Below are 61,503 nucleotides of genomic sequence, written 5' to 3'. Positions count from 1 at the left end.
ACCCTGTCTTCAACCCACTGCCTGATGCCTTCAGCAACTGTATGAAAGTAGAGAGGTCCATGAAGGTCTCTGGGGAGAGGGTGGTCTAGGTGAGACTTCAAACCAAATTCTACCACCGCTTCCCCATGTCTGACCTCAGGAGAGCCATCTGGTGCCTCTGATTCATGTAGTTAAAATGGAGATAACAATGCAGGGTTTCTTGCCCTGACCTGGAGGGCGCTTTGGATCTCAACCCTCGGTATCTTGGCGATGTTTCACGGAGCTGGTCCAGGGATGTCCTTACAGCAGGACCAAGAAAGGTCAGCCTGCCCACCCACTGCAGATGTCTGTGCACTCAGAGCTTACCCCTCCCAAGCCCCTGCGGCGCTGTGCTGCTATAACCGGTGTGAACACTCATCCTCTCCATAATGCGATGCAGAAACCTGTCATGGCAAAGCCGGGGCTGCTCCCACGTCGCTCACTCCTTCAGAAATGCTGTTCTTTGACTCACTGTGGTGATGAGGAGCTTTTGTCAGGAGCTCTGTTAAGAGCTGGGCATGCAAACAGCGCAGAAAGACATCTCTCTCCCACTTCCCCATCACACAAGCTTTCACAATGGAAGGATGTAGACACAGAGGTGAAGGCAAGGGTGTGGGCATTGCTCGATGCATCGATTGCTTGGCCACTGCCTGATTTGTTGCCAGCAGGCTGACAGGTCTCATGATGGGCTGAGGCTGCTTAGTAGGTCTGATGGGGTCCAGGATCCTTTGTGCAACTTCAAGTCTCCTGATGGTGTAAACAGAGGAGCTCCGGGGCCAGGACTTGGTCCCTGGAATGAGCCCAATGCCAGGAGGAGATGCAGAGCCCCGTGTCCTCAGAAAGCCTCGAAGGGCAGCAGGAGGGCTACACATTGCTGCTGACCTGCATCTCCCTTCAGCAGGCAGGCTGCCCTCCTCCCCAGCACTGCCACAGCAGAGAAGGAGTGCTGAGCCCAGCACAACCCATGGTACAGCAGACAGGAGAGCAAGGAGGCAGCTTGGGGATGTGCCCTGCCCTGCAAAAGCTGGGAGACTGGCTTGTCAGCTCATCACCCAGCTCCCAGCTGGATGTCAGCAGTGGTGAGAAGGGAGGGTGGTGCATTACCCCCTCCCCACAGCAAAAAAAAAAACCTCACCAGGCTGCTCCGTGTCTCTTTTCCCCATGCTTAGGGGGGTGCAAAGATTTCCCTGGCCATGTGGACCTTGCTGCTGGGGTGAATGTATCTGGAAACAGATGCCGTCCCCAAGGTTTGCTGCCCGCTGTGGGGCTGAAGGATTCGGAGGAAGCAGAGCTTGATGAATTTCTAGGTCTGACCATATTTCATTTCCCAAAATACCCACAGTCGCCAAGGCTTGGTGGCAGAAACCCAGTGCTTCCCCTAGATGCTGTCCTGCTTCCAAGGAAACCGGCATCTCCCAGGCATTACTGAAATGGTCCTGCCTGCAGAGCCCCTTCCTTTTATTTGGAGCGAGAGGGAGCTGGGTTGGAGGCTGTCACAGCAGCGTCCCTGCAGATAATCTCACCTCCCACTCCAGACCCTCCCCGCTAAATGCTGCACTGCACGCATTGGCAGGAGTGTGAAGAAGCAAGCGGGTGAAACCAAGCTCCTGAGACGAAACGCTACAGGGAGAGGCTCCATCCAGACAGGTAAACGGCACAGGGCAGCGTCCATCCTCCAGCTGTGAGTCCACGTGGTATGCCATGTTTGTGGCACCCTTCCCCTCCCCAAAACAGGGTGGTCACAACCAAATGGCCCATTGGCCCTGCGCTGTCTCCTCGCCATAGTCTGGGAGGTGTTCCTTGGAATGGGTGAGTGTTGATAGTGGGTAAGTATGCGAGCCCATGCCCTGTCCTTGACGTATTTACTGGTGTGGAAGTAAGTTCACACCTCTTTTTTTGTTATCAGAGCACTTTGTGGGTCTGGCCAGGACCTCACCGCACTGTACAACTGGCACGAGAAACCCAAAGGAAGCAATGCCTGACTCCAGCACGTGCAAGGATTCCTTGCTCAGGATGGTGTTTTGCATCCTCCCCTTCCCGGCCACCCTTCCCCGAGGAAATTAGATGGGATCCGAGTGGGTGGGCAGGGCTCGTCCCACCATCAGGACCAGGTGGCAGTCAGGGCACCAGAGATGTCATGGCTGGAATTTGGCTGTGGAAGTGACACTAGAGGCATTGCTTGGTGCTGTGGACATGTCAGAGGAGAGGAGAGGAGAAGAGAGGAGAGGACATACCCTGTATGTCTGCTATGAAAGCCATGCCCAGGGAACAGGGGCGAGCTTTTGGCTGCAGAAGAGGTCTCCTGGTGCTAAGCCCTCCCCAGATTTGTTTCTGTTGGCACTTCCTTCATTCCGTCGCCCTTTCAGCTTGAACAAAAGTGGGTTTTCCTCCACGCAGGGAGGCAGGAGAGAGCGGCTGTGAGCAAAACGAGGGCCTGATGCCAAGCACTGTGTTTACAGCCCAGAAATGGGAAGGCACAGCCCCAGGCTTTGCTTTCACAGGAAGGAAAGCTTCGTAGGCCTCTTTTTCCAATTGGAGATCCTGTTTTCTTCCCCCCCCCCAACTCCTGCAGCAGTGGTTGGGTTGCAAAGCAAAGCTGGTGCGAGCAGCAACTGCAGCTGCTGTGGGCTGAGGAGCAAAAGCTACCGCTCTCCCACGCCTGTGACTTTGGACACGCTTATCCTCACTCAGACTTAATTTTGAGGTTCTGGAAGTCTTTGCTGAAAGATTGTAAAGTCCCTTCAAGATGTGGTTGTCTTTTTCCTGACATTTTAACAAGTTGGGAGCGGGTCAAAGCCTGGTACGCCATGTGTGCGATCAAGATGGGGCAAGTTGCTCCTACCGTGCCCTTTCTTTGGCAAGCAGGAAGGTGTCCGCAAACCCAGGGTGGCTTTTCCACCCTGGTATTCCTCCCTGGATCATTGGTTCCCATGCCCCTCCCAGGCTGTCATCCGTGAGGTTTACAAGCCCTTGTTTGCGCTGAGTGGTTGGCAAGCTGGGCTCAGAGGGGCTGCTCTGATGGTGAATGGGATCGATCGCGGCACGTGAGTTGCTCTCACCATACCCCATGAGTGGTGAGGATGGGGTGAGAGAAGCCAAAGCCCAACTGCAGTGTGCAGGGATGCCCTTGAGGTGGACTGACGCCTTTCCCTCCTTCTGCCCTACCACCAGCGCAAACACACCCCAGCAAAACCATGCCCTGCTTTTCCGAAATAATAATAACTAAAAAAACCAAACACACAGCCTTGAATTTTTGGCTAACCCTCCTGGGAAAATACCCTTTTGCTCGCCCAGTGAGGAATACAATTGCATTCCCAGATATCATCCTGTTTGTTTCTCTGCCCTGCTGAACACACCCGTCAAGCCGGGATGGTTTCAGCCAGGATATTTCCTTGATCTGCAGCTCCTCCGCCTGCCGTGGGCTCTCCTCCTCCAGGGACAGCCCTTCTCTCCTTGTCCTCCTCGGCCACAGTTGTGGAGGTTTCAGCATGGCTATTACCTAAGGTGTGACAAGTTTCTAGACGTAATGAGGGATGGCCCAAGCTCTTGTTCTCACCATGCAACTGAGGTTTTGATGCCATACCTGGCTGGATCAGTAGGAGTGGGTCAGGAGAGAAACTGGAGCATCCCGATCTTCCCACGCACGTGCTGAGTTTTTCCACTCTCAGTTGGGGCCCTTTTGTAAAAAATCAGACCCAGAGCCTCTAAAACAAATTAAGGGTAGAGAGGTTGTCTATGGAGCTGATCACAGCTTTTCCACAGACACAGAAACGTACTTTTCTCATTTTACTCTCAGCTTTCACCTAACCTTGGAAATTTCAGCTATTGGGTTTCAGCACAGAGGATCACTTCCAGGCCTGAAATACCCATCATGCAAAAGATGAGTCAAGAACCTAAAGCAAATTAAAAAAAAAAAAAAAAAAAAAGAGCTATTTTGGAAACCATGACTGTTTCCTTGCCTTCCGGGGCGAAGTGTGTGTGACTACCCTATATAATGGGTAGACATGGAAAATTTTATTTCTTACAGAAGTAAAATGGATGACTAGACTAAGGCTTTCTTGGTGTCCCTGTGGATGGCTGTGGAGGCTCTCACAAGGCCAGCTGCTGCCACAGCTGTGTTGTAGATGAGTTTCTCCCACATATCACTGGCCTGGCAGGTTCAAATGACTGCTCTCTACACCACCACCTAACTCCAGGATCATAAAGTTTAATGTAAAAAACCCCACAAAACAAACACAAAAACCCCACAATGATCAGAAAGACAGTTGTGAAGACAAACATGACAGCTGTTGCCTACTTTTCTTCTTGGAGAGGCTGGCCAAAATCTTCCATGGCAAAGCTTTTCATCGGCCTTTTGTAAGCATTTGTATTGGCATGATTCAGATGCCTATCACAGCCCAAGATTTCCAAAGAAAGATCAGAGCCTCGCCTGTCAGGACCAGTGTGAACATGCAGCAGAGGGGATGGTCCCATTTTAGTGCCTGCACGTTGACTGCTCGTGTTACAAAAGAGGATCAGGAGGGTTGGACCTTGGACAAGGGGAAATTCCCACTTCCAGTGAAAAAGCAATGACAGATGTGGGAATTATCAGCTGAGCTGTGTTACAAGTACAAACTTAAATAAACCTGTGAGGATCATTTCTCCCCAAACACAGTTGTGGCCAGTGGCGTCCTCCTTGGTGAGGACTGGCATTAACTCTTTTGGGGGAATCCCAAGCGGGTAATGGGTTTTTCTCTCTCAACCATCCTTCTTCACTGCCCTTTTTCCTTCAGACCCTGCAGGTCTCCAATACCCCCATTTCTGGCTGCAGAGATGCCACCACAGAATAATAAACCTTGGCCCTGGATCCAAGAAGGATGATTCACATCCATAACCCTCTTTCCTCTACAAACAGGGTGGTTACAGCCAAACTGCTTGCAAGGAGCAGCCCTATGTCAGGGCACTGTTTGAGACAACGCTGGTTGGGGTGTGCCCAAGCCATGTTGATGGTCTAGTGGCATGGATGGTGTTGGGGCTGGGCTTGTGCCCTGTTTGGTGAGCTAGTCTGGATCTGACCCTTCAGGCAGGGCATTAGCAGGGATGTGAATCACGGTGGTTGACTCCATGCATGATGGTGAAGTTTGATATCTCCCCATGAGCCTCCAACCTGATGGGACTGAATTATCTCTTAGGACCTTGGAGGTTAAGCGAATGTGACAAAATGGCTTTGGTTCCCTGGTGGCTGGTAGCTGCGGCCCCAAAGGACTCAGGTTCCTCACCCACTGTGACCGATAGCAAGGCTCCTGGTGACTGTCACAGCTGTCATGCTGAGATGGAAGTCTACCTGGATCACCTTGTATTTCAGCCAGACACAATGAATCTGGGCTACCCCTGTCCTTCCTAGCTAGAGGTTTGGTAGCTTCTGTCATCTGCCATGAGGGTTGACCTGAGGAGCTCTGCCCTGTTGTTTGGAGCCTACCAGGTCAGCTACAGACCCAGATGTGCTTTGGGAAAGGGAAGAATAGAGCACGCTGCCCGCAACAGTCGGGCCTTAAGTGGAAAAGGCAAAATATCACAAGTAGGTCTTCCTTTCTTCCTGGGGTTTCTAGATCCCATGATCTCGCCCCTTCCGATCCTTCGCCTAACCTTGTTGCCATTGCACGGCCAGATGAAGCAACCCAGCCTTCCCTGACCTGCCAGGGAAGGAGGAGAGGACACGACCAGCTCAGCCTGATGCTATCCGGGGCTGGACTGGACCGCTTGCCCTGCATGCACCATCTGCGCTACTCAGGGACACTGGGAGCACTACCCATGGCTGCCACCTTCTAACCTTGTCCCATGGCCTCTCCTTTCCCTGTTGAGGCTGCAGTTTACAACTCTGAGCTGAAATGGAGACTTTCCTCCCTGCACCACGGAGGAGAGCTGCAATTGGAGCCACCCTCCAGAAAGAAAAAGGGAGAAAGTGGAGAGAGTTGATATTAAAATGTCCCCGGACCTGGCAGTTTGCTCCACCTCGCTGCTCCATCGCGGGTTGAAAACACGCATTGTCTGGCTCCAGTTACACAAAATGGACAGGCCTTGCACAACGCGCTCCCAAGGTCTGGCACAAACACACGCTATGGCTGCCAAGTTCAAAGTGGGTTAAGGTTTCTTCCTTAAAACTCCCAGGCTCTGTTAACCGTTTAATACCCTTCGTGGCACCCATGGGGTTAACACCCACCTAGCCCAGTTTCTGCAGCAAGATTCACCCTGCTGCCCTCCCCTCTCTTTTTTTGATGTCCCTTGGAAAGTAGTTTTAACACCTCCATGCTGTGTTCTCCTGACACCACCTGCACTTCCCACTACCCCAGTTGTCTTTGCCCTGGCTTTTCTTCCAGTTCTCTTCACCCTTTGCCGGAAAAAACAGGGTTGCTCTCTGTTTCAAAGGACACCCGTCCCCCACCCCACCGCCGCGGTGCTGGTTGGAGCCCAGAGCCCTTGCAGTGGCCCTGGGCGTGATTGCAATATCAACAGCACACAAGAATAGCGTGGTTTTGGGACCTGGCCAGACCCCCGTCTGGGTCCCAAAGCTTTTGCAGTCTTCTCCTTCAGGGACACAGGGATAGGGGTCAGGTGATGCCCTTGTTGCTTTCCCCATCCAGGCCCTGCAGGAGACCCCGGAGTTTGACTCCAGTGGCTGGTTAAACTGGGATTTGGGGAGCTGTAGAAAATGCTTCTCAGACCCTGAAAGGCTGTGGTTAATACCTGAAGAGTGTCTGCACATAACAACACGTACATTTTGCACAGCGCTAAGTAATGCCACCATAGGAGAAACGGTGAAGCGTCGATACTTCCCATTCCATCTTATTTCTTACCCTCACTTTGCCTGTCTTTAATTATTTCCCCCCAAGCTTTGTGTGTTTGCTTTGATTTATTTTGCTTTGCACCAATATTTCTCAGCTCCCTCCTTCTCTCTTTCCAGTTCTGGGTGAAATATTAATCCTGTTTATTACTATTAACCTTCCCTCTCTTTAATCTATTTAAATGCTTTCTCACATTTCCACTTCCTACAGCCCATTTCTCACTTGCAGATTTTCTATTCAGCTGCACTTTGCTTTAACAGTGTCATTTATTTACTGTTCATTTATTTGTTTTAATTTTAAAGCCTTTCTTCTTTCTTGTTGTGGGCTGTGTTCATGCATTGCTCCCTTCTTCCTGCTGAGGAGCTGCATTTTTCTGCTCGGTTGGCTCCAAGACGAGCTGAATTCAGTGCAGTAATTCAGTTTCATTTCTGGATTTCTGATGTGGATGGGAGGGAAGGAAGTTTTGTTTTCCATTTCTCCAAGTGGCTGAGAGAATCCTGGCTACTATACGTAAAACAAACATGTAGACTAATACCTACTAGACTAATACCTACTATTTCCCCCCATGCTCTAGCAGATTATGTTTCCTGCCTGATGTCGTTCATGCATGTATTTATACGAAGTCTTGTTTGTAGAGTGTGGCTTTTTCACAGATTACTTCCAAAGTATAATTGCTACATTAGGTGTCACGTGGGTCTTTCACATCCTTGCTAAAAGCGGAGACAATTAAAGATTCATGGTCAAGGTCAGGGCAAATCCAGAGAACAGAGTGGAAGTCTTTGAAAACTGAGTGCTCATCCCCTCCACCCTGCTTTGGGCACAAGCAGAGACAGAAATTGTTGGGGGCTGAAGCTGCTGTAGAAAAGGAAGAACTGGGCAAAGGAAGAATGACTGGAAACAAAAGACTCATCACAGGGGTTGGGCATGGGGCCATCTGCCCAGGAGCTTGCAGACAGGTGATCAGAGGAAGAGCCTATGAACCAACTTCTTGGGGAGTAATTTGGGGAAAACAAAGAGCAACTGGATGTCCTGTATTCTGTTTCCACATCATCTGTGACCTTACAAACCTTGACTCTGAGCTCCCCTTGATCATGTCTCTCTCTAAAGATGAAGGGTCCTGGTCTGCTGAGATGTCTTCTTGACCAGGACTTGTTTTATTTCTCAGTCATTTTCGCTCCCATTCGTAGTTTAACTCCTGCAGCTGTTTCCATGCACTCTGTGCCTCTGCTGCATCCTGAGTCATTTGGCAAGACTTGATGAAGTGGTTGTGGGAGCAGAAGGGGGGAGCCCAGATGGACTGGCAAGGTCATGAGGGACTGGAAAAACCTGACAGAGTCCAGAGTTGGTCTATAGGTAGCAACAAACATCATCGCTTGGAAACCCTGGATGCTTCTGGAGGCCAGAGAAGCAGAGCAAAACAAAAGCATCGGACCCCATCCCTGCCTGGACCATGGGAGCCTCTGAGTTAGAGTCCTCAGGCATAAATAGTGTCATCGCAGGAATGATACCAGCTGGTTTTCTGCTTAAAGCACTTTCCTTAGTACAAGTGAGATAATGCTGAATGACTGCGGACAATCCAGCGAAAATCTTTTTTGCCTCCTCTCCCACTTCCCACAGATGTGAAGCTCTCATATCCATGGCAGAGAGAAAGGATGGAGGATGCCAGGTGACACCTACTATCTTGCAAGCGATGAGCCACCCCAGACTGGCACGGCTGCCTCTGCTTTGCTCCAGGTTTCGCAGTTCAGCCCAACGGAGTAAAAAGGGCCTCCCATGTTTGAATCAGATAAATTGTTCCCCAAATTAGCAATGCAGACATGGTCAGCAGGAGTAGGCCTTGGAAAAAAAGATTGGATCTGAATGATATGTAAAAAAAAATTGCTACCTGGAGCCTTGTAATAGGTTCCTACGCACAAACACACCCATCACTGATCACATCTTATGTGCTGTCACTCCCCAAACTTCAAATTACTGTAATCAAAGGAAGTCAAAGTAAACGTGGTCCCAGTATAAAACCTTACCGTAGTGCACCATCCCACATTGTTCAGGCTCTGAGGGCACAACAACCATGAAGGCTTTTCTGATTGCCCTGCTGGCGGTAGTCCTGTGTGCCGAGCAAGGTAAGGAGCTTTGGAGGCTGAAAGCGCCAGATGGAGAGGATGAAAATACCAGCAGGGAAATTAGAGATAGCTCAGGGACAAGACAGTTTGGCAGATTTTATTGCAATTGGTGAGGTCTTGGTAGTGCAGTTTTTCTTTGGCATCAGCTGCGTCGAGCAATATTTAGTGTGGTTGAGTCTTAGCTTCTGGGTGAGTTCTGCCGAGGTACCCATAACCCAAAGAAAATGAGCTCACCGCTCTGGTTTCTCACACCCTCAAGTATCAAGCTCCGACCACTCACATCTGAAGATAGGCATGTGAACTGAAAAATGCTAATAAGAATCAAGCTGGGCTCAAAATTTTGTCTTTGATTTTATTTTTGTTCCTGAATGAAAATTGAAGAGTTGTTGATAAAGGTAATATAGCTGGTATTGCCACCGCATCCTCTGCCAGCGTTTCACTTTATTTCCCACAATAACATTACAATTAAGAAACTAGGTTGCTGGCAGATATTTGAAAGCTTAAGAGCTCTTTGCTTATAGGTTTGAAGAGCTTTTTTAAGGGTCTGGGAGTGAGGGTGTTTGTAATGGGATCCACAATGCTCTGTGCTCATCCTCTTTCAAAAGGAAGTGCAGCTCTAACTAGATAATTGTGTAGAAATACCTCATTGAGAAACATTGGCTCTGTGCATGTATTTGCCATCCCGAGGAGTACTGCAAGGCTTTTTGCACCGTTAAGGCGATTTCTGGCTGCATTCACAAAACTAGAGCTAATGGAGGGTGGAGGCCAGACGCAGGCAAGGCTTTAGAACAGCTATAATGGTTTAAGCTGTTATTGTTTCCTGACTGAGAGGGATTTTCCTTGCAACAGTCAGTGAATACGAGTGCATTTCAGTTGCTTTCACACACACGCTGGGGTCTCGGCTCCATCTGCAGCAGGAAGTGGTTTGAACAACTTTGTGAGATTTGGCAGAAAAGCAGATCAGAGAGTGCTACAGGGTCTGTAAAATGCAATAATGCTTGCTGGGCAGCGCGTCTGGGTTTGCTCTGGCATGGTCTGCAAAGGGGCATTAGCCCACAGCTCGAGTTGGGGGACCTCCAGAGGAGAGGTGAGAGGCTTGATTTACCCAAGTGATGGAGAACCGGTGAGTGCTGGATAGTCACTTAAAGAGAAGTTAAAACCAGGATGCAGGACGGATGATTTTATCTGTTGTTATGGAGAACCCCTGCGCTCGCAACACCTGGCACTAGAAAAGAGCATCTGGGTAGGTTTCAGAGCAAGACCGTCAACCATGCTGAGGCAACCAGAGCTGGCTCCAGAGCCTTACCCAAGGCATCTGAGCTCCCCACATCACAGAGGGGAGGCCTTTTGTTCTCCTATCTGGGGTAGTTAGGGCCTAAAATGGCTTTTAATTCTCTTTTTAAACTGCTTCTGGAATTGTCTAACCAAGCCTCATGGGCTAGGTTCAACTTCAGAGATGAATTTGAAACAACAGCAGCTGGGCTTTGGAGAGTCCCTGGGAGGAGTTTCCTTGTTAAAACCAGGTTCAAATTCAATTGAAGGGGGCTATTCTGTGCAGAAATACGAGCCTCCCTGGGCTGAGAAAGCCAGGAGAAACTGAACCAGGGAAATTTCAGCCTAACGGAGGACCCTCCCTGGCTTGCAACTTGGTCACCTTCACCCAAGAGCTCTTCACCACTGGTGACAATGGAACAGGCTGTCCCGAGAGCAGCTTAACTGCCTCTGTCACCCCTGCTCAGACATGAGGAGCATTTAATGGGACTCTGAACAGGAGGGAAACAGTTTCCACCAGTTGTGAATCAACCTCCAGGGAACGAGATGACACGTGCTGGTGTTTCTAGCAAGGCCAGCTGGCCAGCCTGGAATTTTACACAATTTACTTCAGTTTTGTCAGAAATACATATCCTACCTCATTCAGGCTTTGTAATAGACCTGGCTCAGCCCTGCTAATAATATCACTGAGAACATATTGTTCCAGGCGCTGGTAGAAATAATCTCTCTATTGTCCAGAGCAACCTCTCCCAGGGAACTCCCTTTAATGGGTCTCTGTGCTCAGTAATTTAGCTCACAGGGGTGTCATAGGCTTTAATTAATTCAGGTCTGTACAGCGTTTTGCAGATGCAATCTGAAAATACTAAAACTAAGCTCTTACCTGAGAACAGTGCCAGTTCATCCTCTGCTTGCCAGAGCTATACCAGACCCAGCAGGGCAGGGCGCGAGCTCTGTTTTTGCAGGTTGGCTGTCAACCGGGCCAATGCGGACCTTGGGGAGAAAGAAAGGTCACCTGAGAGTGCTGCTCAGGTTGAAAAAAAATGTGTTTTCAGGTTTAATCACCAAAAATCTCAAGTAAAGAAAGAAAACTTGTTTTGTTCTGTTTGTTTGCTTTTGCAGCTTCATTAATCAAAACCAACTTCTTATTTCACTTGTCGTGAAAACTTGTTTGTAACATACTTTTCACCTTGTATTTTCCAAGAGCGGACATGGCTTTTGACACTTTCTTCCCAGGAGGGCATTGCTGGAAACTACTAATATGTGTCATGTGCGCTCTTTCCAGCTTCCTCGCTGTTTTGCTACACATGCGACAATGAACACTCCAACTGGAACTGTCTTAAAACCTATAAGTGTGAAGACCATGAGAAATACTGTATAACCACATACAGCTCTGCTGGGTTTGGTGAGTACCAGCAACATGTCAAGGCTTTTTTTTTTCCTCCAGAGACACTGATGAGCAAGAGTTTTTTTAGGGCAGTAGTTGATCTTGTCGGAAAGAACTGATCACTGAGGTTTAAGGATCACAACACATAACGTGTGTGAATCCCTCAGCGGTGCTCTGTGATCCACCACCTGGGGTATGTTCCTCACCACTTTGTGGGAGGGCTGGCTGGAGCACACAGATTTTCATGAGCAGACCCTGTTGCTTGATCTGAGAGCTCACACACACACACTTCGTGACGGAAGGTGGAAAGGGGTTGGATATAAGTAATGTGGTTTTAGAAACCGAAAATGCATTGGCAGTGATTTTTTGCCGTCCTACATGAAACATGGTGTGGGTTTCTACCAAGGACTTTCTAGTGTCATGCATTTGATACAGGTCATGTGGACCCTCACCCAGCACTCATCAAATCCACTGATTGCTGTTATTGCTGCATTGCAAATTAAGCATAGTGCAATATACCTCCTCCTACCGTCCTCTGGTCAGCTCTTGCAGAAGAATCTTCAATCACAACTCTCCTTTCTTGTCTATTCTCCATCCAGGCAAGGACATAGGACACCGTATCACCAAGAAATGTTCCGCAGACTGTCCTGAGACAAATGTGGACTTCGGTATGGCGGCTTATTCCACCAAATGCTGTAGTACCTCCCTGTGCAATTTCAGTGGTGCCAACAGCATAAAAATCAGCTACGCTGTGATGTTCCTGGGAATTGTGGCCAGTTTGATCTGTGTCATCAGGGCAGGATTGTGATGAGGGGTGGGAGAAAATGTGACAACCCAAGAACCTACAAGGTATTCCCCAGCTGAGAAACCAACACCCTCTGTCAAGTGTCTCCAACAGTGTCTATGCTACCCCAATTTTTTCCAAGATACTGTTTCAGACCCCATCCACAAAATGGCATGGCAGCGTAGCTCCTATCTTTTCCCCTGTATCATTTGTTGTTTTGTACTAATTTTCCCTGGGAAAGCTCTTTTGATAGCATGTGTGTGACAATTGTCAGACAAAATAAAGATTTATGTTATTCTAGAGTGTGTTTGCTATATCCACACTAAGATCAGCCTGAGAAAACAGCTCTGCCAGAAAGGGCTGTAGTCTGAATCTCTACTTCACATTGAATTCCTCTTTTTAGCACCTGAGAATCTTCTCCTGGCTGCCTTTCCCAATTGACTCAGTTGCATCCCGCAGCTCAAGACAGACACTCCACAGAGCCAGATGTTCTGCCTGATCACTCAGTGCTAACGAATGAAGGTGTCAATCTGGAAAGGTCAAAGATGTTTGTGTTGTTCTCATTGTGAGCAACAGCGAGAATTGTTTTGCAACTGCTAACGCACAGGACTGGGGGTTTGCCAGGTACTCTTCGTGCTCCTGGCTGTGCTGCAACGTTCTCGTGTGATCTCTGCAGGGTGGATGGTTCCAGCTTTTAAAATAGGTAAAGGGCCCACACCAAGATGCTGGAGATGTCCAAGATGAGGATGGTACTGCTGGAATCTGTCCTGATGGAAAGGGGACCTCCATGGCTGCTTGGAGAAGGTGCTGCTGTCTGAGCGATTGCTCATGACAAAACGGGCAGAAAGAGCCCAGCAAAGGCAACGGGTGTCTGATCTGGTGGGGAGGTCTCTGCTCCTTCCCTTTCCTCTGTCGCTGCTGCATTTCCACATTTGAGGATGGAGGAGATGGGGTGGAGATCTCCTTCAGCTCTCGGAGGAGCAGAACTATAGCTAAGATGGGCGAAATACATGCACTTTTGGAGCTGGAGGGTGCGTAAGTCCCAGCTGAGCAATTTATAAGTGCAGTGCTGCATTTCAGGAGGGCTTGTATAAAAGTGGTACCTAGCAAAAAGCCCTGACATTTGCAGCCCAGATGAATTTGAGGGGAGTGCTGCTCCACCAGGGCTCAAGAAAGGCTGCAAATTGCACGTGTTTCTGTACAACGGGGAGAAACTGGAGCGCTCGCCGAAGGCTGTGAAGATGGGATTAGGTTTAGTCATCCTATAAAAATGTAATTTCTGAGCAAGGAGGGTGTTCTGGCATTTATTTAAATATGAGATGGGCTAACTGAAGAATGGTAGTGTTGTAGCATTTCTGTGCTGAGGGACTAACTGAAACTTGGGGTTTTGCACTTCTTTTTAACCACTTATCCCATCGCTTTTCCTATATGTTAATCACAATAATTTCTGAAATGATTCTCAAAGCTTTTGGCCAACTTGAAAATCCACAATTAGTGAAAACATCTGAGTTTCACAGTTCCTTTTAAATTTCAGCTTTTGTTTCATGACAACTATGCATTTTCACCAAGATAAAGGAATCGTTTGCCCTTCTCACATGACAATTTCAACCAGGTTTAGAACAAGATGAGCAAAAGACTCTCCTTCCTTCTCCACTCAGCAACTGTGTCAAGGGAAATAAGTCTTTCCACCCCATCCTCCACCCCCAGTTAAATCCCCTGTTACTCTTTCCAAAATCTTCTTGAAGTTTATAGCTTCCAAATACTTGTAAACTGTGATATTACCTTCTCCGTTGCCTTGGTCCCTCTGGTGTCCTAATCATCTGTGTCTTTTCTATCCCCATGGGTTCTTTTCAATCTATCTCACCTGGCACTGGTGAAGGATGAAGATAACATTAATATCAGGGGGACATATGGGACCAGTTGGAAGGGTGCAGGACCTTCTAATGGAAAATCTCAACTGTCAGAAATCCTGCAATAACTCCTGTAAGAAATACAGCCTTGCCATCTCAAAATCTCAGCAGCTTGCAGGAGACAAGAGATATTTTAGTTTTTGCTTGGATGAGACTACAAGGGAGGGGGGAAAAAAAAAAGTGCCTGGCTGAGCTGCTATTTCTGTACCTGTTAATGGATGCTGTTGGCTGAAATAAATCTGAATGTGGGCTGCCTCTGCGGCGCAACGTACAGTCTGTAGAATGACATCGCCTTGTGACTAGAGCCCCCCTTGCTGCTATTACCTCAAATAGTCAGCCATAAAAGTTGATTTACCAATAAAGACTCATTAAATCTCTTCTGAACTGGGGAAAATAAAATATTTCACAAGGAATAGAGGGTTGCACTGCCTGGCATGGAGGGTGCCAGCTTCTGTTTTCCTCCTGCCTGGTGTCTTACAAAGGCATTGGTCTTACGAAGCCAAACAACGTCCCTCCTTTGAGCTTTCTTGGTTAATTGCCACCTCTGTTCCCACTGAGTTTCATGCTCTACCTATTGAGAAAGCAGAAATTTCCTCACCTTAGTCATGCAGGTCTCCATATGAACAATATTTATATGTCCAATTTAGAGGTGTTGGAAAGACTTACATCACCTCAAGAACTCGGCATGCCTTTTTGGTGAGATAATGACTGTAGGTGGGTCATATTGGAAGCCCAAATATTTAATGGGAGATGGAAATCTGAGCGACTTTGAGACGAAGAAAAAAGGGAAATAAACCAGATGGAGAGCAGCAAGGGGCAGAGTCGCTGGCAGAAGCTTGGGGCATGCAGGGTGCTCCTGCAGCTCTGAGTGTCATGTGAAAGGGATCCAGCTGGACCATTTCTGGGACTGTGCCTCCATCCCCACGACTAGATGGCAAAAAGACAACGGTGGGAGGAAAAAGCAACAGCACTCAGAAGAAGGTGGGAAAGATTCTCATTTTATACAGGGAGATAGGATGAAACATGATAAAAAAGGAGGAATAAAGAGCACCGTATGGAAATCCAGTGGAGTACTCCGATTTGGCATTTCACATAATTTTTGGCTACAATTTTTTTTTTTTTTCTGAAGACTTAATGAGTTGAGATCCTTGATCAGGCAATCCCTCATTCTCCATGCTTTAACTGGTTTGTTTTTTTCTCCCTGACATTTATTTTTTTGTGATTTGTGAAAAAAAGTCACAGCTTGTTCAATGTGATGGGAGTGGGTGTTATTTCTATTTTTTAATTTAAGTGGTCATTTTCATTGCCCAGTGGAATTTATTTTCTAATAAGATAACATTTTCCCTCATATAAAATATCCAATTTTTTTAACAGAAACATTTATGATTTTGAACTGCTGTCTTAAAAAGGCCCACAGAAAATTATGTCTGGTCCCCTATGAAATGCAGTGGAAGGATACTGCTTTTCTGATCTAGCTGTATTGACAATCCTGGGAGACATTTCATAGAAGTTTCAATCCCAATTTCAATTTTAAATTCAATCAATTTCCATATGCACTAAAACAGTGCGCGAGGAGAGGATCTTTAAGGATGCAGCCTGCTCTGAGACCCAAGCTGGCCTGGAAAGGAAAACGTTCCTCTTCTCATGTGGACACTGTTTTGTTTTTGTGTTTTGCTTTTCCTCCACTTATCCAGAATTAGAAACTGTTGCATACTTAACACTAGATGAGCAAGCTGCATTGTGAAACAACTAGGAAAAGAAGAAGTGGGGGGAGAATATATGCCTATTGAGATTTCCAGCAAAGCATACTTCCACATGCAAGCACTGACACGTTACTCTCAGTCACCCATCATCTGACACAGCAACCCTATAGTTATTATCCTAGCATCAAAGCAAACACTGCAGAGGTATAAAACCTGCCCTGGGTGAGTCCTGCTTGTTTTGGAGGCTGTGAGACCTATAAAGGATGAAGACGTCTCTTCTTGTCGTGCTCATCATAGCCCTGTGCACGGAGAGTGGTGAGTCTCCAAGAATTGCTTTGCACTACCGAGACCCCCAGAGTTGGGGCATGTCTTTCATATTGCAGGATGACGAGAGGATTTTGCAGCATGAATGGTAAAGCTGAAGGGTCATTAGGCTCTAGACAGTATCCCAGTCCTCAGGATAAGAAGCCAGAGGATGTATCCCCACCAGAAGTTGGAAGGATGCTGAGGAGCTGAAGTGGGGGATGAGATACCCACCTCACCTGACTCTCGCAGTCCCAGCCCAACCCTTGGAGTGGCCCAGTGCAGGCAGCTGAGAGCCCTTGGTCCAGCTCTGTGAGAGAGGGGTTTAGTTGAGGAATATCCAGAGCTGGACAGGGAGAGGACAATACGTGCAATAAAGCTGCAGATTTGACATGTAACTAACTACAGCCTGATTTTTTTAATTTTTTTTTTTTCACTTACTTGTTTACTGGTTCAGTTACAAATGATCATTGCCTAAATTGGGAGAGATGGTCGTGCCACAAGAAGATGCAATTCTGGCTCCCATCTCTTTCTTGCAGCTTGTTGCTTTGAGGTGCAACTTTTGCCAATGTTGATCCCAGGTCTGGGATGGAGATGCAGAGTCCCGTTCTCATTCTGATAACTGGATTTTTTGGGAAGGATGCACTGGGAAACTGCACTTTAACTTTGCCTGCTTGGGCTCTGCCAAGGACCGCTGCCTGTGCTTCTGGGAGATGCCCTGTTTGCACAGAGGTGGGCTGTGGGTCAGGCAAGGAACAGAGGGTGCAGCCCTGAATATCCCTCTCTGACTATTCCAAGGGAATAGTTGATTCCTTCAGCTCGGGGGGCTTTTGCTTTATTGCAAACTGAATTTTTCTCAGGCTCTGCCATAGGGTTTTACTTGCAAATTACTGGCCGTTCTGGTACCGGTCTAGCAGAGCACTTAGGCTCACACTTAATTTGAGGCTGTAAATGTTCTTACTGCAGGACTTCATAGGCTTCAGACTTGGCATGTGCTAAATCATTGTGCTCAACAGGGTTGAGAAAGTTGAGGGTAATAAAAGGATTCTTTCCTGCAGCTTATCAACTGTAATCGCATTTTTTAAAAAGATCACGTAATGAGACAGCAAACTTACCAAAGGAGTCAGTGAAAATTAACACATATGCAGCACCACTTCGCTGTGCAATCTAGCCAGAAGGCTGGTTGCTGTTCCAATTAATCCTGAACCTGACTGATATTAACAGTGTAAATCCTGCATCTGCCGGCATTTGCACTTGCTAATGCTTTACACGTGTAAGTTGTTTATCTGGGTGGTTCGAATTATTCACCTGAAAATCTTCCTTGAGGAATGTTCTTTTTCCGTTAGAGCAGAAGTCTTGCGGGGTGCAGACAGCAGACCTCCAAAGGCAGCCTGGTTTAACCCCAGCTTTGAATCCCAAGTAGGGCACAGTTCAAAAGAAATACCGTTCCCTTTCCCACTCAGCCCTCGTTGCAACAGATATCTCAACAGATGCAATAAAATAGACGTTTTTTTCAGCAGCATGAGAAAAATTGTCTTACCTGATTTCAGGGTCTTAACTGAGTTACCAGGTTAGGAGCCCATACGGCTCCAGAGTCCTCTACAGTACATGGTGAGTGAGAAAGAAACCTCTTGAGCACAGAGGTTGGCAAAATCATCCCTGCAGGGTGCTTGCCCCCTCTCCTGGCTAGGAGGGTTCCAGGGCAACTGGGTTCTGAAATTGGCAGGTTTGGGAGGTTGGGATGAAACAGGACTTGGGCATGCAATAAGCTCCACTGTTTCCTCCATAGATTCAGGAAGTTTTTCTTGGAATGGGCTTGATTAAAGAAGCTGCATTAATTAAGGAATAAAATGAGCTACATGTCTGGAAATCCCAGTTTGGGGACTCTGCTCTAGTCTACACTTATTCTGGGAGGAAAGGGTGGTTCCCAGTGGGGTGGAGCAGAAATGTGCCTGTATGGGGTTTGCACAATAAAGAATGAAGCCACACCACTTTGCATGCAGATGGTCTAAAGGAGGGTCCTAGAACTAGAAAAAAAAAAAAAAAAATATCCTGCAGTGTCAGGACAATACTGACTGCAAGAGCCACGCAGGACAGCTGAGAGGTTCTGGAGTTGGAAATGACCAAGGTAGGAAGCAAATTGCAATAGTCTCGGTATCAAGTCAGAGCGAGCCGGGTGGCAGGTCTAAGGCTTTTGAAATAAGGGTATTGAACATGGGAACAGAGGGAGATGGGATCTGAGTCACTGCGAGCCCTGTTGCCTGCCGTCTGTGTCCTCTGCTAGCTGCTCTTCAGTGAGAGACAACAGAGGGAAAGCAGGAACTGTGAGGACTATGGACCACAAGAAGAAAGTGAAGGTCAGTGCTGGGTGGCCATGGAAAGGGAAAAGGGGCTGCTAGCTGGTGTGGGGAGAGAATATTCTTCCACAGAGACAAAGAAGGATGAATAGTGCCCTAAAAGGCATTTTTGTGGCTTCCTATGAAATACAGTGACGGTGGTCACCTGGGGTCATGGTCTGAGCTGGGACCAGGTCTGAGCTAGTACGACGTTAAGGAGCACAGACCCTGTTTGGGCCAGATGAGCTTGTCTAAGGTTAGACAAGGGCAGCAATGAGGTTGGGGCATTGCTGGCAAAGGCAGTAACAATGGCAAAGAAGCTCAGGCAAGGGAGAAGAGCAAGGGAGACGAAGAGCAAGGAAGGCAAAGCTAAAGGACGGTGCTGGTACAAGAATAAGAGGGGTATTAACTGTCCATAGATAGGGATATCCTGGAAATGAGAAGAATGAGTCTAATCCCTGGTGGGTGACATTACTGCAGGAGTGTTTGCTCCAGATAAACAGATGAGTAGGAAATTCCCCTTATCATGCAGAGAAACCTTCCCCAAGGATCTCTTTGCTATGAATGACTGCTTTAGCTTACTTGAGTGCAAGCTGTTTTCATTCATTCATACTAGCACAGCGCTTTGCAGATGCACAGTGTTACAGATGTACACATTTTGTAGTGTTAGGCAGTCATCACCCACAGATGGCTGTAAAAAGGAATCTGCTGCAGCCAAGAGGGTGGCTTGCTGAGTCCTGTCTTCTACAGGTCCAAGATTGCCTCCTGACACAGGAGAGCTCTGAAAATGAACCAGCCAAATGCTAGGATCCATCTTTCTAGCAAACACTGAGAAGCAGATCTAGGTCACTTGTCCCTCATTTGAGATACATTGGGGGGGCATACAGTAAAATATTCATGCCTAGTATGGCCAGAGGGGGTTACTCTTAGGTCTGTGTCTCCCTTTTTGTATTCAAAAAAGGTTTTTAAAGTAATTCACTGTTGGTCTGTGTGCTCTGAGAAAGGATGTGTAGGCCAGGACTCTTCAGATGACTTGAAAAGGATGCGAAAGAGTGTGGACAGGAATCCACTGTTCTCTTTCTATACAAGAAATAGTGGCCACCAACCAAGGCTTGGAGGAGCCAGGTTGGAAAGAAACCACAAGAGCTTCACGCTGCAAGTGGTAGTAGACTGGGGTGCTCTTCCCAAAAGCACACTGGGGATGCCAGATGTTGAAATGGGAGACTCAAGTAAGTATCCAGAAGGAAGATCCTTTGAGGGTTACTAAATAAGCAAACCACATCCGTGTCAGGAATGTGAGCTTAAAGTAATTTGCATCCAGGAGAGTCGCTGGGGCCAAGTTTCACACACCCAGGAGGTTGTCTGCCTGAGGCCACTGGGCTTGACAGATCCTCCATCTGGACCAGCACCACCAGTTTTGTGCTCCTACGGGTATTTCTAGAGGGGATTGATGGGTGTTGTGTGCTTCTTTTGCAGCTTTCTCCTTGACGTGTTTCACATGCAAAGATGCAACTTCCAATTTACATTGTCTCAGTACAACCACATGCTCTGACCATGAGAAGTACTGTCTCACAACCTATTCTACCACAGGACTCGGTAAGTGTGAAGCTTTTCTAAGGCTCTGATGACAAATGTCATGGTTTAATCCCAGCCGGCAACTAAGCACCACACAGCCATTCGCTCACTCCCCCCGCGATGGGATGGGGGAGAGAATCAGAAGAGTAAAAGTGAGAAAACTCGTGGGTTGAGATAAAGACGGTTTAACAAGTAAAGCAAAAGCCGCACGTTCAAGCAAAATAAGGAATTCATTCACTACTTCCCATCGTCAGGCAGGTGTTCAGCCATCTCCAGGAAAGCAGGGCTCCATAATGCACAATGGTTACTTGGGAAGACAAACGCCATCACTCCGAATGTCCCCTGCTTCCTTCTTCTTCCCCCAGCTTTATATGCTGAGCATGACGTCCTATGGTCTGGAATATCCCTTTGGTCAGTTGAGGTCAGCTGTCCCAGCTGTGTCCCCTCCCAACTTCTTGTGCCCCCCCAGCCTCCTCGCTAGTGGGGTGGGATGAGAAGCAGAAAAGCCCTTGGCTCTGTGTAAGCACTGCTCAGCAGTAACTAAAACATCCCTGTGTTATCAACACTGTTTTCAGCACAAATCCAAAATGTAGCCCCATACTAGCTACTATGATGAAAATTAACCCTATCCCAGCCCAAACCAGCACATTCTCCACCCCTTATTCCATACCATTTACATCACGCTCAGGTCCCATGCTATCCAATACATCCTCATTACCCACCACTCCCCTTCCCATCCTTTGATGTAATACACAGATATCATTACTGTAGTCTATGGACCACCCTTGTAAAATGTCCACAAAATGTCCAGAAATGTCCACTGAGTTCATTTAGTCCATGATTTTGGCCTCCATCTCTTATGGTGGTCACTCGGGACAGGAGAGGTGGTGTGTTGTGTGGAGTTATTGGGCACCAAAGCCAGCTCAGGTTGGGTCACTGCTGCACTTGCACTGCTTCTTGTAAGGCTTGTCCTCTATTGGTTCAGGTGGTTCCTGCTATAGTAATTCCTAAAACATGCAACACAAATCATGGGTTACAACAATTTAAAGGTATTTCCACTACAATCTCCACCCCTGGTCCCTTTGGACCAGACCATGGGGTTTAATATTGCAATAAACTCCCCTTTCCCCTGCTCCGGCTTGGGCTTATCTATAGACTGCAGTCCCTTAGGGGAGTACCTGCTCCACCTTTCTATGAGCCACAGTCTCTCCAGGGGTATATGTGCTGCAGCATAGACTTATCCACAGCCACAGTTGCTTTCAGGTGTACCTGTTCCAGCGTGGACTTATCCACAGCCACAGATACTTCAAGGTGTACCTTCTCCAGCATGGATTTATCCTTGGGCCACAATCCCTTCAGAGGTATACCTGCTGTGGCACAGGCATAACCACGGCCACAGACACTTTGAGATGTACCTGGTCTGGCATGGGCTTATCCACAGCCACAGACGCTTCAGGGTGTCCTGCTCCTGCGTGGGCTCATCCACAGGTCACAGTCCCTTCGACTCAAGTTCACGCTGGAGTTCCAGCCTGTCCATTACAGCAGCACAGAAACAGCAGCGATGCCCTGGCCATCTGCCAGCCCAGGCGCATTGCCATTGCTGTTATCAAAATGTTCCCAGGCACAGCAGAGTAAGATGATAAGCAGTATAGCAAGCGGTGAAAGCAAAAAGCAGCCACTAACAAGCTCTAGACTCTAATATACAGTAAGGCAAGTAAGCCCCACGGCAAGCACAGGAGCCTGCCAATTAAAAGCTAAACAGCAATAACAGCTATAAATTTGATCTAGCACATTCCAAGCAAACCCGTCATTATCTCAAACCCTTTGAGCCCCATGTTGGGCATCAAAAAGGACTGTCATGGTTTAACCCCAGCCGGCAGCTCAGCCCCACACAGCCACTTGCTCACTCCACCCGGTGGGATGGGGGAGAGAATCAGAAGGGTAAAAGTGAGAAAATTTGTCAGTTCAGATAAAGATGTTTTCAGCACAAATTCAAAACATAGTCCCATAGTAGCTACTGTGAAGAATATTAATTCTATGCCAGCCAAAACTAGCACAGAGAGATACTGGAAGAGAGAGGATTTCTCTGCACAAACCTCGTGTCTCATCTCCAAGCTCAAATATATTCTCATGAGGTGGTGGGATTGGAAAGGGCCAGGTCCTGTGGAAGGAGCAATCCCAAGGCATGGTGAGGATGATGTCTTGCAATCTTGCACTGTAAAAATGCATTAGATCTCTGAATTCTTGCCCTAGGTTGCACTCAGCTGGCCCTGAAAACAGCAGAGTCGTAAGGCCTGGAGATCGTCTCCATAGGTCGCACATACCCAAATAACGATGCAGTGCAACGAAGCCCAAGGGAAAACCAACAGCATTGAGTACAGAACAATGTATTCCCCACTGGACAGTGCACAGCCAGTCTATCACTGAAGTCTGTAAAAAATATACAAGACAAAAAACTTGACTTTTCTCCCCATTTTCTCTCTTTCCCACTTCAGGCAATGACCGTAACCAGCGTATTACCAAGAAATGTTCTGCATTTTGCCCAACAATTGACCTGAATATTGGCATAGCCGGGGTCGCTACCAGCTGCTGCGAGACTTCCCTGTGCAACATCAGCGGTGCCAGCAGTGTGAAAACCAGCTACACTATGATAGCTCTGGGTGTCTTGGCCAGTCTCGCCTGCATCCTCCGGCTGGGTTTTTAAAGGGGCTGGGAGGGGGGAAAGGAGCTGCCTGGCCTTGCATTGCAAGGGATCAAACCCTCATCTGTACAGTGTGAATCCTGCCCTGTTTCTCCTACCTGGAAGGTCACATCCCATCAGCAAATATTTTTGCTCTTTCTGTGCTCTGATGGCAATGCGCAAGAGCACAGCCCTACCTCAGAATGGTGTTTGGAAGAGAAAGGCGTGATGCGGAGCCCTGCACATGCAGAAGGGCACCATATAGTCACCATCTCTCCTACTATTGGCCTTTATAACCCCATGCATTTTTCCCCCTTCATTTTGTCCCTGCCATTCTCTTGTGCCATTTTTCCCTTCATACCATTTTCTGCCCTGTATCATTTTGCTCTGAGGAAGCCTTTAATATTATAGTTGTTAAACAGAAGCTGGGCACAATAAAGTGTTATTTTATTCTATTGTGTGACTGTGTGGTATGGTACATCGGGCGTAGCAGCTGGATGCATCCACGTTAGCAGCAATAAAAGCGGAGGCGTTAGTCTGCAAGTCAAATTGAAATAATGCTGAAATATATTGCAATTGCTTTGCATTCACTTCAGGAAGCCTCTCCCCAGATTTTTCTTTTTTTTCTGCATTGGCAGAAGTGTCATTTTGTGACTCCATTTCAAAGTAAACTGTATTCTATTTAACTTGCTTTCAGTTTCTCTTCTGGGTCAACCAGCTGAAAGGAAATGGCTGTTGAGCTCTCCAGCAGGCAAACAGAGGGGACAAGGTGGGACCCAGCAAGAAGGGATCTTGAGCATTAAGTTTTCTTTAAACTGATTTAAGATCTTCCAGTGGAAATTGCTTTATAAGCATTACGGATTATTTTGAAAGGGGAGAAAAGTATCTTGCATGGTGCTTAAAGGAAAAATCATCGGAAAAGACAGACCGTTTCTACCATGTGTCTGCTGAGTCTGGAAATTTCAGCTTCATCTATAACAAAATATTAACTTTGAAAATAAATCTTTTATGTTTGCTGGTCAAGTTTCCTATCGGGGTTAAAGTTGAAGGAACTCATTCCTCTGCACTGACCTTCCTTATGGATAATCTTAGCTAGGAATGAGAGATTTACTCACTCAAACCCTTCTGAAGTGAGTCACAGGAGGCTGAAATGCTTTCTCCTGAGCTGAAGAAGCTCTCTACGAGGATTACCCCAACAAGATCTCCCAGGATAATTAGTTGGGTGCAGCTCACCCAGCTGGTTTTCTCTCTGTGGACTCATTGCACAGGGAGAGCAGCTACACACTTTGCTCGGTCTGCTGGGTATTTTACTGATAGCAGAGGAACAACAACACTCAGAAACAGCTGGATATTTATAAGAGGTTTGCAAAGGAAATGTGGTCTTACGGCTCCAGCTCACCCCAACCTGCTCCCATCCCTTCTTGTCCACCCTCCCTCCTATTCACATCCGACCCCCAGCTGTGCACTCCCTTGCTGTTTTCTCTCTCAGCCTTACCTATTGGATTCTTCATCCAGTCTTAGTCTGGGCTTTACCTCCAACCTCTATTTTCTTGCTAGAGCCTCAGCTCATTTTTTTCTCCTTGGTGCAAATGCAACATTGGCCAAGGATAACTCCAGCTTTAGCAATGAGACTCTCCGTTGTCCTCACGGTTTCTATTGCACTGCCATCCCCCAGCTGAGCTGGCTCCAGTCTTCTGTCCAATCTACTCTCTTCACCTTTCTTCCCCTCCTGCCAGATTTAGAGATATTCAAGCCCCACACACATTTGAACACCTCAAATGAGCCGAAAACTGTTCTGTGGCCTTGGATGGCCGTACTCTGCCCCACACCCAGATCATAAGGTGGTAACAACCGAACTATTTGAAGTAGTCTTCAGCCTTTGCTATCCACAGGTTTAGGATTTCTTAGGGACAACGCTGGTTGGCACAGGCAAAGGCCAAGCTGGGGCTAGTACTGCCCCAGGTCTTGTCCTGCTGTGCTTATGAATACAGACCTGCTCTTGGCATCCAGGTTTAAAATAAGGTCATGTCTTGTGCTACCTGAACTTGGTAGGTGCCTCCGTTTTGGGCTGGGAGGGAACCTGGCACGTGAAGAAAGGTATAACAATGTGTGGGCAAAGGGGGCAAAGGCACGTGGTTGAGTCTGCTTCTGCCGTGGAGGCTTTCATGGTCTGGTTATGGCTGTTGCATGGAGAAGCTATGATCAGCACTAGGAAGCCAGGATTCCCATCCCTAAGGGAGCAGCTCCATCCACGGGCCCCAGCCTGCCTCCTTCTTGTCTGGTTTCTCCCATAGGTTTTGCATTCCCTGCTGCCCAGCAACAAAACCCATGCATGTGGGCCAAAAATTGACCCAAATCTCAGGTTACATAAAAGGGTCCTTATCTGGAGGTGGGAGCAGCAATTGCCCTGAGGTACAGGAGGTCCTAAACCCATGAAAGCTCCCTTAGTGAACCCTCCCTTGGCAATGGGTGTTGTGTAAGAGGAGACTCCTCTCCGCCAGCCTCCCTGAGAAATCCTGATGTGACATCACCCACGCAGATGCTGCTGCCTAATTCCACATCCCTCCGCCCAGCGTTTCTTATTTGCTGGCTCCCATGGTTGCATACTCCTTGCATGAGAGTGGCGAGCTGCCCTGCAGAGACATCTGGGATGCCTGGAGGGCTCTCAGGAAGAAGATGGGCATCTCATCCAAATAGTTGGGATTGCTCCTGGGAGGTAGCTGTCTCTCTCTGCCCGGATTATGGCAGAGCTCAGTCTTCGGTTCTCCAAGTCACTGTGCCAGGACCTGAATCAGCCAAGAGGGCCTTGCCCTGCCTAAATTAGGCACCTGGAGGAGGTGGTTTAACTTTGGCCCTTCTTTTCCCTCACTCAGGGCTCTATCCCCACTGATTCTGAAGGTCCTATGCTGCCTTCTGCTCTCCTTAAATAATTTTTCCCTCACAACATGAAATTTCTTCCCTTTCGCTCTGCTTATTTGCCCAGATCCGATTAACACCCAATGAATCAATGGCAAAGTAAGAGACAAGATGGATGCACAAGATCAAAGCAAGGTCTCCGCTGGGTCTAAAAAGCTTCTGGAAGCCATGGAAAGAGACAAAGGCATCCCTTTTTCAAAATTAACTGCTGCTCTCTTGTCATATAGCCAACTCATGGCTCCATTTTGAGGTCCATTTTAGTTTTCCTGAATGGTTAGTGATGAGATATTACTCTACAGAGGTGATTCAGCTTCCTTGAGTTTTTTGCAGTCTTCCTCAATCTTACTTCTCACTTGGTGTCCCTGGCTTGCCAGCTCCAGGCCCTCCTCCAGGCTGAAGGCTGTGATGCTGGGCAGCAGGAGACATCCTCCCCACGCTGGCTGCTTAAATGTTGCCTCTAACCGCGTTGAGTTTCGTAATCTGTCCTCTTGAGCAAGAAGGAATCATCACGACCCAGTCACTGTGCTGCAAAATTGCTGCTCTCCAGACCCTGAGAAGAGGGCATGCTCCAGCATTGCAGTATGCCTAGGTACTAACGAAGATGTTAATGTCCTGGGGACAGCTCCCAGATAACCGTTTGACATAGAAGAGCTTGCTTCCTACTCAAATTTCTCTTCTTAGTACATGTTTTCTGGCAGTGCTGGGGATGTTTTAGCCTCACCACTCTCTTTCAAAGCTGACTTGCACTGAGCCAACATGCGCATGAACATGAAGATTCATGTAGAAAAAAATGGATGTTGGTAATGTCAACATGAGGGGGCATATGGCAGTAATTAGAGCACCGTTTCATTCATGGAGGAAGGGAAAAGGCATATATATATAACAGAAGTCTGTGGGATAATTAATAGGACCGAAAAAAGGAAAAAAATGGTTGCTTCCTTTTACCCTCACTGCAAAATACCAGCAAGAGGACACACCCACTAATTATGAAGAACAACCTGTTTATAACGCACTTACGCAGTAAACTGAATTCCCCTCTGCAAAGCAGAAGGCTGGATTTGATCATGTCCCTACCAGCATGTCCCCTGCTGACCTCCCAAACCTCCCAAACCAGGAGTGGGGATGTCTATTTTGACATCGGGCTTGAACAACTCTGGAATTCACCACCTGATGATGTCATTCTAGGAGCAATTTAGGAGGGCCAGAAAAAGTATCAGAAACTCACATGGATAAGGAAATCATCCAGTGTTGGAATGATTCATATCAGAAACAGACAAAAATACCCTACTGATGGCTACTTTTAGGTAACTGCCTCTTAAGTTATTCTGTAATTGCCAGCAAATTGGCAATTTTTTTTTTTTGCACATTCTGCTATCTGCTGTCCAGGACTAATCTCAGTTTGGAAGAAGCTCCATTGAGGTGGCAGCTTGAGCTCTTACAAGATGCATCTTGTATTAGGGTCTATTTCCCAGAATATCAGAAACAGACTTTAAGAAATTCAGAGGAGAGCAACACAGAGGAATAGGACAAAGGGAATGATTTAAGAGAAGAGATTGAAAAAGAGACAGTTTGAGAGATGGCTTTTTTCAAAGTAGAGCAGAAATTCCAGGATGCCAATTTGTGGTATTGCAAACGATTTCCAGAAACTGTTGGGCGTGGAGAAAAGCAGACCCCCTAAAGGATCCCTGAGACAGGAGCAAAACTTCATTAAATAAAAAGTGTATAAGGAATTTGAGAATTACAACCAAGAGAGGAGCAAGCAGAGGGATTAATTACAGGTAATGGAGAATTGATAAAAGAAATGAAGACTGACATGAAAATTTGAGGAAAGTCTTCTGTTTAACTAACAATTAGCTAATTTCATTTTGTGTAAAATACACTGATTTTATTGGAGGTAAACCAGTGTAAGCCAGCTGAGAGTCTGAACTTCTGGTACTGTGGAATAATTAAAGAAAATGAATGGTATGAACCTTTGTACATCATGTGCTGACTATGCAAAGGGATTAGAAAAATGCACTGTTAGGACTATCTCCCCATGCCGCCAGGCTCCGCTATTTCATCAGTGCAGCTGCTACTTCTGCTGGGAGGAAGAAAAGGAAGAAACTCAGAGGAGAAGAGAGCAGATCCTCATTTCCCATCGCTCATACGACCAGAAGAGCAAGAAATGTGTTGCTAACAGGACTTTTCCCCAAGGTGCCAGCCTATTCCATGGGCTCCGGCATGGAGAACTCCCACATGCACATTACACACCCTTGGGTTGATTTCATGTCCACCCATGAGCTATTCGGAACCTGTAAAACTGCTGCCATTCAAAAGGTATATAACCTGTCCTCCAAACATCTTCCCAGTCCAGCGGAGAGGATCTGGTGGAGATGAAGACTAGTCTTGTCACCTTGTTGGCTGCTGTCCTGTGTGTGGAGCAAGGTAAGTCTCTAATGCTACTACTAGTTAAGGCTTATAGAGAAGACGGTGGAAACTTTTCGTGTGGCAAAACTTTAGAGGGCTGTCACCAACTTAGCAGTATTGCATTGCTGCAACCATGCTGCCACCAACTTCCTTTTGCACCTTGATTAACAATTTGCTGCAGAAATAAGATCCTGATAAACTAATTCTTTCCAGCGGCGGTACTGAGTGAGTGTGTTCTAATTGTATGGTGCTGGATGCCAGGTTATATCCATGCAGTGATCTATGGGATCGTCCCAAATGATGCAAGCTGGAAGTGCCAGAAAGCGGAACAAAACATTTTTTTTTAATCCATATCGTTTTTTGAGTATTTTCCAGACTTTTCTGTACTACTGCCTCCTCCATTGTAGCGAGCCACATGGTGTGCCACGTGTCTCGCTCCCTAGGAAATGCACCAAGGAGAATTATATAGATTAAATCAGAAGCAGAGGTGAAAGAGCTTTTCTGTGCATATATCATGTTAAAGGCATCCTTCTCCCAGAGGGAAGTCTGAGGTACGCTGAGTGTGTTTCCCTCTTCTGGGACTGATACACGTGTGTTGCTACATCGCTACTTGCACGTAGGAATAATGACCATATTGCCAATATTTCCCCCACGCCTGATGGTTTCCCAGAAACCATGATACATATCTAGCAGGAGTTGAGAAAGAAGCATCTAATTAATTCTTGCTCTTTGATGTATCAACCCCCTACTCCTAAATTTTTTTGGACAGACAGCTCTGCAGCATGCCTGGAAGATCAAAAGCTTCAGCCAGTTTTGGAATGGGAAAAGGAGTATTAAATTCTGAAAGAAGAAAGGATTTTGTGCCCATAATTCCTGAATGCAGTGACACAGTATGGACAGAGGAGAGTAATTATCAAAGGCAACATCCTCAGTGTTACCCAGGATGAAGTGGAAAGCTAATAGAGATCCAAGTCTCTGGTAGCACACATTCATGTGGGATACCTTGTGTGTATAAGGTGGGATACCTTATAGCTGTAGTAGGCTGATGACATTTTATATTGGCATTAGCTTCCAAACGGACTTAAGCACAGTCATTTATACAGCACCTTTCTGTAGCCAGTTCGAGACTGGAGAAAGCTGGTAATTCTAATATCAAGGCTTTCACATTCAAGAGTAAGATATCACAACTTTCTGGCCTAATACAGGGACAAAGGAAATCTTCAAGACAACTGTTGTTTGATCCTTCTCATGTATCTGGGGTCCCATTACAGACCTTAATAAGCAACTTTTGATCAAAACTGTTGATCTCAAAGCCCACCAAAGAGGTTCTGTTGCCATTTGCTTCCATGAACTCACTGTTATAGTATGTCCAGAAGAAATCTTAAAAGGTCAAATCTTAAAAGGTCAAATCCTTTGCCCTGCTCTAATGCTGGACCAAACCAGGCAGATGTTTGTCTAATGTGTCCTTGAAAGTTTTCAACAAAGAAGATTCTAGAGCCTGGAATTGCTCAGACCCTCATCCCTTTAGAAAGTTAGTCTTAATATCGCTTAACATCTCTTTCTGTACAGTTCTCCTGTGTTTTCACAATAGGATGTGTAGAACAGTTTATTACTTTCTTCTTTGCAGCTTCTTTTTGCTTGCATGAAGGTTACTGTGTCTTTCCTCAGCATTTTCTTATTTTTATTAAACAAACTAAATGCTTCTAAGCTTTTCTAAGCGGTCATATTTTCAAGGTATCTGACCATTTCTCCTCCCTCTCCTCTGGTATCTCTCCAAATGCTTCGCATATTTTTTTGAAGTGCCGCTTACAGATTTGGTCATAGGTGTTCCAGCTGAGGCCTTGCCAGAGTGGAAAGGCCACTTTGCATATCTTGCACATGACATTGCTGCCTGTGTTCCCTTGGATGACGTTTGTTTTCATCGCTGTAGTGTGACACTGTTGACTCCTGCTGTTTGCATTGCAGTCCTTAATTGTAACTCATCCTACATTTAAGTGGCTAATTTTTATCTTTGTGTAATATATTTCTCTTTATTGAACTGCATCCATTCTTTTTTCATTCTTTTATTATATCCATCTGTCAAAATCACTTAGAACTCTACTTATAGTACATTTTCAGCTATTTTGTCCTTTGCATCATCTGAAAATGTGATGTGCATCCTCTATCCCATTCCTACTGTCACTAGTGGTGATACTGTATAGACCTGAGTCCAAAGCAGAGCTCTAGAGAACCGTAAGAGTTGCATTGCTCCAATTGGTTTGACCAATTACCATTGCGAACTACCCTGTGAATGTGTTTTCGTGTCTGGCTTTGCACCATTCTGCTGCATTTTCACTAGCTTGCGTTTTCTGGGGTTGCTCATAACAATGTCATTCAAGATTGTGCCAAAAATTTTGGTAAAACCTTATTGCATCGCCTCTACCCTGTTCATGAAGATTCAACTTTTTTAGTGATGAACAAAGCAAAAAAGCTACACACTGTTATGGCCCTCTCAGCATCAACTGTGGATAACTTTTTCCCTCCCTTCCCTTCCATCAGGAACTTCTCATTTAATGGTCTCTCCGACCTACATTGCCCTTCCACTTTCTTACTGCCAACTTCTTATCAGGCAAAACTGCACTCACAGGAACGTGTCCTCCAGTTGCTTTCTGCCCTTTCCATACTGACAGACTGTCCCCAGACTTACCAGGAACTTAGCAAGCATTCTGCACTGTGTTTGCTTCCCTTCCCCAAAATGTCTGTGTTTTTAAAGTAACTCATCCCCTCTCCTACACACAAAGCCATGTACTTTGCCCTGGGTGATTTTGCAAGCTCAGAACTCAACCACCACCATAAAACCTATAAAACAATTAATCTGCCTCGCTGGGGAGCGTTCTGCAGAACACTTTGGTGTGGTTTCTCATCCAGACTGTTTTTGCTCTTCTTCCTTTTTATCATTACTTTACAGAGGCTTTCCAGAGGTCTGTCGTACCACCTTCTGGATTTAAGGTCAAGTGTGTACATTCTTGACAGATACACCTCATCGCTGCCTGCCCTTCCTGCCAGTCATCTTCTGTATCTGTACTGCAGATGTATGAATTATCCTACCAAATTTGCACTTACTAGTTAAACCATACTTTTGGTTAAGACGTCCCATTTGTTCTCTGTCTTACAGTGGTATGCAGAAGTTCGACAGAGCATCTGACTACTCTTGCCAGACTTCCTAGGACTGAGGTTAGGCCAGTTCAGTTAGTGACATTTGACCACAAGAAAGGGTATGTGACAGTAGGTTCCGAGCCAGATGAAAGAGAAATCGGACACTGGGCATTGTCCACCTCCTCAAAATGCTCCAGGCATCCTCAAGTTCTCCCTGGCAAGCCCTGCCTAGGCTGGCCCAGGAGAAGCTACTGAGCAGTAATTGGCAATTCACATGGCAGAGCTCTCAGGACAGAGAAGCTATTGCTCAGCAATAATCTCCATCATAAAAGACCCCAAATCCTTGAATTCCACTCACATCTACTGCTGCCAGAGATTGCAAACAGATCAATAGCACTTCACAGTCTGAGACATATGAGACAGAGAGGGATTTAGCATTGCTGCCATGGGTCAAGGGATAAAGACAGTCACTGGTCATTCACACACAAGCATTCATCAGTCTATAACTAGGAAAATTGAGATATCTGGATTGTAGGTATTGTGGTTCCTAAATCATGTAATGTGCTTTTTCTTTTTTTTTTTCTTTCCTCTAGCTTACCCATTTATCTGCTATGTGTGCCAAGAACAGGAGTCCAACAAGAACTGTTTGACCATTTCCATGTGTGCAAAGGAAGACAAATACTGCGTGACTGTCCGTAACAACGTTGGAACAAGTATGTTTCTGAACAACACCTTGTTTGTGCTATAGAAGAGCAGTCCCAGGAATGGGCTTTCATCCCAGTCACGGCCACATATGGAAACAATAGCTCCCGAACACTAACTGTTAGGAAACACCGACCTTGTTGCTCGCTATTGCAGTCACTGCAGTGTCGATATATACTTGATATTGTTGGGGAAATGCTGAAGACACATATAGCAGCACCAGAGAATGAACTCAAGCCTGGGGCTGTGTGCATGGCTTCACAGTTAGCTCCCACCAGCTTTCTGCTGACCGCGCCAGCCAGCTCTTGTTATGGCAATATTCACTCCCAGGGTTGTTTTCAAAAATGTTTCGGCAAAACTGCACCACAGCTGATTCTCCCTGCCATGCACAATCCTTCAGGTCTGTCCTTGGGGCTCGGCACCCTCGAACACCTCCATGTCCTCTCAGACCAAGTCTCAGATCATATAATACATTCCCCCTGGTTTTATGTTGTAGGAAAACTGTCCTGGTGGGCAGTCACCCAGCCTGAATGTCGCTTCAGGCAGCTTGAACTGAAAGCCACCCATACATCCCCATAATTCCAGTTTAGGGACAGATGAAACATGGAGCCCAGAGAAGACCAGCCTCATGTTGCAGCAGTGTGGACATGGCCGGACTGTTGCTAGTCCTGAGCAGAGGACATATTTGCCTTGGGGACTAGTGCCTGGCCTTCTTTTATTCGCCAATGCAGATTTAGCCATGGAAACATTTTAACAATGATTCTTACATTCTACTCTTTCTTTTTTTTCCTCCTTCTCTTCTGCCTTAGAGCCCAATAAGCCTAAATATGTCATCTCTAAGATGTGTTCTCCAACGTGTCCAGCAACAAGTCAGCAACAAAACCAAACCTATCAGACGGTTTCTTGCTGTGCGAAACCATTATGCAATGTGAATGGAGTCAGCAGCAAGGAAAGCAGCTATGGAGCGATGTCCCTGGGTGTCCTAGCCAGTATCACTTACATCTTTGCATGTGGACTGTGATGGGTTAGGAAAAGCTCCCCGTGATGGCATTGTTGGCTGAAATAAAATTGTGTTGCTCTGGGATAATTACTGCTCTCAAAGAGTCATGCTTTGCAGCTGAGCTTCCCCTGGGATTTTCAAGAGAGTCTAATTAGGTGGTGAACTACCATTGATTTCCTAAGCCTACTTGAATCCTAAGAGTCCCCAGCCATTCAAGTCACCCAAGAAAACACATAAAAGACAGCCCTTTTGACATGTTCGGGCTTCAAATTGTTACAGCTCTGAAGAGATCCTTGAAGACATATTTTTGTCTCTTTGAGTTTCAAAGCGCTGTGAGGAATAACAACCCACCCTGCCTGAAACACAGGTAATAGCTCAATAGTTATGTCAGCACAGAGGGGATGTTCGGTATCTTCTGTTCACACTAAGTTGGTTATCACACATCAGTCAAGCAGTTCATAAACAAGTAAGTAGAGGTAAAGCTTCTTTCTGGCAGTATTTTGGACATTCCTCCAGCCTCAGTGGGGAACAATTTCTGGCTCCTCTGGCTCTTTGCTCTCGCAGGGTTATCACATTTTGAAATGAGCATCCTTTAGCCCCCAGCTCCGACGGGTTGGCTGAGCTTGGGGAAAAGGCAGAGAGGAGCAAACGTGGCTGAGAGGACAGGCAGCAGCAGGGCACCAGCGGGGAGATGGGAGGGAGAAGGGAAGGGGGGGCCAGCATGGTAAGCACTGCGCTGGGAATTGCCCGCACACTGCCTTCTCATGGACCTGGTCCAGCTGGAAAAGATGTCCCCATATATATTTCCCTCTTTTTTTTGCAGGGCCAAACCAACCTGACAGCTGTTGCCAACCCCAGTCATTTAGAGATTGTGAGATGGTTTCTATAAAACCACGTTCCTGGCGTAGAAACGATTGATTGTGCTGTGCTTTGTTTAGTTTTGCACTCCAGGATCTCTGCTCCCTCCTCTCCCTCCAAGAGCTGCAGCTGAGGGGAGACAGAAAAGCTTTGTAGGAGGCCTGGGGGTGTCTACAGAGCAGAAGAAGGGCAGGCAGCCAGAGGCTAACACAAACAGCCCAGAGCTTCTTGGTCATACCCCTGCTGCAAGCTCACTTTTCTGGAAAACAAAAAAAAACAACCCAAAAAGGAAGAGTTGGCAGCACCACTAGCTCAGCTGTGTTCTGGGGAAAACTAGAGATCATCCAAACAATTCAAGGGTGGTTTTCTTTTTTGGATGAGATGTTGTATTTGATGGCTAAATGAGATCTTTGGTTTGTCTGAAGCATTGCCTTCGAAATCTGCTGTGTTTTGGTTGCACATGTGGAAGGATGCGCATTTTTGAGATGTTTCACTCTGCCTGGATTACAAAGCAACTGATTTCTCAAGAGGACGATCAGCCAAAGATGCCCCATCAACTTCATGTTTTGTACTGTGAACTCTGAAGCCCGGTGCCTGGTTTTAAACATTTTGATTAATGGACAGGAGGGAAACAAAGCAAATGAAGGAGGTGACACCACAGTGCTGGGCAGGGACAAGACGCTGATGCCCATTGATCTGAGCATACTGGTGAGCCGTGCCTGGGGATGACAGATGTCAAGAGGGCCAAATGTGAACTTGCCAGCAGAACATGCTATTAATTTTCTCTCACCAAAGACAACCACAAAAGGGAAGGAAAGCTATGATGGAGAAGAGGAAGGGAAAGACTTTTTAAAGCAAAAGGAAGGAAGAGATGTCCAGCTGCTAAGCGCACAGGCTGGCAGCACTGGTAGGGGCTGTGGTGGCCGTGCTGCATCCCGATTCCATGAGCACATGCTCCACAAATACCCCACACAGACAGAAGACACTTCTTCCCCCCAATACATCGAGTGCTTTCAAAAAACTCCAGGAAATTTGGGCTCCGGGCCAAAGCCATTACTGTCTTTACCGCCAGGCAAGTTGGCACAGGAAAGGGGAAGCAGAAGGAGCAATTTATATCTCAACCAGTTTCACTGGACGTGAGAAGGCGACGACCTGGTGGGTGAGACCAACTGGCGGGGAGGGAACGAGTCAAGGGTTGAGACAAGTCCACTGAGGCTGGTGGCATGTGGCGGACCAGGATGGGCAGAGTGAAGGAGGGAGAGCAAACCTCATCCAGATCGTTTTTTAGAGCAGTAGAGTGGGAGTTGCTGCAGGGTCTGGAGGGAGAGGTGGTCCGCTCAGAGCCCAGCTGAGCCCAGCAATAACTACTGAGGACTCCCTTTTGTGGCCTTCCACTTCTGCACTGGGATCCCTGGTGATCGGACGCTTTTTAAAAAAGCTGCTTGGTTCTGCTTATGGGGACTTTCTCCCGCTGGCAGAATTCTGTATGTGCCCCCTTGAAGGCCTTTATTGCCTTCCTAGCTCTTCCTCTCCTCTTCACCATGCCAGTTTAAGTGCTGCCTGCTGATAGCACCCAAACGGATGTTGCCTCCAACAAGATAAAATGGACAGAGGGCTTCCTAGGTCACCTTGTCTACAAATTTAGAGGAACCCCTTCTTTTCTTGAAATTTCTGGATGCCAGAGCACCTGACTATACCAGGATTACGCTGATTGATCCCTTGCAGGTGAAGTGCCTTAAGGTTTTCACTGTGTTTAAATGGATTTACTGGTTACATTGCCAGTCATACCAGTACCCACTTGGTTCCTGGACTGAAAGCCCACAGTCGTGAATGAGGAGCTGAAGGTCTCTGAAAAGTGAGTATGGAGGTAGGATTTATGAATGGACTTTGTCAGAGCTGATGCTGTGAGTGGGAAACGACTGAAACTCTTTCAAATAAAGAAGGAAGAGGGACACTTACAAGCTGTCCTTCTTGGTTGGGGGTGAGAAATGGGGTACATGTTGGTCTGCCTAAACAAGGTCACAGCTCCCTTTCCACACCGGTACCTGCCTTTCCTGGGCTGGAGGAAGGTGCAGGTAGAAGATCAGGGCTCCTGTGGCCCAGGAGTTTAGGCACAGACAGCCTAGTCTCCTCTTTCTCCATGGGAAGAATCAGTCACATTTGCCTTTTCAAATGTGTGTGGTTGGTTGGTGGTGCTCTCCAGGCTTAGCTGTGCTTGCTGGGAGAAGACATCCAGGTGATGCTTGGAGGTGCCTCTTCAGTGTAGAATTTGTTTTGCAATCTCACAACAACTTTGAGTTGCACACCCAGAGTCAGGAGATGTGTTTTTGCTTCCAGCCTGCAGTACGTGTAGAGTAAAAGGGAAGACAGGTGTGGAGACAACAACCACATCTAACACAAGAGTAACAGAGACATATTGCTGCCGCAGATGTTCGTGAGATTAACACGGATTAGCCAACTAACACATCAAAAGCAAGAATATTAAAATGAAGCAGGGCACAGGTCTAAGCAAATAAAAGGTGGTGGTTTCAATACGAATATGCACATCAGTGAGGGACATCAGCCAAACTAAGTGGTGTCCAGGCACAGAGGTATTGGGAAAAGAAATCTCTGGCATCCACCACAGCTACCAAACCCAGCCTGTTTCACCTGCTCCTGTTTCTTCACAATAGGGAAATCTTGGTATTTCAGAAGACTGGATACCACCAAATGCAGCATCCATCACTATAAAGGGGATGGGGGACACTCTGGGGACATACAGAGCAGTCATCCCAGACCCCAGTCTTGGAAAAAAACTCTGAAATAAATCATCAAACAATTTGCAATGGTGTAGGGGCTATCAAGGAGATGGGGATGAACAGCAAGAGCTTTCTGACAGATGGGTGTTATTCCCACCTGTGACAAGATGGCAAAATCTGTAGTTAGGGTAAAAGTGGTACCTGTCACATAGCTCAGTATTAATAAAGCTTTTGGCACCGTATCACATGACAGTCTCATAAGCAAAACTAAGAAAACACAGTCTAGCTAAAATCATGAGCAAATAACTGTCAACAGTTTGCTGTCAAACTGGAATGATCTATTAAACAGGGTCCTCTGTGGCTTGTCTTGGCTCTGGTATGATGCAATGTTTTAATTGCCGGTTTGAATGATGGATTAGAGAATAAGTTCATTGAGCTTGCAGGTGACAAACTGAGAGAATCTGCAAATAGGAGAATTCTGTGTGACTCTGCTAAATCTAAGCGATAGTCTGAGAAAAAGGATGTAATTTAGGAAGGACACACACAAAGCTCTACAGATAGTGTGGACCTGTCATCTGCACAAATACAGGATGATTCCTTGCAGCAATCTGGCAGAAAAAGAAGTTGTGGTGGGTGTTATAACAGATCACAAGTTTAACATGTGTCAAACTTAGGGAAAAAATTATGAAAAAGAAGGCAGCCTTGTTGGAACTCTGCAATCCATTGAAAAGTCTTACACTGGGAAGAGTAAAATGGTGTGGGATGGGATGAGATCCTTCCAGTCTTTTCTCCAAAGGGAAGGCCTGGGCTGCTCCATTCTCCCCACTTTTTGCTTTAGGGTTCACACAGCAGCAAAGGAGCTTTTAGATAGGATCAGAAAGGTTTCCTAGCATCTAATGTATAGTGAAAAGCTGGATAACTGCCTCTAGCATCAGCAGCTTGAGCATCATTATCAAGATACATCAAAGCATGACAGAAAAATACAGTCCTCAGCATCTCGTTGGTGTCTCCACTGGGGCTGGAGAATGAACTCAGCTGTCTCTCCTGATTCTCTCCATCTCCTTTCTGTCATTCCCATGTACCCGTTGTGGGTGCTGGTTCCCTTCATTAGAGCAGAATTGTGGTGTTCAGGCTTGACTTTGCTTTATCATAGAATCAAAGAATGGTTTGGGTTGGAAGCGTCCTTAAAGATCATCTAGTTCCACCCCCCCTGCCACGGGCAGAGACACCTTCCACTAGACCAGGTTGCTCAAAGCCAAATATACAGCAATGTCTAGCAGCAAAGGTGACCCAAAGTTGCTCTTCCACTGCCACCATGTAGGAACTTTACTCCAAAGGATATTCAACCCCCAGAACACCTTCAGGATTCCCAGGATCTCAGTCAACAGTAAAAGCAATAGATGTGCTGAGCCAGTGAGTGGAGAGACAGCTCTCCATAATAGGAATGACATATGGTTTTCTCCTCTTTCACCTGATTTCTCACCTAGGCAAATCCCTAAGCACGACACAAAGCATTGTCATCATGCATGGGGGTGACAGGGGCTCAATTTTCCTTGGTCCAGAAGGGCCGGGAAACAGTCACTGGCTCCTTGCCTCCTTCTCACAGTAGCTCATCTGGGACTTGCCTCCAGCTCCAGGGCCTGCTCCAGCATTAGATGTTAATCAGCAATTAGATAACGTGCAGACACCGCTCCTGGGAACAAGAAACTCCCTTCTGCAGTCTACGGGAAATTAGTGTAATAAAACTCACTGCAAGATCTTCCAGGAGAAGAAAGCAATTTTATCATACAAAATCTCTAAGCAAGCTGGTTTTGCCGTCTCACACTCGTCCTTACAGATTTAATTTGATCACTGTCTCACAAGCACCAACATGTGTGTGCCCTGATGATCTGGGCAGTGTCACTTCTATGCCAGAGGTAGCCAGGAGATAACAGCTATGCAGTTCTCATCATGCCTCTGAGGTTCTTGGCAGAGCACAACAAACTGCTTTTGGCCTCCCCCTTTACAGCCTTTAGAGAGAGGATGCTGGTTTGGCTCCTTTTCCCTTTTATTTTGCCCCTCTTAGATGAAATTCCCAAATCAGTTCTTTTGTTTTCTCTGTCTGGGTGTTTTATGGCTCCCACCCTCCGGAGACTCTTATCTAAGGTCAGTTTATTCCTCCTCTACATTTGAATGAAGTCAGACACAGGGTGCTCTAGAGCAATCAACACATGCCTTTCCTTTTAACCCTTGCTCTGCTGTTTCTTCCAGGTGCTTTCACCCACTTGCACATTCCCACTCCTATGTCTTTCATACCAAACTTAACATTTCTACTTTAAATCTCCGCGACCCGAGCACCTTGCCTACAGCTTCAGCACGGTTTGTGCAGCCTCCCTGGAGCCTGGTGAATTCCGTGTTTACAGAGAGGCATATTTTTGGTGGAAGGGATGGGGAAAGGCCTGAAAAGCCTCTTCTCTCCCCAAAACAATCAGTCAGTGAGGTCCCTGCTGTGGGAGAGGAGATGCCCCCAGGCACAGGAACCTTTGCAGGTTGCTGCAGAACCTCATTGATGGTTCAAAAGAGGCCAGGACTGGAAATAAGGCTACAACAGGGGTCCAAAGTTCACCCAGGAGATGGAGATAGGACTGGAGGCAGGTATATCTACTACGTAGGTCAAGAGCCATCCAGCAGACAGGGTTGGAGACAAGGTCACAACCTGAGTCCAGTAGCCACCACGAGGCCAGAAACAGAGCTGGAGACAAACTACCTACAGCAAGGGTCCAAGGTCCATCCAGGAGATGGCTGGAGATAGGCACACTTACAGCATAGTCCTGGCAAGGGCTAAAGGCTCAGGCTTGAGCTTAAATAGGGCTTCTGGACCCATGGCCGCAGTCTGGAGAGGTCCCTGGTGAGGCTGGTCAGGGCAATTAAGGCTTATGCATGCCCTCGGGGCATGACAACATGAGCCCATTTGTAGAGGAGTCAGTTTATAATGCTGGAGCACTCTAGAACAACCTTTCTTACAGGTAGCCTGGTCGCTCCAGACATGGACATATGTTCCAGCACACTTTCAGCAGCCTGGAGAGATCACAGCAGCAATCAGAGTTTAACTTTTTGCCTGAGTAATGACCCCTGCTTAAAGCTTCACTATTGTTTTCCTGTCAAAAGCCTAGAATAAACAAGCAAGACAGAGGGTGAGTCATGCAGACTCTGGAAGGAGGACATGTGAAAATACCGATTTCTCTCATACCGACTGAGCATGCACCAACCAGTGAACCACTTTCACCTTAACAGCGCTGGGAGAAAAGGAAAATGGAAACGTTGACATCAACCAGAAACAAAAGTACATAAATTTGACAGCCTGTTCGTGACTGCAGGTTGTGGTTTAAGTGGGCAGATGAAGGTCCTACTCCAGTAAACAGCGCAGCCCAAAGATATATCTGGTTATACACCCACATTTTCAGGAACCTCAGTAGCTGAGAGCTCTCTCAGGTCTGTCCCCACGGGCTGCAGCAGAGAGTGGCCTGTCAGGGTGACAGAGGACAGTGAGCTGTTTGGCACCGTAGACAGCAAGAAGGCTCAAAGAAGCACCGGTGCCTTGATTTGCCTATGAAAAACCTGTGCCTGGAGCATCCTTGGATGATCCAAGAATGTTCCTGAAGGTCTTCTGGGCAACTCTGAGCAACCAGAAGGAGCTTCAGGAGGAGAAACATCCAGGGGTGGGATGATGGGGAAGGGCTGGCAGATGAAGTCAGCCCTCTCATTCAGCCAGGTGGAGCAGGACGGTGTGAGCAGGAGTCTCAGGGATGGTAAATCAGGGCTCCAGCATTCTTTGTAGTGTAGGAAGCTATGCCAGCACCCGGGGCAGTGAGGGCCTTTACATCATGACTATGTTGCAGCAGACTGCTCTGGGCAAAGAGACTTGTCTGTTTGAAACACACCTTGCAGCACGGATGGAGATCCTGGGCTCCTGCTCTTCCAGGCTAGCTAACAGATTATGTCCTCCCAGTCCTCTGCTCTGCCAGACTGATACTCCATATTTTACGGTGAGATAGCTTTGGCAGGTGGGACAGGACTCTTCCACAGAGCGGTCCTTATCCCCTCCTGCAGAAGAGAAGCCTGAACACTTCTCATCTCCAGAGAATGATGCAACTATTGAAAAGGAAGGACTTTGTCCCCTTCCTTTGCCATCTGTGCAAGGTGATTTTAGCAAGTTTGCTCCACAAACTCTCTCTGTTCCACTAACTGGGGAAACACCTCATTTGCAAATTCGACTGGGGTTTAAGCGCCTCACAGCCAGCCATGTGCACAGCCCTGGCCAGGCTCAGGAATTCTTACCTAAACCCTGAAACAGAAACGTGATGGTAAAGGAAACTCTCTGCCACCTGGCTCCACAGAAGCTGAGCAAGCTTTTAGCAGGCCCGCGTTTCAAGCTCAAAGTCCTGAAGTGCCAGTTCAGCACTGAAGCCTTGCAGACCTAGTAATTCTAGTTTTAATTGCTGCACCTATCTCTGCTACCCTGCTCCCTTGACCCATGAAGGGAGCTGGCATACTCTTCATTTCCTGATTTTAAAACTAGCCATTCCTCCCCATCATGCAAGCAAACCTTGAAATATTTACTCTAGCACCAGTTTGCTTTATGATCCAGCTGCTTTCTTATCTCCTTTTCTCTTAAGCATGTTTTTGTACCTGTGTCCACCTTTCCACAGCACAGAACACATTCCTGTTGCTGGACTCTACCTCTGCTGCCTTTCTTTCCGCCTCCCTCTTCTTGTGAAGAGACATTTTTTTGCTTTGCATTCACAGTATGAAGCCAATGGTTCAACAAAGCCCTCCAACAAACCCCAAACTTGCAAGAAGAGTCTGGAGCATTCGGTGTGGTGTTTTGCTGCGTGTTGGTCTAGAACAGAAAGCCCTGCCATCAGAGTTGCTGTGTTGAGCTTTGAAGTCTGCTGTCCCACACCGCAGCCTCGATAAGGAGGTGGGAGACATGGGCTTAGACTAGCAAGCTTTCAGAAGGGCTTCCTTACCTGGCACATCTTCCACCATAGCGAACTGGTCCCCAGTGGCTCTGCCCACCTCTTCTGTTTGCAGCATCCCGTAATTAATACTGTCCCCACCCAGCCATTTCAGTAGTATTGGGATGACTCCAGATCCTGTGGTGAGTTGTGTCCTGTGTGACTCTTAGGTCCTCTCTCTTCCTTCCTAGCAGCAGACAGGTCCTCTCCAGGAAATAGTGGAACTGATAATGTTAAATTTGGGGGGGGGGGGAGAAAACCAGAAAGCTGTAGGCCCTTCTATACTTCTCGTGGGGATGAAGGGAGTCTACAAGACATGGAAGGAACAGGAGAGCTGAAGCTATGCCTTCCTGATACCCAGAAATTAAATCTCAGGTGCTGCACCTCAAAGTTGAGATAAATGCTGTGAAATTGCTCACATGTAGGCTACAAAAAGCCAGACCGACTCCTACGGGCACAACCTGAACTCAGTCTGTATGAGACAGGGGTCTTGTGAGTGTACCTGAATTACAGTTGCTCAGGCTACCGCAAAGCTGAAACTTCCCAGTTTTTTAGCATTTGATTTGTAAACCAGAGAATGAAACAGTGCCAGCAGCCCGTTCCAGAGGAAGATATTAGACCACAGAAACACATTGCTCGCAGTCAGTTCCTGCTAGAATAACTGGCAATGACAAATAAAAATGAGCCATAGGAGAGAAAAGGGAAGTGGGGATTTGCAGGCACGGTGTTGTTTTCCAAGTAGAGAACTCAGAGTGCATTCTGACAAGACAGGAGCTGGAATTTCTTCCGACAGATGCATTTGCCAGGAAATGCTGATTCTGCGGAATTAAACCCATCTGTGGCATACAGAGTTTGTCAAACCTGCTTGCTTCTTGCTACCTCACCAGCCATCTCCTCCATTCCCAGGCTTCCCTGACAGTCAGCTTCACAGGGTCCCTCCCCCAGTGCCCTCCCTGCAGCTCATTTCTTAGACGACTTAGCTATTTCTGTGGGACATACTGAACCTGGGCCACTCCAAGAAACCTTTCTGGGGGACTGTCCTACGCTCCGAAGGCCCATCCTGGCAAGCGGCCCAGGCTGTCCTGTGCCACTCCGGCTGCTGGGCCCTTGTACCTTCCCAACCCTGTATGTCTAATCCCATTAGGCTCTGGTAAACGGCTAGGGAAGTTGGTTGCCTATCTGCTTGGGTCTTGCATGGGGGCTGTGCATGCGGAGGGGTTATGCATGAAGAGGGGGTGTCATGCATACAGGGGTCTTGTGCATTCAGGGGTTCTTGTATGCTGGAGATCCATGCACGAAGGGAGTCCTGCGCACAGGCGTTTGCGGGAGTCCTGCGCACAGACGTTTGCACATGCAGGGCATGGGTACGTATAGGGTGGTTGTGAATGTATGGGGGTGGGCTGTGTTCTCAGGGGATCCGTGAATGAAGATGCATGGAGGAGGGGAGGGAGGCATGAACGCAGCAGGTCCTCTGGATGAAGGGAGCCGTGGATGCAGGGGGTTGCACTTGGAAAAGGCTGTGCATGAGTGGCGTCCGGCATGCAGGCAGCCCTCCTACTCCCGTCTCTTCCCTCAGGGAAATAGAGGGGACCCGAAAGGGGGATGGAAAAATCATTTGGGGCAGGGCCGGGGGGGGGGGGAGAGCTGGCTCTGCTCCCGGGTGGCTCTAAGCCCCCTCAGCGAGCCAGGCGCTAGCAAGCACAGGCGCCACAGAGACTGCCCCCTTCCCCGGCCCCGGCTCTCCGGAGCGGGGAAACGAAACCAGGCGGGGCCGGGGTAGGCGGTGGGGAAGGCGGTGCGGGGCAGGGGCCGGCCCGCGGGGCGGGGCCGCTGGCCTTTCCCCACCCCCGGCGCTCGGCCCTGCCGCCAACCTTGTGCGCAGCCGGCCGCCCTGCGCATCTCCGCTGGCCCCACCGCCGCACCATGAAGGCGCTCCTGTTCGCTGTGCTGGCTGCGGTGCTGTGCGTGGAGAGAGGTAAGGGGTGGGTGGTTGGGGGGGGGGATGCCCCCGCCACCACCATCTCTCCCCGAGGTCCTCCAGTCCTTCCCCAGCCCTGGGTTTGGGAGCGAATTGGGGGGGAGGGGTGTGCTGCGTCTTGCAGGGTGGGCTCTGGAAGTTGGAGGTTTGCGGGGGGGGGGGTGAAGGTTGCAAAGGGGCTGGGGGGGGGGAGAGAGCTGAGCCGTGCCGGGGTTTTGCGCGGGGTGTGTGTGGGGGGGTGTCTTTCCAAGACCTGCCTCGCAGCAGTGTCCCTCTTGAAGCAGGAACTTCAGGGCTTCCGTGCCTGTATGTATAGGTATGCATCTCCAGCTGTGCATGTAGATATTTTGGAGCTTTTCCCAGCTGCAGCTCGAACAAAGACCAGGGCCGGCTCCGCTCCCCCTTTTCGGTGCAGCGAGCCGGGATAACGGCGCCGAAATGGGCTGAGATGCAGCCGAGGGGAAGGAGGGTGGAGGGGAGATGGAGCCCAGCCCCGGCAATGGCTGATGGAGCAAAGTCTGGGCACAGCCACTCGTGATCCTGGCTCCTGCCCCCCCCACCCCCCCAGCATCCTTCGGGGCAGGCTGCGGTGGCCAACGTGTGGGGAGGTGACCCCCAAGGGACCATGCCCTGTAGAGCGCATCTTGGGGCTGGCACCGAAGCTGGGGAGAACGTGTTTCCTGTTGCTGGGCATTAAACTGCAAGTTGTCCAAGTCGCAGAGGCTGCAATCCCCGCCTTCCCAATGACTCCATTCCTGGCTATCCAGACTCCATGGGGCCGTGCAAAACCCCATATTGTTTCCATATGTCGATGCTTGGAGAAGCCAAACAAAGAGCAAACAGGAGAGTTCTGGGCCCTCTGAGCCCCTGCTCAGGAAACATGGGCCCTTCTTGTTTCCTGAGGAGACCGGTGAGAAGAAACTAGTTGTTTGCTGCCCTTCCCGTGCCCCCCTCCTCATGGAGTCCGGGAAGCAACTGGAAATTCAAGCGTTGGGTCTCCATCAGAACCCAACTGTCATGTGCTCGGTTCCAGTTGGGAGGATGGGCTGTCCAGGCCAAGGCAGTAAGGGGTTTCACTTCCCCCCCCCCAAAAAAAACCCCCTTTCAGCTTTAAAGTAAGTTCTTAGCCAGGCCAAAGGGCAGCTTTATCCCCAAAGGCTTCCAGCAAAACCAGGGAGTCTTTTGCAGAAAAGCTTTACCCCCCTGCTCAAAGTGCCCTGAAGATCTTGCATATGGTGTGTAAGGTTCTTGTCTAAGAGCAATGGAAAAGGAAAGAGCGTTCGGCACAGGGACCAAATGGAAGAGCTGCCGAAGCAACAGCATTTTTCAACGGTGCTGCTGAGCTTCAGAGCGGGTTTTCAAAGGCTTTTTTTTTTTTTTTTCCCTGCATTGCTCTTTACAAGAATGGCTTCAACCTCTTATCTGAGGAATTCCCCCAAATGATCGGCTCTGTTTTGGGAGCTCTTTGTTCCTCCGAGGAGCTGAGCAGCAAACAAATAAACACATAAATTCTTCCTGTGGAAGAACACTGCATTTTCTGGTGAAAACGAGGCTTCCCTTTTGCATTGTTCAGTCTTGGGCTTTTTTTTTTTTTCTTTCTTCTTTTTTTGTAGCCTTGAGCTCCAACTCTTTGCTCTGTCTCCAGCTGCATCAAATAATTCTGCCACCCCTCTTGTGCCTTTTGTCTAAAACACTCAGCCTGCTTGCTCTCTTAACTCTGCAGTGGGTTATTTAGTTTCCTGTTTTGCTGGGGCAGAAAGTGGCACTAGCTATTACTGTGCATTTCCTCTCTTAAACTACGTTGAAAGATTTGCCTCTCCTGGAAAGATTTTGTCTATATTAAGACGTGGGGTAATAGGTAGGTGTGACACAGAAAAACATGGGGATGGGTAGGAGATGCTGTGGTAGGAGCACAGATTTAGTCACGTGGCAGAGAATTTCATACCTAAAGGCACTTTTATGTGCATGTACAAATATTTCTCATGTGTTTGTATCTGGAACCTCTAAGCCTGAATGAATAGGACTGCACCACTCGACTCCTGCGTTCAGCATAGTGAGCAAATATGGGGACATATGTCCTGCCATAATGCACACAAGAAACCTGTAATCCACTTCATTCCTGGTTGCAGAAGGTTCCTGTGAAATGGGATGAGTCAGTTTGCCTCCTCACTTTGCCCTCAGGGTGGTTGCAAGGAGAAGGGTTTGTGCCAGGTCACCTGAGACTTGAGAGCAGGAACGTGCTGGGAAAAAGGGAGCAGGAGAGAGCTGGGCTTCACTCAGAGGTTCCAGACTGAGTTTTGGCCAAGCCATGGAAATGCTCTGAGGGCTCAGCAAGGGACAATAGCAGGCTGTAGACTCAATGGCTGGCTCTGTCCTCCTCCCCTTCTCCTAGATCCCAAGGCACGGTCCACTGATGAATCTCTCCTGGGGCTGTAGACTCAACTGGTGGCCCTGTAATCCTGGGTGCTGCATGTAGGTTGTGGCTGCTGGGTTGGCACGCTCGGGTAACTCGGTTTTGTTGCAAGGATCATGGGGAGACTGATGATTGTTGGAGGATGTATGAGGCAGTCCAGGAAATTCTTGCTTAGAGGGTTGTGGGGTTGGCTTCATCTCCAAAGCAGAGTCGTTTGGCTGCCCCGATGTGACATTCAGGATCCCCCACTAACCTCCTTTAGTCTGTTTCCCTGAGATTAGGTTTTTGTTTTCTTTCCCTGCTTTGGCCGTGGCTGCTCAAAAGTCATTCCTCTGGAAACAATTGTTATTTTTTCCCCAATTTTCTTGTAAAAAGCTTTTTTTTTCCTGAGAGAAACAGGATTGAGAAGAACCTCAAGAGGTCATGCAGTCCCATGGCAGAGTGGGACAGCTGCTGACCAATATTTGTCCAATTTATTCTTCAAAATACTCCATAACAGGGACTGCTGAGCCTCAGCAAGCTCTCCCAGGGCTTCACCGACTTCACCTCCTTAGGATAATCTGTTTGTGGTGGGGCTGAAAGACGTAGGAGCAGGAATGATGCTGCCTTGCACTTCCCATCCTGCATCAGCCCTCGCTGTGGTTTGCATCCTGTAAACGCAGCAGAGACAGGCAGTACCTCATGGAAAGGCTTGCTGTCTTGAGTGCTCAAAAGTCAGAGGCCGTGAAACATCAGGAACAGACCTCATCTGTCTGCATATGTAGGTCAACAATTGCAGTGTGGATGTGATGTTCTCGTATGTAAAATACAGAGAAGATCATCCGTCCACTGCAAAGTGCATATGTCCCTGCTGAGTCACTGGTCCAGGCTGTTTCTGCAACCATTTCCCACCACTGAATGCTATTTTCCAATCTTTCCTCTTTCTTGGGCAGATCTGAAGGATGAGGGAGGGGAGCCAGCTGGTGCAGTCCATCCTGCTGGGGTAGGATAAACCATTTTAGGGGACCTGCTGTGGAGGAAGGCATGCTTTTTTTGCTATCTCCCTGCTCCAGATTAAAAACGTTGGTTGCATATGCTGCCCCCATAGTGCTATGACTCCTTGGGTAGTGGGACAGTGCAAGTCCTTGCAGGTCTTGCTGCAACGCTGGTCTTGCTCTAGCTGAGAAATCGTTTCCACCACATGCGCTAGCTCAAGCGTAGCCTGAGCTTTGTGCCCTGCTGCCAAAGGCAGGTCACAGAAAGCTCGAACCCATGGTCACGCCTGGACCATTTCCCATCAGTGTCCACGGTAGCTGAGCTGAATAAGCCCAAATCTCAGGCTCCAGGTTGCAGGCCTGAACTTGCCTCCATTGCTTAGTTTCAAGTTGGCAGCTGTAGCTCGAACCCGCTTTTGGGGCAAACAGGAGGATGCCATAAAGTACCAGGTTGACCTGTGGTTGTATTGAGGCTTTAATTGACAGCTGATCCCTCCAAGAGCTTGAAATGTATTCCTTATGCTTGAACCCATCACTTGGTCAATTTTGGGGGGAAAAAAATCTATCGCAGATCAATACAGCCGAAATAGCAAGCGTGGCTGTGGCCAGGAGCGGTGCGTGCCATGTGTCAGAGGTGGGGACGGCCAAGCGAAGAGGTCTTCCCACCAGCTCCTAACCGAGGTGTGCCTTTCCCTTGCAGCCCACACGCTCATCTGCTTTTCGTGCTCGGATGCATCCTCCAACTGGGCCTGCCTGACGCCTGTCAAGTGCGGGGAGAATGAAAACCACTGCGTGACGACATATGTCGGAGTGGGACTCGGTGAGTGGTGACAGGACCTTCTTCTGCCCTTCTTGGCTGCTCTCCTGGGTCACCTGCTGAGCGGCAGGAAGGTTTTCCTTCCTTCGGCTGGAAAAAGGGGAAAGTTCTGCTTCGCAGCTGAGCGTCGGACCGTCGCGAGGGAATTTTTACGAGGGACGTGCTGCCAGACAGAGTCACGTTAAAGCCCACGTGCCTGCACCGATGCCGGGAGTCCGAGGGGAATTTTGGGGTGGGGGCGGGGAGGTTGCTGATGAATAAGTGAAAGTGTGGAGGATGCTGCAGGCTTCCTCTGTAGGAAGCCCCGGGGTTGCCTTTCCTGCTTTTGCCCGGTGTTCAGGCTGTTCATCCCCGAGTCCCACCTTTGCTTCTTCGCTCTCCGTGGACAAGGTGGGGTTGCCAGGAAGGAAGATTTGCAGGTTTCCTCCCTAAGCGCCAGGAAAGATCGGGGATGGGGGGGGTTCTGTGCTTCCCAGCTGCTGTTTTTAGGGAAGCAGGCTGCTCTGGTGGGTCTCCTGGCATCATTGCAGAGCCCAGCCTGGCTTGCCTTGCTCTCCCTTACAGGAGGGAGGGGTGTTGCACGCCCGAGTTGCAGGGTCCACAATGTGGGTGGGTCGTGCGTGCACAAATAGAGGCTGGGAGCTTTTATAAACCTGTCGTCTTAGCACGGTGCTAATGGTTTCCTATTTCCTGCTGCTAAATGTGCGCTGTGCCTCTCCCGCAGCCGATGCTTGAAACGCAGACTTTGCTCACAAGCGCTTCCCTGGTGCTCCCTATGCCCCATGCTCTCTGTCTCGCTTGAGGAGTCCCAGGGTCAAGCTCGAGTGGGATTTTTAAGATTCTTCACGGGAGCCGTTGTGGCCAAACTTTGGCCGACAGCGTGGAAGGGGTGTCCCTGGGTTGTTGCTTGGTCTCTAGGGTCTGTGTGGGAGGTTATCACGGGTGTTCCTTGAAACGTGTGGGCTGGCTGAGATTGCTGCCGCAGCCTGATGCCGAGAAGCACTTCATCCTCTCCGTGCCACCTGTGACTCTTCGGCTATTTCAGTACTGTTATTTCCTTTGCAGAACAGGTGATCAGAAAGCTGAGAAACATTCTAAACCTGTCTCTTTTTGCTTTTCTTCCTTCCCCCCCCCTGCCCCAACCTAAATTCAGGCAGCAAGTCTGGCCAGTCCATCTCCAAAGGATGCTCTCCCATTTGCCCCAGCGCTGGGATTAACCTCGGCATAGCGGCTGCCTCCGTTTACTGCTGCGACTCCTTCCTCTGCAACATCAGTGGTTCCAGCAGCGTGAAAGCCAGCTACGCGGTCCTGGCCTTGGGGGTCCTTGTTAGCTTCATCTATGTCCTCAGGGCTCGCGAGTGATGGGGCTGGCCGAGGAAGAGCCGTCTTCCACGGGCCGTCGCGGGTCTCATTAGCCAATATCTTCTCTGTCGCTGTCTGCAAGGAGATCCTCTACTTCTCAGCAGGCTTCCAAGATGGTTATTTCCCAGACTTTACGCTCTTCCAGCATCGGAGACCTGGGCAGTTTGGCCAAGCTGTTCTCCTCCTTCTGTGGACATACCCCATTGCACTCTCACACCTCCTTGGCAAAGGTGGATCGTTTTGGAAGGGTTTCCGCTTTTATACCTAATACCCCCCCCCCCCTCGTTTCTAAGGTTGATTAAAACAAGGCTGGGACTCGCCGAGAACCGATTAATCCCAGACACCACCCGGTCAAGCGTTCAGACGTTCCTGCCTCTCACCTCCGTGGAGGTGCCTGGCACCGGCGTGCTCCAGCACATGGGTGGCCCGGGCATCGGGAATGCATGACCCGAAGGGAGACACATTCCCAGCCCCTTGCAGCTGCAGTCTCTTTTTATAAACCCGTTTTCGTTTCTTCTGATCCTGGGCTGACTTTTCTGGAAAACAAATGACATGTACCTTGTCCTTCCGAGCTCTGTAAGTGCCAGACCTGAATAAACATGCTCCTGTTGTTACCTGAGATGGGACGTGTGCTGTGTGTGTTTCCTTGCTCCAGACAGAGAGATTAGAAACGGCTGTTATGGAAAACCCAAATACTATGCCTGGCACGAGGGCCTCTTACCCTCTCAAGCGGCTTTTGAGTCCTTCATCTCAGCATTCCTTCCAGCTCACCTCTGAGCGGCAAGTCCATCTCCTCCCTGTTGCTGTCCTTTCTAATAAACACCCCTGGGCCACCTTGTTTCACCTCTCGTGGAAATCGCCTTTTCCAGGTGCATTTTAGTGAAAAATGCCAGTTATTGGGGTCTTGAGTCAACCCCATTACTCCTAATGGAGCAAGCGCGCTGGGAACAGGACCTCTAAAAATTAGTCTGCATGTTACAAAGACTTGGTGCCTCGATTTCCCTACTTTGGACTTGTGATGGTGATACACAATAACATCGATACCTAAATAATCCAGGGCAACAGGTCTGTTTGCAAAATTTAGTGAAGTCAGAGGCAAAGATATCAATACTCAGATCTGTAGGTTCAACCTGCAATCCCTGGCTGATGGTGGACGTGGACTGCAGAAGGTGACTTCACCACCAAACCTGCCACTCCTGCTGTCCCACAGATCCCAGGATCTTCCCAGGTCTTTCGGCAGTGTTGCTTCTGGAAGTTCTCAGCCATCCCATGGGAGTTGTGTCCTGCCATCTCTGCGTTGTGCTGGTTTCCTACCTGTTTTGCCTGCCTGTGGACCTGCTAGACAAAACAAGCTAAAATTGAGCCTTAAACTGTCAGGTGAAATCTTGCTGTCGCTTCCACTGATTGATCAGAGGTGCAGTGGGCTTTTTTCTCTTCTAGCAGCAAAAATCAGGTGTAGTATTGGCACTCTTTAACCATGCCCTCCTTGTATGTGGTTCTCCTGTTTTGTGTCAAAAAACCAACCAAAAGCCTCTCGAGCTGCACACACTGTTCAATTATACCTCTGTCCCACTTTAAGCGTTAAACAGCTTCTTTTGAAAGATGGTGTGCAGATGTATAGAAATATTTGCAACAAAAGTGGTTACATGTTTTTTCCTCCGCCTTCTCCCTGTCTTTTAATTAAAATGACACATGCTAATGACAACCTTTACAACAGGAGGGACTGGTCATCGTGACGTGACCTGCAATTAGGTGATGAGTTTGGTAAGAACGCATTGCTTGTCTCCTTGGTCCTCAGATGTGCCTTCCTCTGGTTAATGCATCCTCCCTCACCTGCTGGGACCTGCTGGGACCACAGGGCTCGAGGTGCGCCACGCCTCTGCTATGCACAGATAGCACAGGGAAAACTGGGGAAAAAATTGCTAGAAATGGGGTAAATATTCCCAAGCTTCCCTGTGCCTGAGCCTTCCTCCCAAGAGGTTTAGAAACCTCGTTTGCAGGGTTAATTTGTTCCTCGCCGCTTGCTGTGAGTAGATGCTGTAGTGAGACCAAGGCAGCACCCAGAGTACTCTACCTTGCAAGTAATGGGGCTGTAACTCTTTTCTAGCCACCTGGTAAAAGGTATCTTGGTTTTGGACTCAAATTACCCTCACACCACCTCTGCTGTGAGCAAAGAGCTAAACTGAAAAGCCATCAGCACAGCTGTGTCCTAATACCTGTTCATGCCTTTCCGAGGCTCTTGAGGATGCCACACTGGACAACCCCATGGGCTGAAGCTACGAGCAGGGTTATGAGACCTGGTTGCCTCCTGCAATGGCCATCTCCTTCCTACCGCGGCGTTTCAGAGTTTGCTCGTGCCAAGGACTCGGTTATGCAAGGGAACGAGGGCTGGCAGGAAGAGCATTCGGCAGGCTACTTACCCTATACAAATAGCAAGTTATATTAACGGTATTGCCAGGGGACAGATCTGAAGGTCACTTCACACGTGTTCTTGAGCCTATAGATAATGAATAGATTGCATATGGAGATTTTTTTTTTTTCGCTTCACTCTCTTTTTGTCTTTCTGTCCTCCTTATGTGCTATATTCCTGTACACTTAGTATATGGAAGAAGAGATATTTGCAGTTTTTCCTTTTGAACACGTGGCAAAGATCTCTTTGATAGATATATGTATATTTGAGAGAGAGGGAGGGTATGACGGCTTGTCAAATGCAAGAGATGTTATTCAACAGTTTAATCCCAAGCATCATATGATCAGTTCTGCCAACTCTCACAATTTCTGGTCCTACTATAGATTATTTTTTTTTTGCCCCCAAATCCCCAGCACCAGAAATCATGTGAACCTCAGCTGTCATAAAGCCCAGGAGTGAAAGGCCTGAAGATGTGCAGCTGTAGTAATTAAAAACATTAATAATAAGAAGAAAATAAATAGCAAGAACCCAGCATTTACAGAGCATTAAAACTAGTGGCTTGTTAAACCACATGCCTACTTTGGAACTTGAGGGCCATGGTGGGACAGCCTTTAAGTGCTTTGAATGTGTTTACTTGGACTGTGGAATTAGAGATCGAAATCTCAGCAGAAAACTCAGATCTTCACTTTTTCTGACAAGGCGAGAGGTTACGAGGGGAGGCAGCTTTGCTCCGCATAAAATATCCCGGAACAGTTTTCACTGGAAAATAAGAAAAGCTTAAGTCAAATACCTGCCCTTTTTGGAGCGTGCTAATGAGAAAATGGTTTCTGTGCTTCCGTCCTGGAAATGGCTGTATTTCAACGGCAGCTGCTGCTGTCTACCACTATGCCAGTGTCGCAAGGGCTCTCATTTTTGTGTATTGTCTGTACGTACGTGCTCAAAGCTTCCTGCGGCACCAGCCCTTTCCACCCAGGTTCACTTGGTTTGTTGTTTGCTGAAAAGGAGGACTTAAAAATGAACAAAGTTCTTCCAACTGTTTTTGAGATTTTTTTTTTTTTTGCAAAAGGGCAAAATTTCTTCTTTTGGAAAACACAAACCTGATGTGACTTCCTTGCACAAACAGCCAGAATAAATAAGGCCAGTTACTTAATCATTACTCCAAGGACCCACATCGTCATTGAAAGAATGTCCTTGCTTGCTGGTAATTTACTCAAGTTAGGGCTTATTTGAAATGTCTTGCCTCTCAGGGACCCTATTTGCCGTGAAGGAAGCTGTGGTCCCACCACCCATGTGGGAAGCCTGGTAGCTCTGGTCCCGGTGGCTGTGCCTCCATGCTGGAATGAGGTATAGGCATCCATGCTCTCCTGTCTCTGGGAAAGGCAGATGTGGTGCACATCTGGATGCTTGGAGGTTTAGGACCCTATCACAAGCCTCTTGCTCCTATGATCCCAATGCTTTTGCACCCTGAAGCTGGGCTGTGCTTTCGCTGTCATCCTCAGCGGTGAAGTGCTGTGGGTCTCAGCGGTTTGGGATGAAGATGGCTCTGAATCCTTCCTTGATCCTGGAGGAGTTATTTCGCCCCTGGAAAGCTGCTGTCTCAGGCTATCAAACTGGAATCGGGATACACACACACAATTTTGCATTTTGGGAGTGTCCATGGTGCCCAGGGAAGCGAAGCCCTGGGTCGGTCCTGCCATCTACTGGCTTTTGCCAGACTTGGTAGAGATGCTTTGAAGCCCAGATCTCACAAGTCAAGGAAGAACCTTTAACATGTGAAATCGGTGTAGGGAGGCAAGGGCGAGCTACCTTTAACCGGATAATTGGATGCAAAGCATAGAATCAGAAACATCGGAGACCGATTGAACGGTTTAATTTGTCCAGCTTTGCTCTGACAGCGTAAATTGAGAAATGAAAGCCTTAACAGGCTTCCCAGGTCCAATGTTTTCCAAGGGAACACTTTTCCCAGCCCAAACCCTACCATTTCATCAAAACTGAAACACTTCATGAAAATACAATAAGGCCAATAAAGTGTTGCAGAAAAAATATTGACACGTTTTATTTCAGCTTTGTTGGATGATGTCATTTCACTGAGGTAGTTACACTGAAATGTTGATTTTACTAATACATATATGTGAGATTTGTAATTGTGTATTACCTTTATTGTAACAGAATAAGCAGAATAAAGAAACATTGATTCCTTTAAATATATTAACATAAGTATAAGTGTAGTGTACGTTACCTATTGTTTCTTATACTCTAATAAAAATGTATGGAATTAATAAAAAAGGTACACTTGGAGCAAAATTTTTGGATGGTTCTGCAGATATTATGGATATTATGTCTTGCTTTATGTGAAAAGAAAGTGCTTGGGTTGGATTCAAAGCCCAGGGCTGGGGGTTGCAGGCTGGTCAAAAGGAGGACGGACATGAGGCTGAGCCTATAGACTATAGGGAGGGATAAATCCATACATGCCATCTCAAGGCGATTGGAATCTCTTCCTGGTGATGGATAAAGAACAGGGATTGTGTTGGCCTTCAATAGTCATGCTCATAAATATCATTGACTTGCCCGTGACCCTACTGGGAATGGAGATGGGATTTGTCCTTTGAGCCTGCGTTCTTTCTTGTTGGAAAGGGCGGCTATTTTGGGCACATAATGGCCCCTGTGTGGGTGTCTGTGGGCAGCTGCTCCTCTTCCCGAGCTCCCTGGGGCTCCAGTTCCACAGGGGCTGCTTCTGGCCCTGCTCCTGCCTGCGGACAGATGCACACACGGACACACAGACACGGGGCCGGTTGCTCTGGAGACTCCCTCTCGCTCTCCAGAACTGGGGAGCGTTCACGCCGCTTTGCAAAGATGTGTCATTCTGATTTTTGTTTAAAGCTTTATTATTTTGGGGAGCCCAGTTGGATCCTGTGGGAGAAGATTATGTTCCCTGGGGAATGTAAGACAAATGCAAAATAACAGTGATGGGGTCTCAGGATTTTCTTAGGAACAGCCACAGGCTGTTTGAAACAAAGACATAAAAAATCTTTCCTTTTCTCTGGATAACCCCAGTCTGGACTATCTCCTTCCTGGGAAAGGGCCTTCACTGCTCTCCCTCCTTGCAATCCCTATTTTTCAGCATCACTTATAAGTGTTTTTGGGGATGGGAGGGCACTAGTGGTGACAGGGAGTATTTTGGGGACTGGAGGGCATTGCACAGCAGGTGGTCACAGAAGAAACCTGCCCCCAAGAGGCTGCACCTCACTCCTGCCTGGTGTTCCCGTCCTTTCTTCTCACATTGCTGCCCATGTCCCCCGCTCCTGCTGCTCCATGGGGACCTGTCCGTCTTTAGACAGGCCCAGGATGGGCTTTCCCACATTTCAGGTGTTCAGAAAATTCAGGGAAATGGTGCCATTGCTCCAAATCTAAAAGGGGACACCATTAATGTTTTGACACAGAGCTAGTAGAACTGCTTCCTTCATCAAGGTCCGTATTTCCAGGTGAGCCTTGCTAAGAGATGTCGTAATACCAAATACCTGAAAGTATTTCTGGAAACTAAACAACACAGTCTGTTGCCAGTGTTTCTGTTTCAATTGGCTCTGTAGATGTTTCTCACTGGCATTCCAAGGCTGTGCTGATCATCTCAGGGTATGAGTCACCACGTGCTAGCAAATGGGTCTGAACTGGGAGAATTCCTGCCTCCCCATGCCTGCCCTTTACTGTCCCTCTGGACAGGCCTCCACTCTAGCCACGGCAAACACAGGTTTTGGAGGAAGAAATAGTTCTGGGGCTGGAGGGGAGTCTCCAGCAAATGGATTCATTTGCTAGTTTTGACGTGGAGGAGTCAAGAAAAGTGTGTAGGCAGATAGTTTGCAAGTGAAAATTTGAATGGTGCTGCAGGAAGAAAAAAAATGACTGAATCAAGAGCTCCATCTTCCTGCCAGTGCTAACCCTCTCCACTTTCCTACTGGTTCCTTTCCTCCCCAGTTCGTGGGTGTTGAGTCTACATGAGAGGCCATGGGGAGCAAGGGGGAAGATGGCATCTCCAGTCTGCAATGCTGACCTGAGCAGCAGCTGAGATGGGAGGAGGCTGGAAAGATGGGAGATACTTTGCATGGCTGTGGAAACATGTTCCAATCTTCTTGCTTATCATCTCCCAAAGAAAGGAGATTTAAAACGATGCACAATGTACCTTGGTCTCCTTGGGTTTGGCGATCTGGCCCTTCTTGTGACACAGGGAAGCTTGGCCGTGCAAGCTGCCATTAAGTTAATAACTCTTGTCCTCTGTGTAGAAGGAGTTAAGCTAGCACGACTAAAATGTAACACATCCAGCATCAAACCCATGGGGGAAGAGGTGTGAGTAGCGTGCCTTGCTCTCCTTCTCCATGCCAATTAACACAAACGACTGGGTGTATTTTATTTCACACAGATTCTTGTCATGCCCGCATCAACGAGAGCAATGTCACGTTGTTGTCCCGGAGTGCCAGGTGCTCCTGGCTCCGATTCTGCCTTCTCATTGCTAAAATTGCGGGGATGCAGTCGCCCATTGTCGCACGAGAATCTGAGTTTTGCACCAGGACCCCTTCCTCAGCTCAGACCCCTTAAACCTGCTGGTTCCAGGAACAGCAGCCATTTAGTATCACGGTCCAAACTATTAGAGGAAAGATGACAAAAAGCAAATACGAGCACTGAATAGATATGGGACGGTGGCACCTTGTATGTGACAGCTTTGCAGTGCTCAGGTTCTTTGTAAGTGCAAGGTGTAGCTACTCAAGTTGGAATTCATCTCATGATTTGTTCAAGGCAACTTAGACAGAATTTTTCTCCCTTTTTTAATTTTCACATGGAGATATCTCATCCTAAAGCTGGATGGAACCAAGTGATTATGAAACCCGAACTTTGGAAACAGTGAAAATTAAAAACTACCAGAATAATCCTAAAAATTCCTCCTTTCCTTCCTTGGCAAATGGGCTGGGACCAGCTGTTTGCATTTTCTTCTGTTGTCGGAAGGTGGCAGTGGCCGGCCCCAGATCTGCCCTCACAGTCTCAGTAGTATGTCCCGGGATGGGTGTTGACATATCAGGACTACAAGCCCCTTCTACTGAGGGACATGATGCAGAAGGAAGTTCATCTGGAGCCTGGAGATGAGGAAGAAGTGCATTAGCTTCTCTTCACTATATCCCAAGCATGGAGACACCACAGCCTTTCTGGTCTCCCGTTCCAGTTTTTGAACACTCACATGGAGAAATATTTTTTGTTATATCTGACCAGAATTCCCCTTCCTGCAACTTTTGGTCAATGGGCATCCTCAAGGAGAGTCCAGCTCAGCCTTCTTTTTGACCCTTTTTTATGTCAGATGGTGTTAGACCCCCTGAGCCCTCTCTTCTCAGTGTGTTTTCCAGACTGAACAAACCCAGCTTTCTCATAATTCCTCATATTGCCTGTGGTCGAGTCCCTGGCCAAACCACATGAAAGCTTGGGATCCCAGAGACATGGTGGGCTAGCTCACATAATTGAGTGCTGCCATGGCTGGATACAGACTGTTTAGGAAAGGCAGGCCAGGAAGGTGAGGAAAGGGAGTTGCTTTGTACGTGAAGAGCAGCTGAAGCACGTAGAGCTCTGCCTAGAGATGGGTGATGAGTCAGCTGAGAGCTTATGGGTCAGGATGAGCAGGCAGATCAGCATAGGTGATGTTGTAGTGGGTGTCTGATACAGACCACCTGAGCAGGAAGAAGTACACGAGGCCTTCTTCAGACAACTGGAACAAGCCTCACATTCACAAGTCCTGGCCTCTTGGAGGGCTTTCACCACCCCAATATCTGCCGGAGGAGCGACACAGCAGGGCAGTAGCAATCCAGAAGGTTTCTGGACTGCACTGGTCACAACTTCCCGACCCAGGTGACCGAGGAACCAACATAGAGAGGTACTCTTATGGACCTCATACTTGCAGACAAGGAAGAACTTGTTGGGGATGTGAAAGTTGGGGGCAGCCTTGGCTGCGGTGACCATGAGGTGGTGGAGTTCAAGATCCTGAGAGTGGGGAAAAAGATAAAAAGCAGCATCATAACCCTGGAGTCAGGATGGATTCACAAAGGGGAAATTATGCCTCATCAGCCTGATAGCCTTCAACGCTGAAGTGACTGGCTTGGTGGATGATGTGAGAGAAGTGGATGCTGTTTATCTCTACCCTATTAAGACTTTCAACACTGTCTCCCACAACATCTTCCTAGATGAGCTGACAAAGTATGGGTTAGATAAGTGGGCAGTGAGGTGGACTGAAAACTTGTGGACCAACGGGGCCCAGAGGCTTGTGATCAGTGACACAAAGTCCAGTTGGAGGCAAGTCACTAGTAGGGTACCACAGGATTCAGTGCTGGGGCCAATACTGTTCATCATCTTCAAGAATGACCTTGATGATATGACAGAGCTCACTTTCAGCAAGTTTGCAGATGATACAAAACTAGGAGGAGTGGTTGATGCACCAGATGGATGTGCTGCCATTCAGAGGGACTTGAACAGGTTGGAAAAATGAACAGTGGGAACCCCGGGAAATTCAGCAAATGGAAACACAAAGTCTTGCATATGGGGAGGAATAACCCCTGGCACCAGGACAGACTGTGAGCTGATTAGGATAGAAAGTGATACCGAAAAGCTGATTGAAGAAACTCTCTAAGACTCATTTTGGAGTTTTAGAAAGCAGGCATTCTTTATTGAAGCGCTGGATGCACGGGAGATAATTCCACCTAGCGTGCATACCACAGCTTCAGCACAAACAGGTTATATAGGGTAACTAATTACATATTAATCAGATTAGTATACATATACATAAAAATTATTATAACTGATTATCATAGTACTGCCTACATCCGATCATGCGCAATGAAGAATTCATTTGAGTTGAAGGGCTGCTTTTACAACCACCGACCCATTTGAGATTGTTGGCTGTCCTTGAAGTCTTTGTTCTTGTCCTTGTTCTTTGATCTTGAAGCTTAACGCAGTTTCAATCACATGTCGTCAGTTTTAACATTGTTCCCATCTAGCATACAGGAACATCTAGTCATAAGAGCAAAGAACTGCAAAATTTATGAGTAATTACTAGTTAATCACTTGACTACACTTTTGTAATTACCTCTACTAGCTAATCCCCTGGCTACACTTTTGTCTATTGTTTCAATCATAATGTTTGTATATGATTTCTTATGATCATTTATCAAATCTCACTTTTACAGTTATCCAGCAGCAAACCAGTTTTCATAGCAGGTACAAAATATTAAAAGCATAAAAAATATTTAAGCAAACCATACAGAACGTATGGACATATGCTATCAAAAGCAGCTTTGCAGAGAAGGAACCGAGGGTCATGGTGGACACCAAGTTGCACGTGAATGAGCAATTTTCCTTGGAGGCAAAGGTGGCCGCCAGCCTTCTGGGCTGCGTTAGGTAGAGCATTGCCAGCAGGTCAAGGGAGATGATCCTTCCCCCCTACTCAGCACTTGTGAGACCACACCTGGAGTCCTGTGTCCAGTTCTGGGCTCCCTAGCACAGGAGATATACATGGACATACTGGAGAGAGTCCAACGAAGGGCCACGAAGATGATGAAGGGGCTGGAGTATCTCTCCTATGAGGAGAGGCTGAGAGATCTGGGACTTTTCAGTCTGGAAAACAGAAGGCTTGGGGGGGATCTTATCAAAGTCTGTAAAGATCTGAAGGGAGGGTGCAAAGAGGATGGAGCCAGGCTCTTTTCAATGGCGCTCGGTGCCAGGACAAGAGGCAATGGGCACAAACTGAAACGCAGAAAATTCCATTTAAACATGAGAAAAATCCTTCTTTACTGTAAGTATGATTGAACGCTGGGAAAGTCTGTCCAGAGAGATCATGGAGTTTCCGTCTTTAGTGATATTCAAACCCAACTAGACACAGCCCTGGGAAACCTGCTGTAGTGACTCTACTTTGAGCAAAGGGGTTGGGCTAGACAATCTCCAGAGGTCGTGCCAGGCTCAGCCGTTTTGTGATTTGTGTGAATTCTGCTGCTGCTGCGGCTGAGGGTGTTTGTGCTTTGTGACAAGTGCCCGTGAACCGATCTTGTCTCCCACGGACCTTCCTTTGCCCATTTGCCAGGACCATCAGACAAGCTGAGCTGCTCACCTGGCTGGGAAACATCACCACAGGGCTGCTTCCCTCACCTTTACCAGGAAGAAATGCTCTGGGAGCCAGAAGCTTTTGGGTCAAAAGCATCTTCCTGAAATCTTCAAGCATCTGGAGGTCAACCCCAGGATGTTTCTTGCAGCTGGTAGGAGATAGGCTGAGCCTATCACCTTGGTGGTGGAGATATCTTCAAGACACTCAGGTTTTCTACTGGTGTGGGCAGACTGAACATGAGAACACACTCCTACCAGTCCTCAGCTAAAGACATGTGGATATTTCCAGCTTCAATGCCAAACACTGCAGTATTAGAGGGAGATGAAAAGGGCCTGGAGGCAAAGCTGCTTCCTTTCAGTCAGGTCATTTACTGTTTTACATGCGTTGTCCTTGTTCTTCCCTTCTGGTCAATGAGAAGTGACTCAGATGGGAAAGTATCTCTTGTTCATTGGATTAAATCTTGAAGGAACGTAGGGGATAATTAAAGCAGGTGACAGCTAAGCTGAGCAAGTGATTTACATTATTGCATTGTTAACAATGCCTTGGAAAGCTGGATGGAGCAAATAATCTCAAAACAAGTGATTACTGCCTCAGTCAGGGTTGATGGGAAGGGAAAAGATACCGGCTTGAAAGCAAAAAGAAAAAAGGAAACTAGAAAAAATTGATAAGGAAGGAAGACAAATTCCCACTAGTTATAAATATATGATCAATCCTTTCTATGCACGTTATGAACAGAAAGGGAGAACGCACCTTAGTAGTTATTAACTCCCATAGGATTCCCCCATAGGACTGCTGTATCCATGTGCTGGCCACTGGGCAGGCAAGTGATAAATATGAAGGTCCCACCCAGAAAGAGTTAAGTGCTACACAGAGGTTAGTTGAAATAATAACCTAGAGATAAGAGGTGCCTGCACTGATTCTAAAGGGAAAAAAAAAAAAAAAAAAGGCAGGTGAATCATTACATACAGGGAACAAGACTCCTTATAAAAATAAATCATCTTGTTCCCTACATTGTTGTTTGTTCCCTACATTTCTGTCGTGGTGAATATACAAAGCATCACTAATTCTCAGGCACAGCATACAACACATGCCTGGGGCAGAGGGGATAGCTGTAGTGAGGTCTGGTGGGAATTTGGGAAGAGCAGCAGAGTTAAGAAAACCCTTTGTACTTGCGGTCTGGTCTGATCTGTTTGTCCCAGGTCCTGCAGTAACCAGTATCCCTCATGTTCCAGTCCAGTACAAAGGTGGAAACCAGTGTGGAGAGAGCTACCAAGCTTTCTATACCCATCTTCAGCTCCAATCTATAGCAGACTGACATGCTACCAGGTGTGAAAGTCACAACTCTCTGCTCAGCAGGGTGCTTTGAGCCTACAACTTGTCAGATTGATTCCCCAAGGCCAACTTCCAACAACTTGGTTCCCGGAATCACCCAACATTTACGTGCTCAATAGGCTTGAGAGAGGGCTGAAGTGTCTTCCAAAGCTGTGCCAATATAATGATTTTAAAGCCAGGCAGAGACATGCTGGATCTTGGCCATACATTGTAGGGAATTGTAGTAAAATCAATTAGTAAGAATAAGGCTGCTGTGACTAATGAGCTAATGAGTGATGCCTGAGTGAAAATGGCTCTAAGAAAGCTGCAGGGTTGGATTCCTGATGCATTATTCATACGGATAGGCCAGATTCAGGCTTGGCACTGTTTATTTTTTACCTTGCTTTTCCAGGTTTCTCTTTAACTTTTAAAGACGCTCCTCATCAATACAAGAAATG

At 47.6% G+C, this 61,503-nt stretch overlaps 4 protein-coding genes and 1 long non-coding RNA gene across 6 annotated transcripts; 4 read left to right on the top strand and 1 right to left on the bottom strand.

Annotated features, from left to right (window-relative positions):
* Positions 1–8,292: 8,292 nt before the first annotated feature.
* LOC128142308 (uncharacterized) lies at positions 8,293–17,995 on the bottom strand. 2 transcript variants are annotated; one of them, XR_008235342.1, is made up of 3 exons: positions 17,856–17,995; positions 11,112–11,221; positions 8,293–8,675 (listed from the first exon to the last, which is right to left on the bottom strand). It is a non-coding gene; the product is annotated as an uncharacterized LOC128142308 (long non-coding RNA). The 2 variants fall into 2 exon arrangements; XR_008235341.1 differs by lacking the exon at positions 17,856–17,995 and adding an exon at positions 12,135–12,222.
* Positions 8,848–12,676, top strand: LOC128142306 (lymphocyte antigen 6E-like). Its single transcript, XM_052788270.1, has 3 exons — positions 8,848–8,959; positions 11,514–11,633; positions 12,215–12,676. Exons 1-3 carry the CDS (start codon positions 8,908–8,910, stop codon positions 12,421–12,423), a joined length of 381 nt encoding a protein of 126 aa, XP_052644230.1. The 5' UTR covers positions 8,848–8,907; the 3' UTR covers positions 12,424–12,676.
* Positions 16,100–23,361, top strand: LOC128142307 (lymphocyte antigen 6E-like). The gene is made up of 3 exons (XM_052788272.1): positions 16,100–16,327; positions 20,128–20,247; positions 22,722–23,361. The coding sequence occupies exons 1-3, from the start codon at positions 16,276–16,278 to the stop codon at positions 22,928–22,930; spliced, it is 381 nt and encodes a 126-aa protein (XP_052644232.1). The 5' UTR covers positions 16,100–16,275; the 3' UTR covers positions 22,931–23,361.
* A 4,607-nt stretch (positions 23,362–27,968) lies between these two features.
* LOC128142052 (lymphocyte antigen 6E-like) lies at positions 27,969–33,152 on the top strand. Its single transcript, XM_052787663.1, has 3 exons — positions 27,969–28,246; positions 31,957–32,076; positions 32,875–33,152. The coding sequence occupies exons 1-3, from the start codon at positions 28,195–28,197 to the stop codon at positions 33,084–33,086; spliced, it is 384 nt and encodes a 127-aa protein (XP_052643623.1). The 5' UTR covers positions 27,969–28,194; the 3' UTR covers positions 33,087–33,152.
* Positions 33,153–43,475: 10,323 nt separating this feature from the next.
* LOC128142102 (lymphocyte antigen 6E) lies at positions 43,476–49,821 on the top strand. The gene is made up of 3 exons (XM_052787789.1): positions 43,476–43,633; positions 47,724–47,843; positions 48,994–49,821. Exons 1-3 carry the CDS (start codon positions 43,582–43,584, stop codon positions 49,200–49,202), a joined length of 381 nt encoding a protein of 126 aa, XP_052643749.1. The 5' UTR covers positions 43,476–43,581; the 3' UTR covers positions 49,203–49,821.
* Positions 49,822–61,503: the final 11,682 nt, after the last annotated feature.

This window comes from Harpia harpyja, chromosome 5, assembly GCF_026419915.1.
Source record: "Harpia harpyja isolate bHarHar1 chromosome 5, bHarHar1 primary haplotype, whole genome shotgun sequence".
Lineage (NCBI taxonomy): Eukaryota > Metazoa > Chordata > Aves > Accipitriformes > Accipitridae > Harpia > Harpia harpyja.
The sequence above is the reverse complement of the archived record's forward strand: the minus strand, read 5'-3'. Positions and strand labels throughout refer to the sequence as shown.

What these genes read in the sequence shown, in the direction of transcription:
- LOC128142102 (XM_052787789.1), top strand. Translation starts at nt 43,582, where the DNA reads ATGAAGGCGCTCCTGTTCGCTGTGCTGGCTGCGGTGCTGTGCGTGGAG. An exon ending in GGTGCTGTGCGTGGAGAGAG is followed by an intron (nt 43,634 to 47,723) that starts GTAAGGGGTGGG and finishes TTTCCCTTGCAG; the next exon opens with CCCACACGCTCATCTGCTTT. An exon ending in ATATGTCGGAGTGGGACTCG is followed by an intron (nt 47,844 to 48,993) that starts GTGAGTGGTGAC and finishes ACCTAAATTCAG; the next exon opens with GCAGCAAGTCTGGCCAGTCC.
- LOC128142307 (XM_052788272.1), top strand. Translation starts at nt 16,276, where the DNA reads ATGAAGACGTCTCTTCTTGTCGTGCTCATCATAGCCCTGTGCACGGAG. An exon ending in AGCCCTGTGCACGGAGAGTG is followed by an intron (nt 16,328 to 20,127) that starts GTGAGTCTCCAA and finishes CTTCTTTTGCAG; the next exon opens with CTTTCTCCTTGACGTGTTTC. An exon ending in CTATTCTACCACAGGACTCG is followed by an intron (nt 20,248 to 22,721) that starts GTAAGTGTGAAG and finishes TTCCCACTTCAG; the next exon opens with GCAATGACCGTAACCAGCGT.
- LOC128142052 (XM_052787663.1), top strand. Translation starts at nt 28,195, where the DNA reads ATGAAGACTAGTCTTGTCACCTTGTTGGCTGCTGTCCTGTGTGTGGAG. An exon ending in TGTCCTGTGTGTGGAGCAAG is followed by an intron (nt 28,247 to 31,956) that starts GTAAGTCTCTAA and finishes TCTTTCCTCTAG; the next exon opens with CTTACCCATTTATCTGCTAT. An exon ending in CCGTAACAACGTTGGAACAA is followed by an intron (nt 32,077 to 32,874) that starts GTATGTTTCTGA and finishes CTTCTGCCTTAG; the next exon opens with AGCCCAATAAGCCTAAATAT.
- LOC128142306 (XM_052788270.1), top strand. Translation starts at nt 8,908, where the DNA reads ATGAAGGCTTTTCTGATTGCCCTGCTGGCGGTAGTCCTGTGTGCCGAG. An exon ending in AGTCCTGTGTGCCGAGCAAG is followed by an intron (nt 8,960 to 11,513) that starts GTAAGGAGCTTT and finishes CGCTCTTTCCAG; the next exon opens with CTTCCTCGCTGTTTTGCTAC. An exon ending in ATACAGCTCTGCTGGGTTTG is followed by an intron (nt 11,634 to 12,214) that starts GTGAGTACCAGC and finishes TTCTCCATCCAG; the next exon opens with GCAAGGACATAGGACACCGT.